This window comes from Oncorhynchus tshawytscha, linkage group LG03, assembly GCF_018296145.1.
Source record: "Oncorhynchus tshawytscha isolate Ot180627B linkage group LG03, Otsh_v2.0, whole genome shotgun sequence".
Classification (NCBI taxonomy): Eukaryota; Metazoa; Chordata; class Actinopteri; order Salmoniformes; family Salmonidae; genus Oncorhynchus; species Oncorhynchus tshawytscha.
The window spans coordinates 72,958,668-73,030,756 of NC_056431.1; the positions used below are offsets into that span (position 1 = coordinate 72,958,668).

At 42.3% G+C, this 72,089-nt stretch overlaps 3 protein-coding genes and 1 pseudogene across 3 annotated transcripts; 1 reads left to right on the plus strand and 3 right to left on the minus strand.

The window, feature by feature from the left end:
• Positions 1 to 6,180: 6,180 nt before the first annotated feature.
• On the minus strand, positions 6,181 to 26,001 carry LOC112224798 (glutamate-rich protein 6-like). The gene is made up of 13 exons (XM_042319988.1): positions 25,767 to 26,001; positions 25,575 to 25,632; positions 24,712 to 24,851; positions 24,506 to 24,588; positions 24,213 to 24,329; positions 17,147 to 17,287; positions 16,739 to 16,899; positions 9,419 to 9,480; positions 9,120 to 9,262; positions 8,040 to 8,109; positions 7,796 to 7,878; positions 7,313 to 7,541; positions 6,181 to 7,125 (listed from the first exon to the last, which is right to left on the minus strand). The coding sequence occupies exons 1-11, from the start codon at positions 25,801 to 25,803 to the stop codon at positions 7,853 to 7,855; spliced, it is 1,038 nt and encodes a 345-aa protein (XP_042175922.1). The 5' UTR covers positions 25,804 to 26,001; the 3' UTR covers positions 6,181 to 7,125; positions 7,313 to 7,541; positions 7,796 to 7,852.
• Positions 26,002 to 27,334: 1,333 nt separating this feature from the next.
• On the plus strand, positions 27,335 to 30,650 carry LOC112224809 (endothelin receptor type B-like). Its single transcript, XM_024388470.2, has 7 exons — positions 27,335 to 27,796; positions 27,913 to 28,025; positions 28,767 to 28,971; positions 29,170 to 29,310; positions 29,615 to 29,748; positions 29,830 to 29,938; positions 30,457 to 30,650. Exons 1-7 carry the CDS (start codon positions 27,365 to 27,367, stop codon positions 30,589 to 30,591), a joined length of 1,269 nt encoding a protein of 422 aa, XP_024244238.2. The 5' UTR covers positions 27,335 to 27,364; the 3' UTR covers positions 30,592 to 30,650.
• A 2,256-nt stretch (positions 30,651 to 32,906) lies between these two features.
• LOC112224823 lies at positions 32,907 to 44,514 on the minus strand (annotated as a pseudogene).
• Positions 44,515 to 51,382: 6,868 nt separating this feature from the next.
• Positions 51,383 to 55,206, minus strand: LOC112243070 (protocadherin-8). The gene is made up of 3 exons (XM_024410912.2): positions 52,594 to 55,206; positions 52,296 to 52,494; positions 51,383 to 52,065 (listed from the first exon to the last, which is right to left on the minus strand). Exons 1-3 carry the CDS (start codon positions 55,018 to 55,020, stop codon positions 51,749 to 51,751), a joined length of 2,943 nt encoding a protein of 980 aa, XP_024266680.1. The 5' UTR covers positions 55,021 to 55,206; the 3' UTR covers positions 51,383 to 51,748.
• Between the last annotated feature and the right edge of the window lie 16,883 nt (positions 55,207 to 72,089).

The following is a 72,089-nucleotide window of genomic DNA, read 5'->3' on the forward strand; positions in this document are numbered from 1 at the left end:
TCTAGTGTTGCTAGGTGATCTAGTGTTGCTAGGTGATCTAGTGCTGCTAGGTGATCTAGTGCTGCTAGGTGATCTAGTGTTGCTAGGTGATCTAGCTCTGGATCCTCTGCAGCAGGTTGCAGATCGCTTCATGTGGAGGTGTCTCTGGCCCGTCGTGTGCTCCAACTGCAGAAAAGCAAAGTAATAAACTCAGCAACAACAAAAAAAAGTCCCTTTTTCAGGACCCTGTCTTTCATAGATAATTTGTAAAAATCCAAATATCTTCACAGATCATCATTGTAAAGGGTTTAAACACTGTTTCCCATGTTTGTTCAATGAACCATAAACAATTAATGAACATGCACCTGTGGAACGGTCGTTAAGACACTAACAGCTTACAGACGGTAGACAATTAAGGTCACAGTTATGAAAACTTAGGACACTAAAGAGGCCTTTCCACTGTTTTCCACTGAAAACACCAAAAGAAAGATACCCAGGGTCCTTGCTCATCTGTGTGAACATGCCTTAGGCATGAGGACTGCAGATATAGCCAGGGCAATAAATTGCAATGTCGGTACTGTGAGACGCCTAAGACAGCGCTACAGGGAGACAGGACGGACAGCTGATTGTCCTCGCAGTGGCAGACCACGTGTAACAACACCTGCACAGGATCGGTACATCCGAACATCACACCTGCGGGACAAGTACAGGATGACAACAACCGCCCGAGTTACACCAGGAACGCACAATACCTCCATCAGTGCTCAGTGTTTAGTCTGAGGTTGGACTGAGGGCTTGCAAGCCTGTTGTAAGGCAGGTCCTCACCAGACATCACCGGCAACCACGTTGCCAGTGGGCACAAACCCACTGTCGCTGGACCAGACAGGACTGGCAAAAAGTGCTCTTCATTTTTTACATTTTATTTCACCTTTATTTAACCAGGTAGGCCAGTTGAGAACAAGTTCTCATTTACAACTGCGACCTGGCCAAGATAAAGCAAAGCAGTTACACAAACAAACATACAGTCAACACAAAATAAAATATTTTTCTATTTATGTAGTGTGTGCAAATGTAGAAGAGTAGGGTGGTAAGCAATAAATGGGCCTTAGAGGTGAAAATAATTACAATTTAGCATTACTATTGGAGTTATAGATGTGCAGATGATGATGTGCAAGTAGAGATAGTTGGGTTGCAAAAGAGGAAGAGGGTAAGTAATAATATGGGGATGAGGTCGTTGGGTGGGCTATTTACAGATTTGCTGTGTACAGGTACAGTGATCGGTAAGCCGCTCTGACAGCTGACACTTAAAGTTAGAGAGGGAGATATGACTCCAGCTTCAGAGATTTTTGCAATTCATTCCAGTCATTGGCAACAGAGAACTGGAAGGAAAGGCGGCCAAAGTAAGTGTTGGCTTTGGGGATGACCAATGCAATATACGTGCTGGAGCGCGTGCTACGGATGGGTGTTGCTATGGTGACGAGTCGAGGTTTTGTCACACCAGGGATGATGGTCGGATTCGCATTTATCGCCAAAGGAATGGCCGTTATACCGAGGCCTGTACTCTGGAGCGGTATCGATTTGGAGGAGGAGGTCAGTGGTCTCATGGTCTAGGGCAGTGTCACAGCATCATCGGACTGAGTTTGTTGTCATTGCAGGCTGTCTCAATGCTGTGCGTTACAGGGAAGACATCCTCCTCCCTTGTGTGGTACCCTTCCTGCAGGCTCATCCTGACATGACCCTCCAGCATGATAATGCCACCAGCCATACTGCTCGTTCTGTGCGATTTCCTGCAAGACAGGAATGTCAGTGTTCTGCCATGGCCAGCAAAGAGCCCGGAACTCAACCACATTGAGAGCGTCTGGGACCTGTTGGATCAGAGGGTGAGGGCTAGGGCCATTCCCCCTAGGAATGTCCGGGAACTTGCAGGTGCATTGGTGGAAGAGTGTGGTGACATCTCACAGCAAGAACTGGAAAATCTGGTGCAGTCCACAAGGAGGAGATGCACTGCAGTATTTAATGCAGCTGGTGTCCACACCAGACACTGACTGTTACTTTTGACCCTCCCCTAATTTTGACCCTCCCCTTTGTTCAGGGACACATTATTCAATTTCTGTTAGTCACATGTCTGTGGAACTTGTTCAGTTTTTGTCTCAGTTGTTGAATCTTATGTTCATACAAATAGTTAAGTTTGCTGAAAATAAACATATTTGACAGTGAGGACATTTCTTTTTTTGCCGAGTTTATATAATTACATGCCATATACCAGATGCTTTTATACAAAGTGACTTTGTCACACGTGCACACATTTTACGTATGGGTGGTCCAGGGAATCAAACCCACTCTCCTAGCAAGTGCCATGCTCTATCAACTGAGCTACAGAAGACTACAGATCAGTCTTGATATAAGTGGGTGTTAGGAGAGAATTGCAGATTTTTTTTTGAAAACTGTGAGTCACTTCGGTGCCCATTATAAATCACTGTTTGCTCATTCTGTGCTTCCAACATGGTTAGAGTACTGCATGATTATCACATTTGGTTTTGGTTGGGGTTCATTCAAGTCCAGTCAGGGAGGGGCATGCAGGTGAGGCTTGTGGTCCAGACAATTCCCAGGTGTCACTGCAGCAGAAGCATCCCAGCTGGGTCAGGTTCATCCCTGCCAACCAGGCAAAACACACAGACACACCCAAACATGCAAAACAGCAAGATCACAGATACATTTGTAAACTTGACATTAAAGTAAGCCTACACAGGCCCCAATGAAGCTGAAAAGGTGAAGGCTAAAATATTTTATTTCAAGCAGGCGCACACTGTCAGAAAACTCCCACTCAACATGTCACCTGGAGAACAGCAGCTTCCCAAATGCACACAGTACTGATGAAGTCAAAAAAGGCACTGCATTTCTTCATAAATGCCATTATTATGATATGAATGTAAAGACGATCTGGATTTCTGGGAGGAGATCTTTGTCCTCTAGTGTCACAGAAGATATGAGACAGGCGAGCCTTCCTGATGGATGGCTTGCACACCATTAGGGTAAACGATCCCACCATCCTGTTTATTCTCAAATCATCAATACTTTTGAAAAAGTTATAATGAAAATACAGAAACTTAATAATTGTATTTTTTATAAATGTCATACCTGTATTTTGTATATATTCTCTGAGTAATCTCTCCAAAAGGATGCAAAACCTGTCCTGTTCCGTCTGGCAATATGATAACAAATGATTGCCTGTTCTCAGAACTTGAAAAGCGTGGTCTTTCTCTGTAAAATCAAACCCGTAATCATGAATTGACTGTATAGTAACATAGACCTATCCATTGGCCTTTACCCTTGTATATTGAGTGAGCTAATCTATTTGTTAGCATCACCGACGCTGCAAATCATCATTAAGAGTTCAGTTTGTATACCTTCTGTCCTTGTTCTTCTCCATAAAAGGGGCAGAGTGTCTGGAGAATCAATGATTTCCATTTTGGTGAATGGGTCTTCTTCTTGGCAGTCCAGACCTCATTTGAAAGTCGATAGCAAATGGTTACGCAGGTTAACACTACTTTTAACAGAACCTATGAGGTTGAATGTCAACGGAGTCCAGCAGCCTAAGATGTCCATTTGTATTAATAAAAAGGTTTTCACTTTTATCAGTGGATATGAAATAACTTTTAGCACCTTAAATTATATACTACATGTAACAAAGGGGTGGTGACCTTGTGAGTAGACTTATCTGGTTTAGTTGAAAATAGTTTATTCTGAGGACGAAAAAAACCTCTGAATTTAGAGTCGTGGAAACAGTACCGTCAGGATTTCAGTGATGATTTAAAGTGGTGCTGAGGGATATCATATCAAAAGTAGAGTCAATTAGAGTTGCTTGTATTAGTACCCCATCTTTCACAGATAGACTGGTCCTGACCTTTGCTCCGTCCGCCTCTTCGCAGCCGTTTTGAAGGGCAGGTGAAGGCCCACATTAATCTTTAAGCTCTCCTGGATCACGCAGAACACAGGTTCCCCCTCCGACAGACAGTCAGCCATCCTCCAGGCCACTTCGTAACAAAAACAACTGACAGAGACAACACATTTCAAATGCAGCAGAGAAATAAACACATATAAATACATACACACACTTTATCTACACCATATATACAAAAGTACTTGGACACCCCTTCAAAATGAGTGGATTCGGCCATTTCAGCCGTCACCTGTTGCTGACAGGTGTATAAAATTGAGCACACAGCCATGCAATCTCCATAGACAAACATAGTAGAATGGCCTTACTGAAGAGCTCAGTGACTTTCAAAAAGGCACCGTCATAGGATGCCACCTTTCCAACAAGTCAAATCGTCAAATTTCTGCCCTACTAGAGCTGCCCCGGTCAACTGTAAATGCTGTTATTGTGAAGTGGAAACGTCTAGGAGCAACAACGGCTCAGCCGCGAAGTGGTAGGCCGCACAAGCTCACAGAATGGGACCACCGAGTGCTGAAGCACGTAGCGTGTAAAAATCTGTTCCCGGTTGCAACACTCACATGCCATTTAATTCTAATAAAATCTGTACAATATAAATACACAAAGTCATTACAAAAAAAAATACTATTCATGTATAATCTTAATTTTGACATCTAAAATTGTGTACAAGTGATTTTTTTTTCTCTCCAGCAATCTAAGTGGCAGGTGAGCCTACCAAAGGGCTGTGCCTCTAATGGGAGATTTCAAACTATCAAACCAGGGATATTACATCCAGAGGGACAAATGTTACTGGAGGTTCTTTGCAGGTTGGAGTGAATTTCAGTTTCACACGAATAGGATTGTGCTTATTGGCTGAGTTATATGTGTGTGAGACTTGTGTATGTGGTTTGTGAAGGCCTCACCTCCTCTGGGTCTGTATTGTGGACTAGCTGGTCTCTGGGGGCTTCCTGTGCTGCTGGCAGTACTCACAGGTAATAGAGTCCAGCTCACTTTCCAGGAGCTCCCATGACGAGTCCGAGCTGGATGCCCTTGTGCTCTAAAAGGAAACCAAGCATTCAGCTCTTAGCCTGTCCTTTTTAGCCATGTCCGTACAGCCAGTCGCCTGTAGTGGCCTACATACCAGCAATACACTGTTTTCACACCCCCAAAAAATTATACAAGAAAATATTGTATGCGTAATACAATTGGTGTATTACTGTACCGTGACAGTGTTCAGTTGAATCAGCTAAGCCATAATGTACTTAGAAAAAAACAGCATGAAGAAAGTTTTCTGAAACAATCCAACAGTGATAATAACAAACATTACCATGTCAAAATGTGTTGGTGACTGTTTAGTTTCTACTTGGCAAGCTGTGGGAGTTTGGAGATCCTTTGCTGAGTGAGCCAACACTTCATTATCTAGGGACGGATCCATCTCCGGGTCCTCGTTTTTAGGAAGATTCTAAAGAGAGACAACAAAAAGGCAGTTCATCATTTATTCAACAGAATTGCCCACATTGTTCATCATTAATAAGTGAAAATGGAGAAACTCCAGATTTCAGGATTCTGTATCTACAGTAACGCTAACATTTCACGCTGTCTGATGTCTGTTAGACTGGTAACAATAAAAATACAGAGATGAAGATGTAGACTTTTCCCCTCAACACAAATCGCGCTCTTGGAGCACTTCAGGGACTTCTCAGAGACAGGAAATAGACATTTATTAGAATTGATTTGAAGTGATTTACTATATTTTTTCATAGTGAGGAAATATTTCTAAAACATCGGTGTTTTTCGCCTAGCTACCTCGGAATCAAGACGTGTCTCCACACATTCCAAGGGGATCCCTGATTCCTCTACAGGTTTCATAGTCCCTTCTTCTGACTGAATGTTGACTGCAAAGGAATCATTTGTCAGGAGAAAGGGAAGTAGTTGGGCTAAGTAAACAACATGCTATGCTTCGAGGATCAGCATAATTCTGAAGTCGGACCTATAACAATCATCACTCATCTATCTGAATGTACTTTTCTCCTCTTGCCTCGGCTACTGTCCTCATGTCTCCTCTGGTCCAACCAGTCGGTCTGTGTCCTGGTGCTCATTCTGGAGATGACCTCCACATGCCTGTGGTCCAGGCATTCAGATAAGTCAACGTTATGCCACTGACATGAAAACTCATTGCAATGTTTTTTTTCCCCCTTCTACTACTTAAAAAAAAAAAATATATATATATATATATATATATATGGAAAAATATGATATGCCAACTCTTAAATTAACTCACAAGATTTATTTTTACTTAAATGATGTAAATGCCGTGGGCATAACATCGCAGATACAGCTCCTCTGAAGAGACTGTTCAGAAATGTCATGGTCAATCAGTTGACCTTCAGGCTGCTGCACAGATGAGTAATTAAGGTTCTGTCTACCGTGGCCTATTTCTATTGAAGATTCTGAGTTAGCTATGATACCTGCACCGAGTCAGTATAAAACTAGTTAAGTCAAAACATTATTATCCCGTTTGTAGATTTCCTGCATTACTACACATCCTTCAAGTCCTTCAAGTTGCCTGGCTGCTGTACAGCCGACCAGCACCATTAAACGGCTGCTGTACAGCCGACCAGCACCATTAAACGACTGCTGTAACCTATGCACGGGTTGGTGGGTTCAAGGGTTGTTGGGACCTGAACTAAATCTTCTAGGCCTACTTGTGATTGAAGAGTGAGGTGCCTCATTCGTCATTTTCCTTAGACTGCTGACTAATTTCTTAATTTGCACAATGGGCCAACCATTAAATCTATTGAAAATGTATCTGACAAGAAACATGACCAGTCTTTTCTAATATTTTAGCATAGCTACACATGGCTACTGTATTTATTTCTAATTATAATAAATGCTAAATGCCTTGGTTTCATAGCAACAATATGAATTCTAGAACAACACAGGCTTTGAGTTGTCAGTTGTTATAAGTCCTTAGAGGCCATGAGAGCTTTGGTCTTTTTGGGTGAGCTCTGTTTTTTCATCTGTCTCTTGAGTCTCTGCATCTGGGCAATGAGGCTGTACTGGGGCTTAATGTTGTGGGGATTGGCCGAGTGCTGGTAGGCCATGCAGGTCTGCATCCGGTCCAGCAGAGTGTAAATCTCCAGGCTTTTCATTTGGAGATGTTGTTGCAGGATGTCTGGCCCCGGCATCACTAGGCCTTCCGGATGGGTTAGCTAGGAGAGAAAAACAACAGAAAACAGTCAGAACACATGGGATGGAGCGTGTCCATCAGATTAGCAGCTTATCAGCTATGTCTGTTTCATGTGCATTACTGTAATTATCCTTGAAAATCCATCAATGTTGAACGACGGAGAAGCTCATCAATATGTGCTCACTTGAGACAGTCCTGTGACGACTCACCTTGAGTTTGGAGCCCACGTTGAAACGTACTCTGCTTTGGTGAGAGGAGAATGTGAGGTAGATGCGTTCCTGGGACTGGATGCGGAGGCTGACGTGGCTACCCAGGACCAGACAGATGGGCTGGAAGGGAGGGGCTTGGATGTGAGGCTCAAGGTCCAGCCAGGTCCAGCGTCGTCTCAGGGCCCCGGTCTCACTGCAGCAGGAGCCTCCCAGCTGGGTCAGGTTCACCCTTCACACACACACCCACACCCACACACACACACACACACACACCCACACACACACACACACACACACACACACACACACACACACACACACACACACACACACACACACACACACCCCCACACCCCCAAAGCTTAGGTCCAGTTTCCAAACACAAGTTGGCCACAGTTACAGTATAGACATGCAGTAACAGCAGAACACTGCCACAGTTTATCTGTGTATGTGATTTTCAGGGCAAGTATTAATGGTACACACCATATAAGTCCATTGGGGTGGTAGCACGTAGACCGGCCTCTGGTTGTAAACATGGCCTCAAAGTTTGGCTCTAAATCCTTGTCCTCCATGATTATATAGGTGAAGTCAGCAGCCTCCACAGAGGAGATGATGATAGCAACATTCCCAGATGGATAACTTTGTTTTCACTAAGGAACTTATTGCTAAGCTGTTGTACAATTGCCTAGTGCCCGAGTCTCTTAAATAAAAAGATACAACACATTACCTGTTCCGTCTGGATATAACGTGATGAAGGGTTTGCCATTTGGATAGAACCTCAGAAGCAAATGTATTCTCTAAAAAACAAACATATAGATCACTCATTAATGGTAGTCCATGGACCTGAACAGTAAAGGAATAGCAGGGACCTGAACAGTAAGGGAGTAACATGGACCTGAACAGTAAAGGAATAGCAGGGACCTGAACAGTAAGGGAGTAACATGGACCTGAACAGTAAGGGAATAGCAGGGACCTGAACAGTAAGGGAATAGCAGGGACCTGAACAGTAAGGGAATAGCAGGGACCTGAACAGTAAGGGAGTAGCACGGACCTGAACAGTAAGGGAGTAGCATGGACCTGAACAGTAAAGGAATAGCAGGGACCTGAACAGTAAGGGAGTAACATGGACCTGAACAGTAAGGGAGTAACATGGACCTGAACAGTAAGGGAATAGCAGGGACCTGAACAGTAAGGGAATAGCAGGGACCTGAACAGTAAGGGAATAGCAGGGACCTGAACAGTAAGGGAATAGCAGGGACCTGAACAGTAAGGGAGTAGCACGGACCTGAACAGTAAGGGAGTAGCATGGACCTGAACAGTAAGGGAGTAGCATGGACCTGAACAGTAAGGGAGTAGCATGGACCTGAACAGTAAGGGAATAGCAGGGACCTGAACAGTAAGGGAGTAGCACGGACCTGAACAGTAAGGGAGTAGCACGGACCTGAACAGTAAGGGAGTAGCACGGACCTGAACAGTAAGGGAATAGCAGGGACCTGAACAGTAAGGGAATAGCAGGGACCTGAACAGTAAGGGAGTAGCACGGACCTGAACAGTAAGGGAGTAGCACGGACCTGAACAGTAAGGGAATAGCAGGGACCTGAACAGTAAGGGAATAGCACGGACCTGATCAGTAAGGGAATAGCAGGGACCTGAACAGTAAGTGAGTAGCACGGACCTGAACAGTAAGGGAATAGCAGGGACCTGAACAGTAAGGGAGTAACAGTAAGGGAATAGGTGTAGAGAGCACTCAGATGAGATAAGCTGGTGCCAATGCCAGTACAGGGATGGTGTTAATACAGAAACCTACCCTCTCTCTGTGCTGCCTGTCTGTCTCCCCCTGGAGGGTGAAGATATCTGAGGAGTTCATGATGTCCATCTTAGGGAAGTGAGACTCTTCTCGGAAAGTCCAAACCTCATTGGACAGTCTGTAGGAGATGGTTTTGATCTGACCTTAAAAACACAAGAAAAAAAAAACCAGTATTGCCATTTTTGTCTGAGAGTGCAAAGTCACTATACTCACCATCTCATATTAGTTAAGATTATAACAGTTATACCTATTTAATGTATCAAGGTGTTTTAGTGAGAACATGAAAATTTGACTCTTACCTGAAAAAAATCGGTTCTGATTGCCTTTCTTCAGGACCTTCTGAAGTTCCCATTCCAACAACCTTAAGTTAAAACAGAGTTTGGCCTTCCTCAGAGTGCATCATCAGAACAGCTTGGAGTGATGGACACTACTTTGGGAGGTTAAGTGGAAATCTCTCAGAAGATCGAGAACCCAAGACATCCTCCTCTTCTTTCCAAAACGTAAGACTTTGACAGAAATGTGTCTCTTTGACCACGTCTAGATTTTAAGTATTTTAAGGGCCCATAGAGCCCCACAGTGGAGGTGTCATAATACCCATAAAACCTAGCGGTCAAACAGGGAAATGGTTAAAATAAGGGTTGAGTTTCGTGTAGGCTTACCATGGCGTGACGTTTGGATCTCTCTAGGACAAGGTGACTTTTATCTATATATTCGCCTGTATTTACCCACCAAAAATGAAATGCTAAAATGATTGGAACCATTTCCCTGTTTGACCGCTAGGTTTTATGGGTATTTTGACTCATACTGTGATACTCTATTACATATGTATGTTGAGAGGTGTGAGGTACACCATCATTCGATAAGAGGCTAATTCTTATTTATTTACACACACATGTATATACACATGTATATACACATACATACATACATACACACATGTATATACACATACATACATACATACACACATGTATATACACATACATACATACATACACACATGTATATATACATACATACATACATACATACATACATACATACATACATACATACATACATACATACATACATACATACATACATACATACATACATACATACATACATACATACATACATACATACATACATACATACATACATACATACATACATACATACATACATACATACATACATACATACATACATACATACATACATACATACATACATACATACATACATACATACATACATACATACATACATACATACATACATACATACATACATACATACATACATACATACATACATACATACATACATACATACATACATACATACATACATACATACATACATACATACATACATACATACATACATACATACATACATACATACATACATACATACATACATACATACATACATACATACATACATACATACATACATACATACATACATACATACATACATACATACATACATACATACATACATACATACATACATACATACATACATACATACATACATACATACATACATACATACATACATACATACATACATACATACATACATACATACATACATACATACATACATACATACATACATACATACATACATACATACATACATACATACATACATACATACATACATACATACATACATACATACATACATACATACATACATACATACATACATACATACATACATACATACATACATACATACATACATACATACATACATACATACATACATACATACATACATACATACATACATACATACATACATACATACATACATACATACATACATACATACATACATACATACATACATACATACATACATACATACATACATACATACATACATACATACATACATACATACATACATACATACATACATACATACATACATACATACATACATACATACATACATACATACATACATACATACATACATACATACATACATACATACATACATACATACATACATACATACATACATACATACATACATACATACATACATACATACATACATACATACATACATACATACATACATACATACATACATACATACATACATACATACATACATACATACATACATACATACATACATACATACATACATACATACATACATACATACATACATACATACATACATACATACATGCATACATACATACATACATACATACATACATACATACACTTCCGGCGCCGACAGAGATGGCCGCCTCGCTTCGCGTTCCTAGGAAACTATGCAGTTTTTTTACGTGTTATTTCTTACACTAGTACCCCAGGTCATCTTAGGTTTCATTACATACAGCCGAGAAGAACTACTGAATTAAAGATCAGCGTCAACTCACCATCAGTACGACCAAGAATATGTTTTTCGCGATGCGGATCCTGTGTTCTGCCTTACAACCAGTGTAACGGAGTGGATTACATGCAGCGACCCAAAAAAACGACTCAGAAAAAGAGGGAAACGAAGCGGTCTTCTGGTCAGACTCCGGAGACGGGCACATCGTGCACCACTCCCTAGCATTCTTCTTGCCAATGTCCAGTCTCTTGACAACAAGGTTGATGAAATCCGAGCAAGGGTAGCATTCCAGAGGGACATCAGAGACTGTAACGTTCTCTGCTTCACGGAAACATGGCTAACTGGAGAGACGCAATCCGAAGCGGTGCAGCCAGCGGGTTTCTCCACGCATCGCGCCGACAGAAACAAACATCTTTCTGGTAAGAAGAGGGGCGGGGGCGTATGCCTTATGGCCAACGTGACATGGTGTGATGAAAGAAACATACAGGAACTCAAATCCTTCTGTTCACCTGATTTAGAATTCCTCACAATCAAATGTAGACCGCATTATCTACCAAGAGAATTCTCTTCGATTATAATCACAGCCGTATATATCCCCCCAAGCAGACACATCGATGGCTCTGAACGAACTTTATTTAACTCTCTGCAAACTGGAAACGATTTATCCGGAGGCTGCATTCATTGTAGCTGGGGATTTTAACAAGGCTAATCTGAAAACAAGACTCCCTAAATTTTATCAGCATATCGATTGCGCAACCAGGGGTGGAAAGACCCTGGATCATTGTTACTCTAACTTCCGCGACGCATATAAGGCCCTGCCCCGCCCCCTTTCGGAAAAGCTGACCACGACTCCATTTTGTTGATCCCTGCCTACAGACAGAAACTAAAACAAGAAGCTCCCACGCTGAGGTCTGTCCAACGCTAGTCCGACCAAGCTGACTCCACACTCCAAGACTGCTTCCATCACGTGGACTGGGAGATGTTTCGTATTGCGTCAGACAACAACATTGACGAATACGCTGATTCGGTGTGCGAGTTCATTAGAACATGCGTTGAAGATGTCGTTCCCATAGCAACGATTAAAACATTCCCTAACCAGAAACCGTGGATTGATGGCAGCATTCGTGTGAAACTGAAGGCGCGAACCACTGCTTTTAATCAGGGCAAGGTGTCTGGTGACATGACTGAATACAAACGGTGCAGCTATTCCCTCCGCAAGGCTATTAAACAAGCTAAGCGCCAGTACAGAGACAAAGTAGAATCTCAATTCAACGGCTCAGACACAAGAGGCATGTGGCAGGGTCTACAGTCAATCACGGACTACAGGAAGAAACCCAGCCCAGTCACGGACCAGGATGTCTTGCTCCCAGGCAGACTAAATAACTTTTTTGCCCGCTTTGAGGACAATACAGTGCCACTGACACGGCCTGCAACGAAAACATGCGGTCTCTCCTTCACTGCAGCCGAAGTGAGTAAGACATTTAAACGTGTTAACCCTCGCAAGGCTGCAGGCCCAGACGGCATCCCCAGCCGCGCCCTCAGAGCATGCGCAGACCAGCTGGCCGGTGTGTTTACGGACATATTCAATCAATCCCTATACCAGTCTGCTGTTCCCACATGCTTCAAGAGGGCCACCATTGTTCCTGTTCCCAAGAAAGCTAAGGTAACTGAGCTAAACGACTACCGCCCCGTAGCACTCACATCCGTCATCATGAAGTGCTTTGAGAGACTAGTCAAGGACCATATCACCTCCACCCTACCTGACACCCTTGACCCACTCCAATTTGCTTACCGCCCAAATAGGTCCAAAGACGATGCAATCTCAACCACACTGCACACTGCCCTAACCCATCTGGACAAGAGGAATACCTATGTGAGAATGCTGTTCATCGACTACAGCTCGGCATTCAACACCATAGTACCCTCCAAGCTCGTCATCAAGCTCGAGACCCTGGGTCTCGACCCCGCCCTGTGCAACTGGGTACTGGACTTCCTGACGGGCCGCCCCCAGGTGGTGAGGGTAGGCAACAACATCTCCTCCCCGCTGATCCTCAACACTGGGGCCCCACAAGGGTGCGTTCTGAGCCCTCTCCTGTACTCCCTGTTCACCCACGACTGCGTGGCCATGCACGCCTCCAACTCAATCATCAAGTTTGCGGACGACACAACAGTGGTAGGCTTGATTACCAACAACGACGAGACGGCCTACAGGGAGGAGGTGAGGGCCCTCGGAGTGTGGTGTCAGGAAAATAACCTCACACTCAACGTCAACAAAACTAAGGAGATGATTGTGGACTTCAGGAAACAGCAGAGGGAACACCCCCCATCCACATCGATGGAACAGTAGTGGAGAGGGTAGCAAGTTTTAAGTTCCTCGGCATACACATCACAGACAAACTGAATTGGTCCACTCACACAGACAGCATCGTGAGGAAGGCGCAGCAGCGCCTCTTCAACCTCAGGAGGCTGAAGAAATTTGGCTTGTCACCAAAAGCACTCACAAACTTCTACAGATGCACAATCGAGAGCATCCTGGCGGGCTGTATCACCGCCTGGTATGGCAACTGCACCGCCCTCAACCGTAAGGCTCTCCAGAGGGTAGTGAGGTCTGCACAACGCATCACCGGGGGCAAACTACCTGCCCTCCAGGACACCTACACCACACGATGCTACAGGAAGGCCATAAAGATCATCAAGGACATCAACCACCCAAGCCACTGCCTGTTCACCCCGCTGTCATCCAGAAGGCGAGGTCAGTACAGGTGCATCAAAGCTGGGACCGAGAGACTGAAAAACAGCTTCTATCTCAAGGCCACGAGTCTGTTAAACAGCCACCACTAACATTGAGTGGCTACTGCCAACACACTGTCAATGACACTGACTCTACTCCAGCCACTTTAATCATGGGAATTGATGGGAAATGATGTAAATATATCACTAGCCACTTTAAACAATGCTACCTTATATAATGTTACTTACCCTACATTATTCATCTCATATGCATACGTAGATACTGTACTCTATATCATCGACTGCATCCTTATGTAATACATGTATCACTAGCCACTTTAACTATGCCACTTGGTTTACATACTCATCTCATATGTATATACTGTACTCGATATCATCTACTGTATCTTGTCCAGATGGGTTAGGGCAGTGTGCAGTGTGGTTGAGATTGCATCGTCTTTGGACCTATTTGGGCGGTAAGCAAATTGGAGTGGGTCTAGGGTGTCAGGTAGGGTGGAGGTGATATGGTCCTTGACTAGTCTCTCAAAGCACTTCATGATGACGGATGTGAGTGCTACGGGCGGTAGTCGTTTAGCTCAGTTACCTTAGCTTTCTTGGGAACAGGAACAATGGTGGCCCTCTTGAAGCATGTGGGAACAGCAGACTGGTATAGGGATTGATTGAATATGTCCGTAAACACACCGGCCAGCTGGTCTGCGCATGCTCTGAGGGCGCGGCTGGGGATGCCGTCTGGGCCTGCAGCCTTGCGAGGGTTAACACGTTTAAATGTCTTACTCACCTCGGCTGCAGTGAAGGAGAGACCGCATGTTTTCATTGCAGGCCGTGTCAGTGGCACTGTATTGTCCTCAAAGCGGGCAAAAAGTTATTTAGTCTGCCTGGGAGCAAGACATCCTGGTCCGTGACTGGGCTGGATTTCTTCCTGTAGTCCGTGATTGACTGTAGACCCTGCCACATGCCTCTTGTGTCTGAGCCGTTGAATTGAGATTCTACTTTGTCTCTGTACTGACGCTTAGCTTGTTTAATAGCCTTGCGGAGGGAATAGCTGCACTGTTTGTATTCAGTCATGTCACCAGACACCTTGCCCTGATTAAAAGCAGTGGTTCGCGCTTTCAGTTTCACACGAATGCTGCCATCAATCCACGGTTTCTGGTTAGGGAATGTTTTAATCGTTGCTATGGGAACGACATCTTCAACGCACGTTCTAATGAACTCACACACCGAATCAGCGTATTCGTCAATGTTGTTGTCTGACGCAATACGAAACATCTCCCAGTCCACGTGATGGAAGCAGTCTTGGAGTGTGGAGTCAGCTTGGTCGGACCAGCGTTGGACAGACCTCAGCGTGGGAGCTTCTTGTTTTAGTTTCTGTCTGTAGGCAGGGATCAACAAAATGGAGTCGTGGTCAGCTTTTCCGAAAGGGGACGGGGCAGGGCCTTATATGCGTCGCGGAAGTTAGAGTAACAACGATCCAAGGTCTTTCCACCCCTGGTTGCGCAATCGATATGCTGATAAAATTTAGGGAGTCTTGTTTTCAGATTAGCCTTGTTAAAATCCCCAGCTACAATGAATGCAGCCTCCGGATAAATCGTTTCCAGTTTGCAGAGAGTTAAATAAAGTTCGTTCAGAGCCTTCGATGTGTCTGCTTGGGGGGGATATATACGGCTGTGATTATAATCGAAGAGAATTCTCTTGGTAGATAATGCGGTCTACATTTGATTGTGAGGAATTCTAAATCAGGTGAACAGAAGGATTTGAGTTCCTGTATGTTTCTTTCATCACACCATGTCACGTTGGCCATACGCCCCCGCCCCTCTTCTTACCAGAAAGATGTTTGTTTCTGTCGGCGCGTTGCGTGGAGAAACCCGCTGGCTGCACCGCTTCGGATAGCGTCGTACCAGTGAGCCATGTTTCCGTGAAACAAAGAACGTTACAGTCTCTGATGTCCCTCTGGAATGCTACCCTTGCTCGGATTTCATCAACCTTGTTGTCAAGAGACTGGACATTGCCAAGAAGAATGCTAGGGAGTGGTGCACGGTGTGCCCGTCTCCGGAGTCTGACCAGAAGACCGCCTCGTTTCCCTCTTTTTCGGAGTCGTCTTTTTGGGTCGCTGCATGGAATCCACTCCGTTGTCCTGTTTGTAAGGCAGAACACAGGATCCGCGTCGCGAAAAACATATTCTTGGTCGTACTGATGGTGAGTTGACGCTGATCTTATATTCAGTAGTTCTTCTCGACTGTATGTAATGAAACCTAAGATGACCTGGGGTACTAATGTAAGAAATAACACGTAAAAAAACAAAAACCTGCATAGTTTCCTAGGAATGCGAAGCGAGGCGGCCATCTCTGTCGGCGCCGGAAGTAAGTGACAACTTCCTTGACAACTTCCTTTACAACAGCTCTACGCTGCTCCGCAAAACTCAATAAGTATTGTATGAATGACGACTGCAGAGGGTTTCAAACAGCTGACACCAAAATGGACAGGGTATTACCTAAATTAGATCCTCTCACCTCTGCTCTGCCCGCTCCTTTGCAGCTCTCTTCTCGTGTTTGTTCATGAAGGGTGGGTGAGGGCCCACATCAATCTTCCTGTTCATCTCCATGGCGGCTAAGGCCCGCTCCTCTTCCAGGAGAAACGCTCGCATTTTCTGAGCCCGTTCACAGCAAAAGAGCTGAGTAGAAACATAACAAAACAACTGTTCAATGGGAGTAGGAGACAACTTCATTCTAACTTAATTCTAACCCATATCTACAATCTTAGCAGCATGTGATCCACACCAGGAACGATAAAGGAACATTAGAATGCAATCATTCCAGTCTCTCTCTCTCTGAAACAGGTATTGAAAGATTGGCCCATTGTTACTTGCATTGATTTGCTTTGAATTGATAAAGAACAACCTCACTGTCAGCAGGACTCACCAATTCCAGGTCACGATTATTTTCCAATTGTTCCCGGCGTATGAATGGGTTACAGGGTTGCTGGCAGTAGTCACATAGAACAAACTCTATTTTCAGTTTGGACTGAGCTTCAGAGGATCCAAAGATGGGCAACACTGGGATCTAGAGTAAGGCAAGCTTCACCATCACTCCTCTCATGCAAAATGTTGTACCGTACCACAGTATGTATTTATGCATGTACAGTTGAAGTTGGAAGTTCAAATACACCTTAGCCAAATACATTTAAACTCAGTTTCACAATTCACAATTCCATTTAATCCTAGTAAACATTCCCTGTCTTAGGTCAGTTAGGATCACCACTTTATTTTAAGAATGTGAAATGTCAGAAAAATAGTAGAATGATTTATTTCAGCTTTTATTTCTTTCTTCACATTCCCAGTGGGTCTGAAGTTTACATACACTCAATTAGTATTTGGTAGCGTCGTCTTTAAATTGTTGGGTGAATTTTGGCCCGTTCCTCCTGACAGAGCTGGTGTAACTGAGTCAGGTTTGTAGGCCTCCTTGCTCACACACACTTTTCCAGTTCTGCCCACAACTTTTCTATAGGATTGAGGTCAGGGCTTTGTGATGGCCACTCCAATACCTTGATTTTGTTGTCCTTAAGCCATTTTGTCACAACTTTGGAAGTATACTTGGGTTCATTGTCCATTTGGAAGACGAATTTGCGACCAAGCTTTAACGTCCTGATATCTTGAGATGTTGCTTCAATAAAATGTTCCTGCCTCATGCCATCTATTTTGTGAAGTGCACCAGTCCCTCCTGCAGCAATGCACCCCCACAACATGGTTCTGCCACCCCTGTGCTTCATGGTTGGGATTGTGTTCTTCGGCTTGCAAGCATCCCTCTTTTTCCTCCGAACATAACGATGGTCATTATGGCCAAACAGTTCTATTTTTGTTTCAGACCAGAGGACATATCTCCAAAAAGAGGCCTTTCAGGTTATGTCGATATAGGACTCGTTTTACTGTGGATAAAGATGCCTTTGTACCTGTTTCCTCCAGCATCTCCACAAGGTCCTTTGTTGTTGTTCTGGGATTGATTTGCACTTTTCGCACCAAAGTATATTAATCTCTAGGAGACAGAACGTGTCTCCTTCCTGAGCGGTATGACGACTGCGTGGTCCCATGGTGTTTACACTTGCGTACTAGTGTTTGTACAGATGAACGTGGTACCTTCAGCTGTTTAGAAATTGCTCCCAAGGATGAACCAGACTTGTGGAGGTCCACAATTTTTTTCTGAAGTCTTGGCTGATTTCCAAACGATGTCAAGGAAAGAGGCACTGAGTTTGAAGGTAGGCCTTGAAATACATCCACAGGTACATCTCCAATTGACTCAAATGATGTCAATTAGCCTATCAGAAGCTTCTAAAGCCATGACATCATTTTCTGGAATTTTCCAAGCTGTTTAAATGCACAGTCAACTTAGCGTATGTAAACTTCTGACCCACTGGAATTGTGATACAGTGAATTATAAATGAAATAGTCTGTCTGTAAACAATTGTTGGAAAAATGACTTGTGTCATGCTCAAAGCAGATGTCCTAACTGACTTGCCAAAACTATAGTTTGTTAAAAAGAGATTTGTGGAGTGGTTGAAAAACAAGTTTTAATGACTCCAACCTAAGTGTATGTAAACTATGCATGCACAGTACTATATTATGCACAGTACTATATTATGCATGTACAGTACTATAGTATGCATGTACAGTACTATATTATGCATGTACAGTACTATAGTATGTATGTATGCATGTACAGTACTATATTATGCATGCACAGTACCATAGCATGTATGTACAGTACTATATTATGCATGTATAGTACCATAGTATGTATGTACAGTACTATATTATGCATGTACAGTACTATATTATGTATGCATGTACAGTAATATATTATGCATGCATGTACAGTACTATATTATGCATGTACAGTACTATATTATGTATGTACAGTACTATATTATGCATGTACAGTACTATATTATGTATGCATGTACAGTACTATAGAATGTATGTACAGTACTTTATTATGTATGCATGTACAGTACTATATTATGTATGCATGTTCAGTACCCGTCAGAAGTTTGAACACACCTACTCATTCAAATGTTTTTCTTTATTTTTTACTAACTTCTACATTGTAGAATAATAGTGAAGACATCAAACTATGAAATAACACATATGGAATCATGTTGTAACCAAAAAAGTATTCAACAGATCAAAATATATTTTGTATTTGAGACTCTTCAAAGTAGCCACCCTTTGCCTTGATGACAGCTTTACACACTCTTGGCATTCTCTCAGCCCATCTGTAAATAGCCTATCCAACTACCTCATCCCCATATTGTTATTTATTTTTTTGCTCCTTTGCACCCCACAGTATCTCTACTTGCACATCTATCACTCCAGTGTTAAATTGCTAAATTGTAAATACTTCGCCACTACAGCCTATTTATTGCCTTACCTCCCTAATCTTACCTCATTTGCATACACTGTATATAGACTTTTCTATTGTGTTATTGACTGTACGTTTGTTTATTCCTTGTATAACTCTGTGTTGTTGTCTGTGTCGCACTGCTTTGCTTTATCTTGGCCAGGTCGCAGTTGTAAACGAGAACTTGTTCAACTGGCCTACCTGGTTAAACAAATGTGAAATACATTTTTTTTTTTTAAATCACCTGGAATGCTTTTCCAAAAGTCTTGAAGGAGTTCCCACATATGCTGAGCACTTGTTGGCTGATTTTCCTTCACTCTGTGGTCCAACTCATCCCAAAACATCTCAATTGGGTTGAGGTTGGGTTATTGTGGAGGCCAGGTCATCTGATGCAGCACTCCATATTATTTACTTTTTATTTAACCTTAACTTAACCAAGAAGGGCTCATTGAGATTATAATATCTTTTTCAAGAGCGCCCTGGCCAAGATAGGCAGCACCAAGTCATTACAAAAAAAATTACGGACAGACAACATGAAAAACTACAAGTAATCTAGTAAAAACCATTGAATTCACAAGAGTCTAAAACAGCAAATTAAAAACATTGACAGGTCAGGGAATCAGCCTCAAAATCCTTCATCAGTGATTTAAAAACACCAATCAGGACAAGTTCTTCCAGTTTAAAAGTATTTTGTAAGGTGTTCCAAGACGATGACGCAGAGTACATAAAAGCCCTTTTACCAAATTCAGTTCAGACATTTGGAACAGTTAGCAGGATAAAGTCCAGCGAACGAAGAGAATACCCACCACATTTCTGAACAATAAAAATGCACAAATAAAAAGGTAGTAAACCCAAAATGTCTTTGTAAATAAAAGTATACCAGTGACTGAGCCTACGAGTGACTAGAGAAGGCCAGCCAACCCTGGTATACAAAGTGCAGTGGTGCGTAGGGGTTTGCAGTTTAAAATAAATCTCAAAGTGCCATGGTAAAGAGTGTCAATTGATCTCAAACACTGAGCGGAAGCATTCATATATAAAATATCCCCATAGTCTAGTAAAGGCATAAATGTAGCTGATACTAGACTCCTTCTAGCTTCAAAAGAAAAACAGGCCTTATTCCTAAAATAAAAACCCAATTTCAGCTTCAATGTTTTTGTAAGTTGTTGAATATGCAATTTAAGGGAGACCATCATCAATTACAATTCCAAGACATTTATATGAGGTTACAACCTCAATCTCCTTGCCCTGACAGGTAGTAATAGGTGAAGGTTCAGAGGTATATTTCTTGCATTAGAAAACACCATTAGTTTAGTTTTGTCAGTATTGAGGATAAGCTTCAATTGACACAAGGTATGTTGAACAGTATAAAAAGCAGTTGGTATGTTATGGAAAGCTTTTGTAAGAGACGAGGCACAACAGTAAATAACAGTGTCATCAGCATAAAAATGAAGTTGTGCATTTTGGACATTTTTGTCTAAATCATTTATATAAATAGTGAATAAGAGAGGACCAAGTACAGAGCCTTGGGTCTCACCATTCAAGACAGACAATTTAACAGACATAAACCCATCAAATTGAGTGCACTGAGTTCTATCAGATAGTTAGCAAACCATCCAATTGCATGCTCCAAAAGACCTACACTCGACAATCTCTGCCTTAGTATAGCAGGATCAACTGTATCAAAAGTTTTAGAGAGATCAATAAAAAGTGAGACACAGTGCTGTTTTTTGTCAATGGCTTCAGTGATATCATTTAAAACCTTTATGGCTGCTGTAATTGTGCTATGCTTCTTCCTGAAGCCCGATTGGTACATTGATAAAATAGAGTTAGTAAATAAAAACTCTTTTAGCTGTTCACTTACAAGGGGTTCAAGTATTTTCACCTGGGGTGACAGCTTTGAGATTGGCCTATAATTATTTAAAGAGTTGGATCTCCCCCTTTTAAAAGTGGTAGGACAAATGCTGATTTCCAGATTTTCAGGATTTCACTACATTCCAGGGTTAGATTGAACAGATATGTAAGTGGTTCAGCTATGAAATCAGCTGCCAGATTTAAAAAGCAGGGAACAAAAACATCAGGACCTGCAGGCTTTCTCTGATCTAAGGATTTCAGGGCTTTATGTACCACCTGCACTGAGAATGGCAAAAAGCTCAAAGTTTGACCAGCTCTCACTGGTTCATCCACACAGGGTTGTACAGAGACAGAGGACACTGAATCAAACAGACTACCAGGCGATACAAAGTGCTCATTGAAAAGATTCAGCATTTCAGTTGTCATATATAGCAACAGAGTCCTTCAAAACACATGACGGTAATTCATTAACCTTACTGTTACCAGACATAGACTTAATAGCCTTCCAAACTTTCTAGGGTCATTCAGGTTATCAGTGGTAACAGACATAAAATATTCAGAGTTGGTCTTCCTGAGAAGAAAAGAACACTTGTTTCGTAACTGCCTAAAAATAAGCCAATCAGCATCAGAACATGATTTCCTTGCTTTAGCCCAGGCTAGATTACGGTTGTGAATAATACAAGACAGCTCAGAAGAAAACCATGGATTAACCCGCCCTTTAACCCTGAACCTGCCGAATGGGGCATGTTTGTTTACTATTTGGAAAAAAACATTGTGAAAGAATTTCCAGGCAGTTTTCACATCAGGGATAAACTCAATCTGCTCTAGTCAAAATAAAACAAATCATGAAAGAAAGCCTGCTCATTAAAACACTTCAAATTTATCTTACGAATAAAACGTAACTCTCATTCTTGATCGAATAGCCCTTACATAGCTTGGAGGTGTGTTGGGTCATTGTCCTGTTGAAAAACAAATGATAGTGGGACCTATCCCAAACCAGATGGGATGGTGTATCGCTGCAGAATGCTGTGGTAGCCATGCAGGTTAAGTATGCCTTGAACTCTAAATGAATCACAAACAGTGTCACCAGCAAAGCACCCCCACACCATCACACCTCCTCCGCCATGCTTCATGGTGGGAAATACACATAGAGATCATCCATTCACCCACACAGCGTCGCACAAAGACTGGGACCAAAAATCTCCAATTTGGACCCCAGACCAAAGGACATATTTTTTACTGTTCTAATGTCCATTGCTCTTATTTCTTGGCCCAAGCAAGTCTCTTCTTCTTATTGGTGCCCTTTAGTAGTGGTTTCTTTGCAGCAAATCAACCATGAAGGCCTGATTCACACAGTCTCCTCTGAACAGTTGATGTTGAGATGTGTCTGTTACTTGAACTCTAAAGCATTTATTTGGGCTGCAATTTCTGAGGCTGGTAACTCTAATGAACGTATCCTCTACAGCAGAGGTACCTCTGGGTTTCCCATTCCTGTGGCTGTCCTCATGGGAGCCAGTTTCATCATAGCGCTTGATGAAACTTTCAAAGTTCGGTGTTGACTGACCTTCATGTCTTAAAGTAATGATAGACTGTGGTTTCTCTTTGCTTATTTGAGCTGTTCTTGCCATAATATGGACTTGGTCTTCTACCAAATAGGGCCTTCTGTATACCCCCCTACCTTGTCACAACACAACCGATTGGCTCAAATGCATTAAGAAGGAAAGAAATTCCACAAATGAACTTTTAAGAAGGCACACCTGTTAATTGAAATGCATTCCAGGTGACTACCTCATGAAGCTGGTTGAGAGAATATTAAGAGTGTGCAAAGCTGTCAAGGCAAAGGGTGGCTATTAAATATATTTTGATTTAACACTTTTTTGGTTACTACATGATTCCATATGTGTTATTACATAGTTGATGTCTTCACTATTATTCTACAATGAAGAAAATACTAAAAATAAAGACAAACCCTTGAATGAGTAGGTGTTCTAAAACTTTTGACCGGTAGTGTATGCATGTGCAGTACAATATTATGTATGTAACATGAAATATGTCATCATGAAAACAAGAAGCACTGTGGGAATAAAAAAAATACAGTAAGCTCCCAAAGTGTTGGGACAGTGACACTCATTTGTTGTCGTTTTGGCTCTGTACACCAGCACTTTGGATTTACAAAAAAAATATATACAATGACTATGAGGTTAAAGTGCAGACTGTCAGCTTTAATTTGAGGGTATTTTCATTCATATCGGGGGGGAACCGTTTCGAAATTACTGCACTTTGTGTATATACAGGGGATAAAAAGTATAGAAAAAAATTAACTTGTATGTGTATTAAAGTAGTAAGAAGTTAGGTATTTGGTCCCATATTCATAGCACTTAATGACTAAATCAAGCTCGTTGTGACTCCACAAAATTGTTGGATGCACTTGCTGTTAGTTTTGGTTGTGTTTCAGATTATTTTTGTGCGCAATATAATTGAACGGTAAATTATGTATTGTGTCATTTTTGAGAACATGGTTATCAAAACGTCACGCCAGGGTAAGCCTAGTCAAAACACAGCCCTTATCGTAAGTCAATGCGTGCTAGAAATATGGGACCAAAATAATGTCCTTTTTACTACTTTAATACAAAACGGTTCATCTGATATGGATGACAATACTCTCAAATTAAAGCTGACAGTCCTCACTTTAACTTTGTAGTCATTGTATCATTTCTCATCCAAAGTGCTTGAGGTTGCTTACCTTTTCAAAATGAACAGGCGGTTGTTTCGACTCTGGTTTGTAGGCCAACATGGAAGGTGGCCCCACATTAGGTATACCATACAACTCATTTTCCTTCTCCATATCTGTCTCTTCAATCTTCCAAAGAGGACACAAAAGATAAACCCTGTTATACCATTTCAATTCTTCAGTTTGTTGTGATCTATTTTCAGTTTGTTGGGTTTGGTAGTAAATTGGTTGATTGAATAGCCTACTGTGATTGAACTGTTTTCTATTAACTAATCATATACCGTAGGCTATATACATTACCTTACCTCTGAATCTGGCCCAATAACTATACTCTGGGGAACTGTCTGTGATGAGGCTTTTGGCTCAAACCTCTCCACTTTACTTTGAACTACGAGAGAGGAAATAATTGTAGGAAGGTGCTGACAGATGTTTGAGTCGTCAGAGGGGGAGAGCAGCAAAAAAAAAAAGTGTGACTCATTCGAACCCAAAACCCATCGGACATTCTGACTACCTTGACAGCTGTTTGTGAGTGCCTGCTCCACCCACTCCCAGTCTGTCTGGGTGCTGGCGCTGACTATGGTGATGGATGTGCCGTCCAGCACGTGGACCTCTATGAACTCTGCTGTGGTAGAATCGCTCCTTGGCAGCGTGCTGGATGGTGTAGGGAAAAAGAGGGCCTGTTCTTCAAGCATGTTCAGACTATGGTCAAAATAGTTTCAAGCGCATGCCAATTTTGTTATGAAATGCAACAGTGGTTAATAATTGTACGACAATGATGTGAATACTTATAGGCTACTGGGGTGAAGGTAACAACGCTGCTACCTCACTCTCCAAAGGAGGCGCATGAATTGAGGAGCAAACTGAAGTGAAGAAGAAGCTGAGGAACTGTCAGAGGGCAGTGGAAGTGTATAACAATTGATTCACTGCTCAGAGTAAAATGAACACATTTCCACCCTTCATCGGGGCCAGGATTTGGCCTACTTCACTGATTTAGAAAATAAAATGGAGGATTTTATACATGACATTTTATACATTTTATCACAACGGGAATACAAAAGGAAAAACATGAGATTGGTACAAATTCTGACCAATATATTGTGTTTGCAACTCATTTGCCAATCACATGGGAGGGGTTTGCATGCCGATTGTAATTACTTCCTGGGCCACGAAAATAATATCTAAAATCCTCCTTCATTTTATCATCAGCATATGAACTTAGTGAAGGCGAATGGCTGAAGCGTGGTTGGTTTCAATCACTTGTATCCAGTTCCACTGTCCCCCAACAGGCTACCTGGGCCAAACCCTACCAGCATATTGGCTACATATCTCTCTAAAAATCTCTCATTGAACCTGAAATAATACTAAAAGTCTTACATTATAACTTTTTCATCTGTGCTCAAAGTAGTCCTGGCATGGCTCTTTGTTTTCTCACCTAGCATTGCACAGCGAAGGAAACGTTAAGCAGGCTATCTGCTTCTAGATGTAACGTTATTCAATTACAATACAACGAGAAGGGAGTGAACATGCGATCTCATCAGTGAGCTAGTCTACTCACCCCTTACTCACCCAATTCACAGACTTTCCAAATGTCATCCGACGCCATCCGTGGGCAAATGTAAATGTTGTCAGATAAAACTTAAACTTACAAATTAACCTGTCCGTCACAAGTGTTGCAACGGGGTCTTTCTGATTGTCACAGGTCAACTGGCCCACTGGGTTTTGCACGTTTTCCGCTAAGAACCGAGGGGCGGAAAGGTCAGTCGTGTTGTCCAGAATCTTGAATTATTGCGCAACACCAGCATCTGTGGGCGGCACCCCACTCATACTGACAGGGTTTTATGGGGTAAGTGGCACTCACACGAAAAGAAATAGCCCCTGATCAATGACAAATACTAATGAAATCATGTATAAATATTCGAGGCATCAATTGAATGACGTGTTATTGTTTTTCCTATTTCATGATGTCAATGAGATATATACATTTTTTGATTAAATACATGGCAACAGCTACGTGTGCATTTTATTATTACGTCATATGAAATGTAGAACTCGGTGATGCACTTTAAATCTATGCATAGACATCCTGTTAAATTATTAGAGGGGCTATGTCATAAACCCTAAAAGTTCCAGAATGGGGTCAAAATGTTAGTAGAGTCTTTATCCCGATTTTACTTATGCAGGAAAATAAAAGTTGTCATATTGTCAAATAATTATAAATGCAATTTTTCTGAATAAATAGCCTTTAAAATATATGTACAAAGACCATAAATGTCAAAAATGTTGTAGTGTATGGCTGTGGATTGACTGCATTATTTGAATGGAATGTTGGCAGTTAATTTGAACAATTAATGGAATCATCCCTCTAAAACAGGCTGGCTAGCTAGATAAAAGACAGTGCAGATAAATTCTCCTAATAAATTATTTTACACAATATCTTATCACAGCACTGGAAAACCATGGTTGGCAACTCCCTGACCATAATGGCTGACTTTTCTCCTATCATAAGAAGGTTCAGGTCCATATTATGTCTAGTATTCAAATTCATAATTATATAAGTCCCTATCCTCTGAAGATAGACACTTGTTTCAATGTCAAAGATCATAACTGGATTCACATTTGTCACAGATACAATTACTGGGTCGGTGTGTCCCTAAAAGTCTTTTAATCATTGCTGTTTTTGTATTTGTACATACAATGGTAAGACAACCATTGGATTGAGAACAGAGCTCTAACTTGTACAGAGTCATCTGCTGAGGACAAGACTTCAGTGAAGCCCTGTCATCCAGAATGATGCACCAAGAGCAGTAATGTGGTGACAGATTGATGACTAACCATGCCAATAAAATCTCAGTCTATAAAAACCTTAATCTGCCTTAGCTAAGCCACAGACTGTGTGTGTAGACTACAATTGCAACTGCATTGTGGAGGAAAAAGTTGATGCTGGATCGATTGGCGTGTACAGTAGGTAAACTGACATTTTTCAACGTTATCTATAATTTCACAGACAATCATCAATGCTTCTTGTAATCAATAGACTTTATTCCACCTTGATTCATTTTTTGGTATCACTCCAGGCTGTAATGAGTCCAGTAATGATTTCCATTCTCATTTGCAGACTACTTCCCAGGGGTAAATTGCAGGGCCTTTTGAGGAAATCATCTTCAATGGAAATTGTAGCTCTTGTTCTCTCTCTGCTGCTTACCAATGGAATGGTTTTAATCAGTGCAGCGACCAATGATCAGAATCCACAACCAGCTCCTACTATTCAACTCTTTGCCACTGCCTCTTCAGATGCTGTAGAGCTTACAGAGGACCACAAATCGAATGGTTCTGTTCCCTTATTCAAAACAGCAGGACGAAGCCCCCGACCCCATCCCATGTGCTTAGTGTCGACTGGAATCAGAGACACTTTCAAATACATCAGTACTGTGGTCTCTACTCTTGTATTCATCGTTGGAATAGTTGGAAATTCAGTACTATTGAGAATTATATATGAAAACAAATGTATGAGAAGTGGACCTAACATTCTCATTGCCAACCTTGCTTTGGGAGACCTGCTGCATATCGTGATAGATATTCCAGTCAATGCTTACAGGGTGAGTTATTAGCAATGTGGGGTGCAGTGATCTGTCTATCCTGATCTATCAAATCGGATTTGTATTATTGACTACAAATTGATTTGTAATATAATATTGACTTGTTGTTTTTGCAGCTCATGGCTGGGGACTGGCCGTTTGGTTTGGCGCTCTGCAAACTAATCCCTTTCATCCAGAAAACCTCTGTTGGAATCACAGTGTTGAGTTTATGTGCCTTGAGCATTGACAGGTGAGAGGTATGACAGGTGAGAGGTATGACTGTTATGACAGGTGAGAGGTATGACAGGTGAGAGGTATGACAGGTATGACAGGTGAGAGGTATGACAGGTGAGAGGTATGACAGGTATGACAGGTATGACAGGTGAGAGGTATGACAGGTGAGAGGTATGACAGGTGAGAGGTATGACAGGTATGACAGTTGAGAGGTATGACAGGTGAGAGGTATGACAGGTATGACAGGTGAGAGGTATGACAGGTGAGAGGTATGACAGGTGACAGGTATGACAGGTGAGAGGTATGACAGGTGAGAGGTATGACAGGTGTGACAGGTGAGAGGTATGACAGGTGACAGGTATGACAGGTGAGAGGTATGACAGGTGAGAGGTATGACAGGTGAGAGGTATGACAGGTGTGACAGGTGAGAGGTATGACAGGTGACAGGTATGACAGGTGAGAGGTATGACAGGTGAGAGGTATGACAGGTGAGAGGATTACACCTTCAGTTCACATTTCTGTTTCAAGATAGTTGGACATGACTGTATTACTTAGATTTTACAAGGCAAAACCAGGGAATAGAAAACAAAAGGTTATAAGAAGAGTAACATGGTTAGAGTCGGCTGATGTCTACATTTCAACAAATATATTTCTTTGAAGTAGGCCCTGAAATTCCCTTTCATTGCAATATGATTTTTGTTTTATTGTTATGAACAAAACGCTCCCCAGCCACATAATTTCCCTGTTGATTTTCTAGGTATCAAGCTGTTGCATCCTGGAATCGAATCAAAGGCATTGGGGTTTCAACGTGGACAGTAGTGGAAATAACTGTGATATGGGTGACATCAACATTCCTGGCTGTTCCTGAAGTTGTCGGCTTTGATATGATAACGATGGAGTATAAAGGACAGCATCTGACAATATGTCTGCTTCACCCCATACAGACCAATCAGTTCATGCAGGTAATGTCAGTCCTGACAACATGCAGTAATATGGAAAAATAAAAGGTCAATAATGTGTTTCATTTGGTTTTCTTTAGATAATAAATAATTACGACAGATTGACGATATAATGCAGCCAGTGAGGTGTGCTTATCATCACATTCCACTATGTATATAAAACCGGAAACCACAATACTAAACACTAGATTTTTCCATAAGTTTTATAAATCAGCAAAAGACTGGTGGCTCTTCGGTTTCTACTTCTGCGTGCCGCTGGCTTGTACGGCTGTCTTCTACACCCTGATGGCCCGGAAAATGTTGAGGAAGAATGAGAATACCCTGGGGAACCACACCATACAGGTGATTATAGCTCTGGTACTAGAGAGGTATTAGATGTACAGCCTTCTACTTCAGACCAGCAGTAAAACACGCTGATTCAACTAATCATGCTCCAGCCCGAAGACAATGATATGTTGATTATTTGAAACAAATGTGTTAGTGCTGGGGTGGAATAAAAGCCTCCACATCCCATTAGCTTTCCTGGACCGAACATGGAGGCCCATGGTGCAGTATAGACATTGTAGTTCTAGCACTGTAATGCCGTTATTTTTTAATGCTGTCATTAAAATGTCTAAGATAAATCTCCTTATCTGTTTTCACCCAGAGACGAGAAGTGGCCAAGACGGTGTTTTGCTTAGTGCTTGTATTTGCTCTCTGTTGGTTACCACTGTACCTGAGCAGAATCTTAAAACTCACCATTTATGATGAGAAGGATTCTAAAAGGTGTCAGCTACTGAGGTAAGAAAGGATACATTAAACTGTCACTGCTGTTCTCAATTGTGGTATGTGTTACTGACCTGATCCTCTCATCCTTTTCAGTGTGTTTCTTGTCCTGGACTATATTGGCATTAATATGGCATCGCTGAACTCCTGCATCAACCCCATTGCTCTGTACATGGTCAGCAAACGATTCAAAACATGTTTCAAGGTAAGATTTAATATAATCCTCCTCATTGTGTATTATATCAGTTCTTACACACACGAGACCGAGGTAGGTAAAGGATGAAGTCTGACGATATGACACGTGCTGTATGGACTATATGTTCAAGTCATTTCTGACTCGTTGACTTTTAACAGTTAAACTTGTAAGGGCAATGACTTGAGGTGGGTGAAAAATGCAGTCCTTTGAAAACAGTAACCAGAGCTGAACTAGACACCAGACAGGTCATAGCTGAATCAGCAACACTCATAGCTAAGGTTTAATCTAAGGGCATTCACAGTGCTGCTAGTTTGCATTTTAATCTAAGAGCATTTACGGTGCTAGAATGCAACGTAAAACTTGGATATCTGAGCATATTGATAGTAATCTGACAGACCAGAACCAAAAGTTCTGGTCAACTATGTTACGCCTGTCCACAACATATTCATTGATAGTTTTGTGTTTGACTGTATTTGAAAATGATGTATTGTTCTTTGGACTTCTCTAACTCATTGTCTGTCCCTTAGAAACGCCTATGTTGTTGGTGCATACATCCTGAACTATTGATGCTTGAAGAGGTACAGTCTATCTTGAAGTCAAATAAGCAGGACGAGGCCTCTATGCACAGTGACATTAGAGCTAATAAGCCCACCTCCACTTGAGTAAGAGGACACTTGACTGTTTAAACAATATATTACTATGACATAGGCATAGATTTATTTCTTTTTTTGCTCAGTTTTAGTGTCTATGGATGTTTCTCTGTAATAATTTCAAAGATGGCTTATTAAATGGGGCGGCAGGGTAGCCTAGTGGTTAGAGCGTTGGACTAGCAACCGGAAGGTTGCAAGTTCAAACCCCTGAGCTGACAAGGTAGAAATCTGTCGTTTTGCCCCTGAACAGGCAGTTAACCCACTGTTCCTAGGCCGTCATTGAAAATAAGAATTTGTTCTTAACTGACTTGCCTGGTAAAATGAAAATCATGTTATGAATATTTAATTAATGTAATTTCAGTCTGAGTGTCTATACATAACCTATAGTCTTAGGCTTTTCCTCAATGTCTTTATTGGTTCTGTTGACTCTGACAATGTAATGTACTGTCATTAGTGGTATAGAGTTGCTTAGCAACAAATCCTGTGGCATTGTCTGTTGTGAGCTTGTTATCAGTAGAACATCTGCTTACGATATGACACACTCAGACAAAGAGAGTCAGACAGTTCTGACTCCGTTCCCTCGGGCCTTGACTCACTCCCACTCCTCTACGTACGTCATGTTTCACCTATATCATACACACTGTACGTTTATGTGCCCTGGCCGGTAACATGTTTACCTGGAAAACTCTGCCTCAAGGCACTTATTCTTGACACATATCCAGCATTACACGCTCTTACCACCTGTAAAGAGATTACCCAATTACATAGAAATACTGATTAGTTGTTGTTTTTTTCAAGAAGAAATTGAATGAGAATTTTGAAAAAGCTTATAACCAAATTAGTTCTCCTATTCATTATCAAAACTGTGTCAGAGAGGGCATGACAAATTATTAGGACACAAATGTATATTTCCGTCTCTCTGAGAGAAAGCCGTCCTCTCACATCTTGCACCTTTAGTTCCTAAACCTATCGCTTCGGAGACACCAGTGGATTCTGCCTTCACCGCTGAACGACTGATTGATGGTGGCCTATTTGTAATGCATTGTTAGATGTGTAATGAACGGAGACACTTTTATAAAAGACCTGCGAGTGGAAAAGAAGGAAACGGAGATGACAGAATGGGGTCAGAAGGAGGGGTGAGGGAAGAGCTGAGCACCTGATGGGTCCTGTCACAGGACAAGGCAAGCACAGATAGGGAGTATTTCTTCCATCCAATACCTTATCAATCTAGTGAACTATTTTAGGGAGGAATTATATTCCACCCCGTAACGAATAGAAGGAAGCCTTGTAGAGAGAGAAGCTGACTTTCAACCTGTTGTGAAAATATCGTAATTCTTTGTCAGGGCCAGATCATTTTAATGGAATATAATAATGCTCTGTACGATAGTTTCTGTACTGTAACTCTACCTGACTGTATGTACAGTATGGGAATTATTTATAAGGATGTCAATTAATTGCATTTTCCTTTATGTTTTTGGCGATATGATGATTTATACCCAGACATATTAAACAGCATCCATGTATCAAATAATGGGATAATGCATTTGATTTAGGTAAGATATTGCTAGAAGTCACTCTTATGGTCCCATACAGTTTCTTGTATTTTGTTCTTTAGATCTTTTTTTAAATTTTAATTTATCCGTTATTTTACCAGGTAAATTGACTGAGAACACGTTCTCATTTGCAGCAACGACCTGGGGAATAGTTACAGGGGAGAGGAGGGGGATGAATGAGCCAATTGTAAACTGGGGATTATTAGGTGACCGTGATGGTTTGAGGGTCAGATTGGGAATGCGTTTAATGTATGTAAACAGATACATTCCTATTTATACGTTACGTGTGGTTGTAATCACCATTTTTTTCTTCTTCATGAGTGTCAGAACACAACATAGTTGCCTCTCGTCTCATTTTCCACACATCAACCACTGACGGACTGAACTGAATCAATCTCAACGCAGAGACTTACAAAATCCCCGTTGAAATGGAAAACAGATCAATTCTCACCAAACATCAGTATGAGGAAAAGGAGGAAGGTTGCCTAGTGGTTAGAGTGTTGGACTAGTACCTGGAAGGTTGCAAGTTCAAACCCCCGAGCTGACAAGGTACAAATCTGTTATTCTGCCCCTGAACAGGCAGTTAACCCACTGTTCCTAGGCCGTCAATAAGAATTTGTTCTTAACTGACTTGCCTAGTTAAATAAAAATATTCAAAATCTCCTAAATGATATCATCATTATGCAATTACAGGCTCATTTGAACATCCTATTCAATCTGTGCATTACATTCATGATTAGCATAGTGTATGTTCCTAGTCGTGAAGAGGGGGGGCTACCTTCCAAACCACACTGCTTTGATATCTGCTTTGTTAGACTCCTGCACTGCATCTTCTGTTGTCATGTTGGAGCTGCTGTAGTGCTTTGCCAGCCTGGAACACATGGTGATGCGGGTGCCCAGACACTGGGGTCATGGAAAACTCCTTTAGAACAGAACCAATGCGTGTTGTTTTGATCTCGTGGAGACGATCTGGAAAAGCATCTGATCTGATTTGAATATCACACAAAACATCTAAAATAACCGGCTATACTTAGACATCTAAAATAACCGGCTATACTTGGACATCTAAAATAACCGGCTATACTTAGACATCTAAAATAACCGGCTATACTTAGACATCTAAAATAACCGGCTATACTTGGACATCTAAAATAACCGGCTATACTTGGACATCTGAAATAACCGGCTATACTTAGACATCTAAAATAACCGTCTATACTTGGACATCTAAAATAACCGGCTATACTTGGACATCTAAAATAACCGGCTATACTTAGACATCTAAAATAACAGGCTATACTTAGACATCTAAAATAACCGGCTATACTTAGACATCTAAAATAACCGGCTATACTTAGACATCTAAAATAACTGGCTATACTTGGACATCTAAAATAACCGGCTATACTTGGACATCTAAAATAACCGGCTATACTTGGACATCTGAAATAACCGGCTATACTTGGACATCTAAAATAAACGGCTATACTTAGACATCTAAAATAACCGGCTATACTTGGACATCTAAAATAACCGGCTATACTTGGACATCTGAAATAACCGGCTATACTTGGACATCTAAAATAAACGGCTATACTTAGACATCTAAAATAACCGTCTATACTTGGACATCTAAAATAACTGGCTATACTTGTACATCTAAAATAACAGGCTATACTTGTACATCTAAAATAACCGGCTATACTTAGACATCTAAAATAACCGTCTATACTTGGACATCTAAAATAACCGGCTATACTTGGACATCTAAAATAACAGGCTATACTTGTATATCTAAAATAACCGGCTATACTTAGACATCTAAAATAACCGGCTATACTTGTACATCTGAAATAACCGGCTATACTTAGACATCTGAAATAACTGGCTATACTTGTACAATGCACGGTGTGAAAGGGTTTTTCTTTCTGTATACAGTATGTTTTATAATCATCTACAGGTTATTTTGAAAATAAATTGGTTAACTTTGTATTTTGTATCAGATTCCCACTTTTCTCTCATATTCTCTTGTTGTCAATTATTGTTGGACCTTGTCCTGTCACAGTAAAATGGTGTGGTCCTGTCCTGTTCCCTGCAGTGTGTTGCCATGACTGGCAGATGACATTGAGACACATCATGGTCTTTCGTCCTCAGAGACGGTGACGTCAGTGTCAACTTCTGAGAGAGACAGAGAGAGCAGTTGTCTCAGACCTTCCCTAAGTAATATCTGTGCACACAAGACCCAGATATGGTGTCCCAGGGTGGCGCCGAGACTCCCCAGACTGTGGATTTAATTAACAGTGTGAAATTAATGAATCAGTTGGGTGGCAGGTAAAGGGGACATCTCCATGGAACTGCTTTCACAACCCAGACAAGCATTCTATGTGTGCTGACAGCTATTCATTTGCAGCATGTTTTATAATAGTGCTTGATTATATATAGAGATGCTGTGAAACGCAGAGGAGATTAAAAGCATCAAAATAACAGCTCCCCCCCCAAAAAATCAAAGTATGAACCTGTGTTTGATCTGTTCTATAAATTAATTACAAATTTCACTTCTGTATAATAATTTGGTGCAAATTAGATGGAAATTAGATAAAATATTCATTTAGTTATCTAGGGAATCTGCCTGGAGGGCTTTTTAGTCTTCAGTCTGGCTCAAAATGCTGTCCATATGGTAATTATGTACAGTAGTGTTGCAGGAGTATTGGTCTGATGCCTACTGGCAGGCAGAGAGGAGTCTGTCTGTGACAAACTGCTGCTAGGACCTGATGTGAGTGGAAGGCGATAATGAGGCTGTTGTAAGACTTAAGTATAGCACCTGCCCCAGGGGTGGCATATCTAAGCACTCAGCCTCTCATTGTTGCACGTGCTGCACAGGATTAAAAACACATTCACTTTCTTCTTCATAAACTTTGTCAGTACTCCTAGCAACGCTTTGGACAACTTGCGCTTTCATGTTGTAAGCCTCTTGATATTTGTGTGAATGAACTTCCTTCTAGCTTCACAGTTTGACATGTGAAGTCTTGATTTGTACCTTGAGATATCTATTGCTCTGCTAAAGTGCGTTTAGAACATGAGTACAAAACCAGTGGAAAGGTTTCTGCAAACACATTGGGAAAGCTTGAGAAACAACCCCATTGTATAATATCCACTGAGTGTACAAAACATTAGACTGGCATAGACTGACCATGGCAGACTGACCAGGTGAATCCAGGAGAAAGCTATGATCCGTTATTGATGTCACTTGTTAAAGTCACTTCAATTAGTGTAAATGAAGGGGATGAGACAGGTTAAAGAAGGATGTTTAAGCCCTGAGACAATTGAGACAAGGATTGTGTATGTGTGCCATTCAGAGGGTGAATGGACAAGACAAAATATTTATTAAGTGTCTTTGAACAGGATATGGTAGTAGATGCCAGGAGCACCGGTTTGTGTCAAGAACTGCAACGCTGCAGGATTTTTCACGTTCAACAGTTTCCCGTGTGTACCAAGAATGGCCGACCACCCAAGGGACATCCAGCCAACTTGACACAACTGCGGAAAGAATTGGAGTCAACATGGGCCGGGGGTGGGGGGGTGTTTTTTGTACTAACAAGGTACAAGTCCAGTAGGGGGACAGGAAGCAGGAAGTGTCCGTCCTTAGGGGTGGTAAACCTTTCTCACATCAAGTCTATACAATCCCTCTGTCACACCCTGATCTGCTTCACCTGTCTTGTGATTGTCTCCACCCCCCTCCAGGTGTCGCCCATCTTCTCCATTATCCCCTGTGTATTTATACCTGTGTTCTCTGTTTTGTCTGTTGCCAGTTTGTTTTGTTTCATCAAGCCTACCAGTGGTTTTCCCTCTGTTCATGACTCTTTATTGTTCATGTTCTCTAGTTTTCCCGGTGGTTTTGACCTTTTCAGCCTGCCCTGATCCTGAGCCTGCCTGTCGTCCGGTACCTTTGCCCCACTAATCTTTATTACTGACCTCTGCCTACACTGACCCTGAGCCTGCCTGTCGTCCGGTACCTTTGCCCCACTAATCTTTATTACTGACCTCTGCCTACACTGACCCTGAGCCTGCCTGTCGTCCGGTACCTTTGCCCCACCTGTCTGGATTATTGACCCCTGCCTGTCCTTGACCTGTCTTTTGCCTGTCCCTGTTGGATGACTAAACTGTGGTTAATTCAACGTTGTCTGCATCTGGGTCTTACCTCAAACGTGATACCCTCACTCTCTGTATAATGAAGAAAACACACCTTAAAGTCATTGTGGCTTTCTCTGTAATCAGACGTAATATGGAAACTCTCACCAGACTTAACATCGCTCTTGTTGTCCCCAACAAAAAAACAATCATACAGTCCTCTATAATAGTCTGATTACACCTACACTCCACCTACACACAGGTGTAGACATTTAAGTAAAACAAGTACACTATAGCTGCAACCTCATTCAATAAACAGAGAGGTTGTTTATTATCTACGCAGAGTCACTTTACCCCTACCTACATGTACATATGACCTCAATTACCTCAACTAACCTGTTTATTATCTATGCATAGTCACTTCACCCCTACCTACATGTACAAATGACCTCAATTCCCTCAACTAACCGGTTTATTATCTACGCAGAGTCACTTTACCCCTACCTACATGTACATATTACCTCAATTACCTTGACTAACCTGTACCTCCGCACATAGACTCGGTACTGATACCCCCTGTATATAGTCTCAATTATTAACTTTTTTACTTCAGATGATATAGTTTTAAATATTTTCTTAACTCTATTTCTTGAACTGCATTGTTGGTTAAAGCATTTTACGGCAAGGTCTACACCTGTTGTATTCGGCGCATGTGACAAATACAATTAGATTTGATTAGATTAGACAGAGAGAGGCTGGTACCCAGGAGCATGGCTACATTTCATTAAATTGTGTTTTTTTTTTTTTTTTGATGCGAGCAGATCTTGATAAGAAATATACAGTTTGAATGGACTGGAATTAACAAGGCAAGACTTCTTGTACAGAACCAGCAGGCAATTAATTAATAGGCATTTGGGCCTTGCATGCTAAAACAGTGAGAGGGAAGGCTGCCACTACAGCCTAATGCAGGAAAACTTCAGAGAAACCTGCAAACAGCAGGGAGAGCCAGATCACTAGGCAGAGCTGCTAGTGGTCACTCAACCGTGGGATTAAAAAGCTTTTAATCCATGTACCAAAACCAGGCTCATTCTCACCATACCAGACAAAATAAAAGTAACGTCTAGATGCGGATGTTGCCATGGCAAAAAAAATTAAGTCGTGTTAGGGCTCTTTTCTGAAAATGCCACTAACAATGAAAGCATTTCAGTGCTCTCTCGTGGGTAAACATAATGAGCAGATGTAAAAGGTTTTCTGTGTACTGGGTTAGGTGCAAAACGGACTGTCACTACCGTTTATTCTGTTCACGTCTGGATGTAATGGCAAGCATGCAATCAAATGCAGTGAATGCCTGCCAGAGTGGCTTGCGCTACTAATGTGTTAGATGCGACAACAACCCACTGGGCACAGACGTCAGTTCAACGTCTATTTCACGTTGGTTCAACGTAATTTCATCGAAAGGTAGGAAGCCATATCCAACAGATAAACCAAAATATATTCACTGCTAATTCCCCGAAAGTGGAGAAGCTTGATAATTAAGACCACATGTATGAAATAAAATTGTTACTAGGCTAAAGTGTCTACCTTATACTACATTGAGGTATATAGGTGTCTGTGAATACCTGTGAATGAAAGAAAAAAAATAGACACTTTGAGTTTGCGGTCTGGTGGTTTCACATGGCTGCAGTCAAAACCCTGTCAGCCTGTCCTTGTTTTGATGGGCGATAACCAAAGTGCAGGTGGATGCAAGAAAAGCCTGACACCCTCCGTCCCTGGGCTGCGGTGGACTCTGTGTCTAAGGTTTCCATTAACATGGGAGGGGAGGTTTGCTGGCTGGCTGCTGGGCACAGTGGGTCAGTGTTCACAGAGGCCTGTTTGTTCCCTGGCCTGAAGGGCTCCCTGGGTAAGCATGGCTCCAGAGGGGAGACAACAACCAAAAAAGGCCCCACTGTCTCAAACTGGGGCTGCTGCTCCAACACATTCATCTCTTTCTCCTCTACAGCAGTACATTTCTCTTCTAAGGGGGTGAAAGAAAACTAGTTTCTTAGAACGCGGCCCGAGGATACCATAACTTCTGTTGTTCTGGGCAATGGATTTCTCTCAGGATAAATGCTTTTTTTCCCTTTTTTTTCTTGTGGTAGTATTTCCTGTCTTCTTCTCTGGCTGTCTATGGAGTCAGAATGTTTTCCCTCATGTCGTTTCATTAACGATGATATATCCACACTGTGCAAGGTTGACAGTAGCAGCCTTCAGTGTACAGGATCTTCTTAATTGACCTTCAATGACGTAAGTTCCATATAGAGTAGGTCTGACACGTCTTTTACTAAAGTTCATATCATTCTGACATCCAATAGTGTCAAAATGATCAATTTATTATTTTATGGTAACCTCATATTCATACGCACTTTTCTGGCTGTGATTTCCACGAGATGAAATAGCCGAGGCTAATCTTGCTCCTTGGTGCTGTCAGGTCAGAGATTCAATAGTGTTCTGCAATCTGCAGTACAAGTATAGCTCCATTATTGAGGGGACTTTAAAATGGGGGCTATGTGACACACGGCGGGTTGATTTAGTTTAATGACCTTGGCAGTGACAGCACAGTGATGGAAATTGGACTCCCTCTGCAAATTTACATCACTTCAGGGTACTTGGGGCCTCTCTTAGAGGTTGCACTCCAGAACACGAGCCATCAGGAGGTCCTGGATATGTCATGCATGTCACCTTCCTTTAAGTGCAAGTGCAGACGTGGGAGGGGGATTAATATTGTATAGCCTACGGAGGCACAGGGGCACTGCAGATGTGATAAGCACCTCTGCCCACCCCCCCTGAAAAAAGAAGAGAAAAAAACAGGAAAGACCTCTGCACCAAGACAAGCATCTCTTTGTTTTCGTATTTACACTGCTACATGCTTTCAATGGGCGCTTTACAGACAAATCTGATGGAATTTCACATCTGTTGCAATTTGACAGGCAGGGATCGTCCCGTGTGACATCGACTCGATCTCAGTGTGTTCCTTTTCAATTATATAGGAAGGTGACATATGGCTTTTAGATAGGCTGATCTGATTTCCTTTAATTTCCAGATGGGGAAACATTTAAGATGTATTCCAATCTTGGTTGAGGTGGGGAAATGTTCTGGACGTTGTGATCACGTTATGTGGTTGCTTAACCTCCCTCCATGCCTTTCTCCTGTCGTTTCTACTGAAATGTCATTTTTACTCAAATGTCCTCGTGGTTGCCCTGACACCCATTTCACATTAGTTCACATCAACGAAGATGTCAACGTGCACAAATTACATTGCCTTCAACCTGGTGCTGAATTGTGATGGGAATTGTGGTAACCATTGCTGTCACATCAGTTTTAACTGCAGGGCCCCGTACTACTGAGGAAACAGAAGACATTGAATGGATAGATCGACATGAAAATCACTATGTACTGTACTAAGTACCAGGGGTAACATTACATCATAACCGTATCAGTCATAGAAACTGTACATTATCTTCATTAAGAATTTATACAGATCACTGTATTCATTTCCATACATTCCGTAAAATACAGAGCTGTGCAAAAAAAAAAGTATTGGTAGGCTTTGTTTACTGAAAAGATATGTTGAAAGGGGAAGAAAGAAACAAGGTGTGTTTATTTCTAAATCAAAAGCTGCAAACTGCTGTGCTACATTTGTTTTTATGGGTTTTTTTTTTCAAGTATTGCCTGCTGAGAAGTACAGTATTGCCGGCAGAGAAGTATTGCCGGCAGAGAAGTATTGCCTGCAGAGAAGTATTGCCGGCAGAGAAGTATTGCCGGCAGAGAAGTATTGCCAGCAGAGAAGTATTGCCGGCAGAGAAGTATTGCCTGCAGAGAAGTATTGCCAGCAGAGAAGTACAGTATTGCCTGCAGAGAAGTATTGCCGGCAGAGAAGTACAGTATTGCCTGCAGAGAAGTATTGCCAGCAGAGAAGTACAGTATTGCCTGCAGAGAAGTATTGCCGGCAGAGAAGTACAGTATTGCCTGCAGAGAAGTATTGCCAGCAGAGAAGTACAGTATTGCCTGCAGAGAAGTATTGCCTGCAGAGAAGTATTGCCAGCAGAGAAGTACAGTATTGCCTGCAGGGAAGTATTGCCAGCAGAGAAGTATTGCCAGCAGAGAAGTACAGTATTGCCTGCAGGGAAGTATTGCCTGCAGAGAAGTATTGCCAGCAGAGAAGTACAGTATTGCCTGCAGGGAAGTATTGCCAGCAGAGAAGTATTGCCAGCAGAGAAGTATTGCCGGCAGAGAACTATTGCCTGCTGAGAAGATATACGTGTTGTATATGTTAAACATTGCCTCAAGGGTCCAGGTGGAAATTTGTCTTAACTGGTGTTTTTCTTATTAAATCATGAGCTGTAGTCCCTGTTTCATCCTAACGAACATAACTCACCTGCCTCTATCCGGTATTTGCAACTAAATACAAAGTTCTACAATAAATATCTGCATATAAATGACATTGTTGCTTACAGAACATGACCTTTAAGACCTTTGGTGAATTAGGCTTGAGAAAGTGGGCGTGTACTACTGACACAACCCCTAATATGCACGCCACCCACCAGCGGCAAGGCAGAATATCTCGCTAAGATACCTGGCAGCCTCTGTAGTTGTAGCCCAAGGGTTCTCATATCCTCTGGCAGTGGGTGTAGCTGTGTCGACACTCTGAGCAGAAAATCCCCTGGTGGTCTAGAATGGGGTCAAAGGTCATGGCACCCTCCTCTCACCCCTGATCGCGCTGTGGAGTGAGAGGGTAAATTATTTATGTTTCTGCTCGATGTTTTCACGTGAACTTGATATACAGCACCTCGTTTCTTTTCAGTTTTCCAACAATCCTCTTTTAGGCATAGCCCACGGTTTCTAACGAGCTGAATCATAGCCCACGGTTTCTAACGAGCTGAATCATAGCCCACGGTTTCTAACGAGCTGAATCATAGCCCATGGTTCTAACGAGCTGAATCATAGCCCACGGTTTCTAACGAGCTGAATCATAGCCCACGGTTTCTAACGAGCTGAATCATAACCCAAGGTTTCAAACGAGCTGAATCATAACCCACGGTTTCTAACGAGCTGAATCATAGCCCACGGTTTCTAACTAGCTGAATCATAACCCACGGTTTCTAACGAGCTGAATCATAGCCCACGGTTTCTAACGAGCTGAATCATAGCCCACCGTTCTCACGAGTTGATTAATATCCCATGGTTCTAACGAGTTGAATCATAGCCCACCGTTCTCACGAGCTGATTAATATCCCACGGTTCTAACGAGTTGAATCATAGCCCACCGTTCTCACGAGCTGATTAATATCCCACAGTTCTAATGAGTTGAATCATAGCCCACGGTACTAACGAGTTAAATCATAGCCCACAGTTCTAATGTGCTGAATCATAGCCCACGGTTCTAACGAGCAGAATCATAGCCCACTGTTTCTAACGAGCTGAATTATAGCCCACAGCTCTAACGAGTTGAATCATAGCCTACGGTTCTAATGTGCCTTATTCAACGTGCAGGGGGTAATGATTTTCACTTCAGTTTGTGAAACACATGGCCATGAACATGGGGTGTCTGTTATCACCTACTGCTAGTGACTTTAGATTACTGCTGTCAATCTAACACCTACACACCCAATTACAACAAATTGTGTGATCATTGAATGTGGGTTTGCACAGATCACTTACTGTAGCACACAGACATCCAAACTCACCATTCAGTGAAGTACTATGTCTTACAAAGACAACCAGGGGGGGTAATCAAATCAAAGCTTGAAGAAAACAACTCCTCTTTTAAGTATACAGTATTCCCACTATTACATGGTAGGGTTTTCTGGGTTGTAGGTGGAGCCGGTGGCTTATGAGCCCACAGACTCCTCCTCCTCCTCCTCATCCTCCTCCTCCTCCTCCTCCTCCTCCTCCTCCTCCTCCTCCTCCTCTTCCTCCTCCTCCTCCTCCTCCTCCTCCTCCTCCTCCCCCTTCTCCTCCTCCTCCTCCTCTTCCCCCTCCTCCTCCTCCCCCTCCTCCTCCCCCTCCTCCTCCTCCTCCCCCTCCTCCCCCTCCTCCTCACTCCCTCACTCCCTCCTCCTCCTCCTCCTCCTCCTCCTCCTCACTCCCTCACTCCCTCCTCCTCCTCCTCCTCCTCCTACTCCTCCCCAACCCCCTCCCCTCCCCCTCCTCCCCCTCCTCCTCCTCCTCCGTGGAGGTGCTATTCTCTGCATGACTTACTGTGTTCTTCTCCTCAGCAGCTGCCTCAAACTCCTTCATATCAAACTGACGCTTGGCTCTCTGTGTGTCTCTCGTTCTCCTCTCTCCATCTGTTCCAGGCAGCCACAGGAGGCATGGGTATTGGGTCAACAACCACTAGAACCCACACATGTCCTCCGAGCACAATTCTACATACACTCGGTCTCGCTCAGTCGTGCTGAATAATTGAATTAGTTACAATGATATCAAGGATTCCTTGCATATTTCAAGATCATTATTATTTTTAAATGTAAGACAGTAGGGGGCTTTTGTTTAAGTCTCCAAATACCTCGAGTGTGTTCAGGGTGTCTCACTAATGTTTGAAACACACATTGGAATGGTAAAAGCATGTAAATAATGTTTACAGCTCACTGACTGGTCTGTGTTTACTATTAGGTGGATGATCAGGACAGTTCTACTGTAAATGAGGATTCCCTGTTCTACAACACTCCCGTCACATCTCTGTCACATCTCATTCTATCACATCTCATTCAATAACAACTACAGGAAACTAGTTTACGTTCTATCACATCTCATTCTATAATAACTATAGATAACTGCCAAAATAAAGGAAACACCAACATAACGTTTCTTAATAGGGCGTTTGGGCCACCAGAACAGCTTCAATGCACCCTGCCATAGATTCTACAAGTGTCTAGAACTCTATTGGAGGGATGCGACATCATTTGTTGATAAGAAATTACATAATTTGGTGTTTTGTTGATGGTGGTGTAAAACGCAGTTTCAGTCGGTGCTCCAGAATCTCTATAATCTTAGTTACATGGATATCTCCATCACAATCTATAATCTCAGTTACCTGAACGTCTATATCATAATCTATAATCTCAGTTACATGAATATCTATATCACAATCTATAATCTCAGTTACCTGAATGTCTATATCACAATCTATAATCTCAGTTACCTGAATGTCTATATCAAAATCTATAATCTCAGTTACCTGAACATCTATATCACAATCTATAATCTCAGTTACCTGAATATCTATATCACAATCTTTAATCTCAGTTACATGAATATCTATTTCACAATCTATAATCTCAGTTAGCTGAATACCTCTGTCACAATCTATAATCACTTACCTGAATATCTCTATCACAATCTATAATCTGGTTATATAACAACTATATCTCTATCACATTCTAGAACAACAAACTCCTGTTCTACAGTACATCTCCTAACTTTGTGCTGGTTCTTATTCTATCACTGAGCCATGTGAATAGCAGGAGCCATGAGAGAGGGACCTTTAGAATATGTGGTTTGGAGCCAGAAGATAGGCAGGTCTCCACAGAGGTCCAGGATCTTGGTGCTGAGGAAGCTGCTGTTCTTCAGGGGCCGGTCAGCAGCTACCCAGGTCAGAGAATTCTCGTCAAACTTCACTGGCATTATTTAGTCTTCCTGACTGGGCGAAATACACCTCATCAGGCCATTACTCCTACATTATGTTCACAGGTTTATCAATTGGCATTAAAATGTCATTCCATTTCAAAATGAATTAGTTTCTGTAAAGCCCAATCGACTACTGGATTATTGACATGTCCTTGAGTATCTAGAACATAAGGGGGGGGTTGTCTATACTTTTGCATAAAGTTAGTAATATGTTCAGTTATAACATTATGTGTTAGTTATGTTTAGTAAAGCTCAAGGTACCAGGTCAAACATCAGTGACTCCTTGTTGAGTGTCTTGACCTCTGCAATGCTTTGATTTGAGATTTAATATAATGCTTCTCCCCTCCAGACAACTGAATTCCTGTAATTCCCTGAATCAGGAGTCACAGAGATGGGGTATTTACGCTCACAACTTTGCTACACATGCCAACTCTCAGTTGAACTACTTCAAAGAGAGAATAAGGACAACTTCACCGTATGAAAGTCATGAATCTCCAACGCCTCGTCATTTCTACTCCCTCCCAGTTCGGAACCTTTCCAGATTATTATTGTAATCGATTTCCAATGACCCCTCCTCCACCTTTCCATTGACACACAATTTTTACAGTCACAAGGATATTCAAGGTTATGCATAATACATACAGTAAACACATCTAACCTGCCAGCTATCAACTACACATGGTCAAAACCCCTAGTTGTAGAACCCAAACCTTTACAATTACAATAGCTGGAGATATGGCAGGAGGCTTTCTAGCTCTAATATTCACTTCAAGGTCCTGCCATGACACGGTACTTCAAACTGCCTCCCTCCTTGTGTTCTCCTGTGCAGCACTTAAAAGACCATATGATGTGTAGTCCAATCACATAGCTGATTTGAATAGAATGTCTCAGAGGGAGGGCAGCAGGGCCTTGACATGGATCTATCCTGAGATGTTTTGCCCTACAGGTAAGCCCATTATTACATAAATAAATATTCAAGTATCTCTAATGAGACAGTCACCACCACCAGGCCTGAGTTACATGCCCAAAATATTCACATCAAAGCTATGTGATTCTAATGTGAAATTCAATAGGTTGGTATAGAAATAATGTCATTATTTAACAGATGTTTAATAAGATTCCGACCAGCAAATCCAAATGTAATTTCCAATGTCCAACACACCATCCACTGCCAGGCTAAATTAGATAGTTATTTTACGATGAATGATAGACATTATGCAGAGATTTGTTAACTAAGATGTCATATTTTTCGATTTTCTACTGTGCTTGACATTGAAAAAGGTGCAGAGACTGCAGCATACCACTTGGTCCCAGGGTACAGGTAAACCATCGAAAATCTCCCACCTGACGTTAACTTCTTGGATATAGGGGGCGCTCTTTTAATTTATGGATAAAAAAACGTGCCCGTTTTAAGCACAATATTTTGTCACGAAAAGATGCTCGACTATGCATATAATTGACAGCTTTGGAAAGAAAACACTCTGACGTTTCCAAAACTGCAAAGATATTATCTGTGAGTGACACAGAACTCATGCTACAGGCGAAACCAAGATGAAACTTCAAACAGGAAATGAGCAGAATTTTTGAGGCTCTGTTTTCCATTGTCTCCTGATATGGCTGTGAATGTGCCATGAATGAGCCTACACTTTCTGCCGTTTCTCCAAGGTGTCTGCAGCATAGTGACGTATTTGTAGGCATATCATTGGAAGATTGGCCATAAGAGACTACATTTACCAGGGGTCCGCCCGGTGTCCTTTGTCTAAATTGGTGCGTAATCTCCAAGCTGCACGCATTGATCCATGTGATTGAGGGGAGAGAGGAGACTTCCACGAACGATATATCATCGAAGAGATATGTGAAAAACACCTTGAGGATTGATTCTAAACAACGTTTACCATGTTTCAGTCGATATTATGGAGTTAATTTGGAAAAAAGTTTGGCGTTTTGATGACTGAATTTTCGTTTTTTTTTGGTAGCCAAACGTGATGTACAAAACGGAGCGATTTCTCCTACACAAAGAATCTTTTTGGACAAACTGAACATTTGCTATCTAACTGAGAGTCTCCTCATTGAAAACATCTGAAGTTCTTCAAAGGTAAATGATTTTATTTGAATGCTTTTCTGGTTTTTGTGAAAATGTTGCCTGCTGAATGCTAACGCTAAATGCTACGCTAGCTATCAATACTGTTACACAAATGCTTGTTTTGCTATGGTTGAAAAGCATATTTTGAAAATCTGAGATGACAGTGTTGTTAACAAAAGGCTAAGCTTGAGAGCTAGCATATTTATTTCACTTCATTTGCGATTTTCATGAATAGTTAACGTTGTGTTATGCTAATGAGCTGCGGGGATAATTACACTCCTGGATACAGGTTTTTTTCGTAGCTAAACGTGATGAACAAAACGGAGCGATTTGTCCTAAACAAATAATCTTTTGGGAAAAACTGAACATTTGCTATCTAACTGAGAGTCTCCTCATTTAAAACATCTGAAGTTCTTCAAAGGTAAATGATTTTATTTGAATGCTTTTCTGGTTTTTGTGAAAATGTTGCCTGCTGAATGCTAACGCTAAATGCTACACTAGCTATCAATAATCTTACACAAATGCTTGTTTTGCTATGGTTGAAAAGCATATTTTGAAAATCTGAGATGACAGTGTTGTTAACAAAAGGCTAAGCTTGAGAGCTAGCATATTTATTTCATTTCATTTGCAATTTTCATGAATAGTTAACGTTGCGTTATGGTAATGAGCTTGAGGCTGTATTCACGATCCTGGATCCGGGATGGCTAGAATCAAGAGGGTTTAAGGTAGATTTACCCGTCTAGTCTGCATTTTAAATGGTAAATGACATAATAAAATGACCCATATTGAGGCGCATGAAGGATAAATTAAGTTTTACATTTTTGTCACTGACTTTCCAAAGGTGAAAAGCTCCAATGGATCCGCAAAGCATCAACACTGCCCCGACGACAAGAGCCGCAACCCCAAATCTCAAGAGACGACCAACAGCAACAGGAGGCTTTGCAGCCGACGAACTGTATGTCACGCCCTGATCTTTTTCACCTGTTCCTCTGATTGTCTCCACCCCCTCCAGGTGTCGCTTGTTTTCCACAGTGTATTTATCCCTGTGTTTCCTGTCTCTCTGTACCAGTGTATTTATCCCTGTGTTTCCTGTCTCTCTGTACCAGTGTATTTATCCCTGTGTTTCCTGTCTCTCTGTACCAGTGTATTTATCCCTGTGTTTCCTGTCTCTCTGTGCCAGTTCGTCTTGTATGTTTAGTCAAGTCAACCAGGGTGTTTTTCCTGTTCTCCTTTTCTATTATCTTTTTATAGTCTTCCCGGTTCTGACCCCTGCCTGACTCTGGACTACTTTCCTGCCTGCCTGATCATCCTGCCTGCCCTGACCTTGACTCTGCCTGCCCTGACCTTGATTCTGCCTGCCCTCGGTACCTATAGGACAAAATCTGGTTTTGACCTTTTTGCCTGTCCACGACCATTCTCTTGCCTACCCCTTTGGATGAATAAACATGGTAAAACTCCAACCATCTGCCTCCTGTGTCTGCATCTGGGTCCTGCCTTGTGCCTTGATACTGTATGCCTTTAGAAAGGTCATAATGCTAAGTGAGCAGCAATGCACACAGTCAATATCAAAGCGAAGCCCCAAGAGAAAATCAAACTCAAAATAATATAATAGACTACAGCGCTCAGGAAAATGTATTGGAATTATTGCATTTAGGCTACTTACAGGTGTCACAAACTGGCTCAAAGCCTGTAACAAAAAGGGAGACAACATGGAGATAAGGAATAACAAAAATATATTTAATTACTGAAGTAACCTATATACAATAAACAATGGTGTATGGAGTCCGTAGTGAAAGTGAGTGGTTGCATGCATAGATGTGATAATGAGAGGTGTTGAAAGGTGCCAAAGCAAACAAACAAAACGGCCACAAAAATGCCACAACCAACATCCAACAGTGTGTCTGCATGGAGAGATGGCCGCCTCGCTTCGCCTTCCTAGGAAACTCCAGGTAATCTTAGGTTATTACATACAGTCGGGAGGAACTACTGGATACAAGAGCAACATCAACTCACCATCATTACGATCAGGAATACGACTTTCCCGAAGCGGATCCTGTGTTTGATCCACCACCCAGGACAATGGATCGGATCCCGGCCAGCGAACCAAAACAACGTCGTCGTAAAAGGGGCAGACGAAGCGCTCTTCTAGTCAGGCTCCGGAGACGGGCACATCGCGCACCGCTCCCGAGCATACTACTCGCCAATGTCCAGTCTCTTGACAACAAGGTTGATGAAATCCGAGCAAGGGTAGCATTCCAGAGAGACATAAGAGACTGTAATGTTCGATGTCGACCGCATTATCTACCAAGAGAATTCTCTTCGATTATAATCACATATATCCCCCCCAAGCAGACACATCGATGGCCCTGAAAAAACTTTATTTGACTCTATGTAAACTGGAAACCACATATCCTGAGGCTGCATTCATTGTAGCTGGGGATTTTGACAAGGCTAATCTGAAAACAAGACTCCTTAAATTCTATCAGCATATCGATTGTGCTAATAGGGCTGGTAAAACCCTGGATCATTGCTATTCTAACTTCCGTGACGCATATAAGGCCCTCGCCCACCCTCCTTTCGGAAAATCTGACCACGACTCCATTTTGTTGCTTCCAGCCTATAGACAGAAACTAAAACAGGAAGCTCCCGCGCTCAGGTCTGTTCAATGCTGGTCCGACCAATCTGATTCCACGCTTCAAGATTGCTTCGATCACGTGGATTGGGATATGTTCCGCATTGCGTTAAACAATAACATTGACGAATACGCTGATTCGGGGAGTGAGTTAATTAGCAAGTGCATCAGCGATGTCGTACCCACAGCAACAATTAAAACATTCCCAAATCAGAAACCGTGGATTGATGGCAGCATTCGCGCGAAACTGAAAGTGCGAACCACTGCTTTTAACCAGGGCAAGGTAACGGGAAACATGACCAAATACAAACAGTGTAGCTATTCCCTCCGCAAGGCAATCAAACAAGCTATGCGTCAGTATAGAGAAAAAGTAGTGTCACAATTCAACGGCTCGGACACAAGAGGTATGTGGCAGGGTCTACAGTCAATCACGGATTACAAAAAGAAAACCAGCCCCGTCGCGGACCAGGATGTCTTGCTCCCAGACAGACTGAACAACTTCTTTGCTCGCTTTGAGGACAATACAGTGCCACTGACACGGCCCGCTACCAAAACCTGCGGACTCTCCTTCACTGCAGCCGAGGTGAGTAAAACATTAAAACGTGTTATCCCTCGCATGGCTGCAGGGCCAGATGGCATTCCCAGCCGCATCCTCAGAGCATGGGCAGACCAGCTGGCTGGTGTGTTTACGGACATATTCAATCAATCCCTATCCCAGTCTGCTGTTCCCACACCATTGTTCCTGTTCCCAAGAAAGCTAAGGTAACTGAGGTAAACAACTACCTCCCCGTAGCACTCACTTCCATCATCATGAAGTGCTTTGAGAGACTAGTCAAGGACCATATCACCTCCACCCTAACTGACACCCTAGACCTACTCCAATTTGCTTACCGCCCCAATAGGTCCACAGATGATGCAATCGCAACCACACTGCACACTGCCCTATCCCATCTGGACAAGTGGAATACCTATGTGAGAATGCTGTTCATTGACGACAGCTCAGCGTTTAACACCATAGTACCCTCCAAACTCGTCATCAAGCTTGAGACCCTGGGTCTCGACCCCGCCCTGTGCAACTGGGTACTGGATTTCCTGACGGGCCTCCCCCAGGTGGTGAGGGTAGGTAACAACATCTCGACCCACTGATCTTCAACACTGGGTCCCCACAAGGGTGCGTTCTGAGCCCTCTCCTGTACTCCCTGTTCAACCACGTAGTGGGCATGCATGCCTCCAACTCAATCATCAAGTTTGCAGACGACACTACAGTGGTAGGCTTGATTACCAACAACGACGAGACGGCCTACAGGGAGGAGGTGAGGGCCCTCAGAGTGTGGTGTCAGGAAAATAACCTCACACTCAACGTCAACAATAAAAGGAGATGATCTTGGACTTCAGGAAACAGCAGAGGGAGCACCCCCCTATCCACATCGACGGGACAGTAGTGGAGAGGGTAGTAAGTTTTAAGTTCCTCGGATTACACATCACGGACAAACTGAATTGGTCCACCCACACAGACAGCGTGGTGAAGAAGGCGCAACAGCGCCTCTTCAACCTCAGAAGGCTGAAGAAATTCGGCTTGTCACCAAAAGCACTCACAAACTTTTACAAATGGACAATCGAGAGCATCCTGTCGGTGTGTATCGCCGCCTGGTACGGCAACTGCTCCGCCCACAACCATAAGGCTCTCCAGAGGGTAGTGAGGTCTGCACAATGCATCACCGGGGGCAAACTACCTGCCCTCCAGGACACTTACAGGAATGTCACAGGAAGGCCATAAAGATCATCAAGGACAACAACCACCCGAGCCACTGCCTGTTCCCCCCGCTATCATCCAGAAGGCGAGGTCAGTACAGGTGCATCAAAGCAGGGACCGAGAGACTGAAAAATAGCTTCTATCTCAAGGCCATCAGACTGTTAAACAGCCACCACTAACATTGAGTGGCTGTTGCCAACATACTGGCTCAACTCCAGCCACTTTAATAATGGAAAAATTTATGTAAAAAAATGTATCACCAGCCACTTTAAACAATGCCACTTTCTATAATGTTTACGTACCCTACATTACTCATCTCATATCCATATACTGTAATCTATACCATCTACTGCATCTTGCCATCTTTATGTAATACATGTATCACTTGCCACTTTAAACAATGCCACTTTTATATGTTTACATACCCTACATTACTCATCTCATATGTATATACTGTAGTCGATACCATCTACTGCATCTTGCCTATGCCGTTCTGTACCATCAATAATTCATATATCTTTATGTACATATTTGTTATCCCTTTACACTTGTGTGTATAAGATAGTTGTTGTGAAATTGTTAGGTGAGATTACTTGTTGGTTATTACTGCATTGTCGGAACTAGAAGCACAAGCATTTCGCTACACTCACATTAACATCTGCTAACCATGTGTATGTGACAAATAAAATTTTATTTGATTTTGATTTGCCTTTGAGACAAGGATCAACACCATACAGCCAACATGTAGTGTTGGTCATTTAGCTTTTCTAAGTTGCAACCTCTGTTGAAATCATTCCTTATCCTTATTCCTTATTTGGATGAAGTTAAGCAATGTAAAGTAACTGTAATGTAACTTAACGTTGCTATCAGGCATTATATTGCCTGTCGTAACCTACTGCATTAGCTGATTTCTCACTCAATGAAACTAAATGAATGTATGGAAGCACACTGTAGATTTAAGCGGTCTTTTTTTACATACAGAACAATCATTTGGTTTCAAATATTTATTTGTGCGACTTAGTGACAAAATTTACTACAAACATGTTCATATTTTGATATTGATTGTTTCCCACTTTACAAAGGGTCCTTTCAGCCTAAAGGTCCAATGGCCATGCTTTTAAATAGTAAAAGTTCAAACATGCTCTTCCAAATTTATAATACAATTGTAGTTTACATTGAATCATTATGAAAAAATATATTCTTAATTTATAAAATCTTGCATATGACACATTATACAATAAACAGTCATACAGTACATGGGAACAATCACACAAAACACTTACCGTAACACTAACATTGAAACAATAGGCTATACAGTATATAAAGATGCATATTACTCATTACATTAGCTTTGATTATTGTCCATACTCCAGGAGGGATATCTCACCAGTCTCTAGTATCCTGGCTGGTGTTGGTGGACAAACCAGAATATAATCAAATTCTTGGTGCTGGACTTTTTCATAGACGCTTTGTAGACCGTTGGTCTTGGGTAGGTGAGCCTGTTGGTAGTAGGTGTCTCTTTGCAGGGTGTTCCGTGGCAACGAGGCTGTCTTGGAGAAGGTTGAGAGGTGTGGTCCGTGGGAGAGGCTGGTGTTGGGTCTAGAGGATGAGGGGCTCCAGCATCGGTCTGAGTGGCCTAGGATTTTACACTCACTGGTGCAGGCCCAGAGACCTGTGGAAACAACACAACAACCAAAACTGTTAGCCCTTGGTGAACCGTGTTGCATATGTTGGGGTATAATAGCCTGGATTTTATGATACACCATTATCATTTACTATCTGACCATAAAGAGCTTGAGAACATCACAGAGGGTGATGCCTTTTATGGATTTTTTTAAAATAATGTGTCATTAATGTGTCTAAAATCACACGAACATCCTGTGATTGATTAGTAGTACTTACTGTTTATCGGTGGGGAGTCTTTTTTGTGTCCATCCCCACTGATGTCAGAGTCACTGTCATTAAAGTCACTGTCTCCTTTCCCACTGTCCTTCCCACTGAACTGAGGATCTCTGGCTGAGATGGTTGTGAATGAGTTGCCCTTCCATATGGTTATGGGTCGGAGGGTTTCTTTCCTATAGCCGGGCAGTGTTGAATAACCCTGTGAAGAGGCAAACACAATACTCACACATAAAAGTTTTGATGGGGAAAAATACTACAACAAAACAGCCAATCCATACAGTGAGTCACAACGTCTTACCTCTAATTTACTCTCCATTATCCTGTTGTCAAAGTCACACTCTTGTTCTTGTCTGCCATCACCTGGGGCTGTTTTTATTGTGTTGCTGGAGGCCAACAGTGCTTTCTCAGGAAAAGGGTGTACATCGAACGCATTGCTTTTGTGGTTGGTGATCAATGAATCAATATGGCTGCTCTCCCCCTTCTCCACATGTTGTATGTCTACTTTGTCCTTGTCCTTGCATCTCTCTCTCTTCTCCCGTTTGTGCCGACTGCAAGTGGTAGTGATCAGGATGATGCCTAGCAAGAGGAGGGAGCAGCTCCCTGCTAAGGCAATGATAATGGCAATGGACATGTCCCATTCAAAGACTTCCTCGCTGTCATTTTGGACCATAGCAGGAACACTGGGAGGGGTGCCTTCGATGAGAGTGAGGTGTATAGTGGCCGTGGAGGTCAGAGAAGGTGTTCCATTGTCGTTGACAGCCACGAGGACTCTCAGTGTTTCAGACAGGTCGTAGTTCAGCTCACAACTTACATGTAACTTCCCAGTAACCTTGTTAATGGAGAAACCCAAGTGTCCCCCCTCTGTGATATTGTAAGACAGCTGCGCGTTTATGCCTTCATCAGCATCCATGGCCTTTATCTGGGTGACAACATAACCTGCAGGTGCATGTTTGGGCAGGAAAACCTCAGCAGATCCCTTATTAAGGACAGGCTCCATGATGGACGGAGAGTTGTCATTCTGATCAACTATTTTTAGATTGATGATGGCACTGCTCTGAAGCTGGGGTGAGCCCCCATCACTTGCCTGGATGTGTACCTCCAGATGTTTCATGACTTCATAGTTGAAGCTTCTCAGTGCATATATTGAACCAGAGATTGCATTTAGAGATACAAACGTGTTGACAGGTGATCCCATTATAACACTGTCTAATAGTCTGTATGTAATTTTGCCATTAGTTCCCAAGTCTGCATCTCTGGCCTCAACAGTTGTAATATATGCCCCTGGTGCATTATTTTCTACGACAGAAACTTCATAGACATGTTTAGTAAAGTGTGGGGCGTTGTCATTCTCGTCGCTTAGCCTTATGGTGTATTGTGTGATCTTTCTCAATGGAGGTGACCCGAAATCTTCAGCCATCACAGTTAAATTGTACTCGCTTATCTTCTCCCTGTCCAGGGCTGCTGCGGTGACAATCATGTAGCTGTCCTCATAAGCCTGTTTAAGTTTGAAATGGTCGTGCCCATATAAGGTGCAATGGACCTGGCTGTTAACGCCCGAGTCCCTGTCCGCGGTGCTGATCAGCGCCACTAGGCTGTCCTTGTCTGCGGTCTCGCTGATATATGCGATGCCTGTTGAGATGGAGGTCATTGGCGTAATACTTATTTCTGGGGCATTGTCATTAACGTCTTTGACATTAATTATTATTTTACAGATAGCGGGGATCGGGTTGGCTCCAAGATCAGTCGCCTGCACGTCTAACTCATATGTTTTCTTGGTCTCAAAATCCACTGGGTTCTTGAGCGTTAGGCGCCCGGATTTACTGTACACTTCGAAAAGTGCTCGGATTTCCGCAGAAACCTGTTTTCCGAATCCATAGACCACCTCTCCGTTTAAACCCTCATCTGGATCAACTGCATTTAAGTCCAATAAAACGAATCCAACCGGTGCGTCCTCGGGCAAAGTGACCGAGAAATTATTCTGGTCAAAAACAGGACGGTTGTCGTTGAAGTCTGTCACTGTTATGGTTATTTTTGTTGAACCCGAGTTAAATGGGTTTCCTCCGTCTGTGGCAATAAGCTGCATCGCATAAGATGACTGAGTCTCCCTGTCTAACTCTTTCATTAGCACCAACTCCGCATATTTAACCCCATCCGCTCTCAAAAGCACATCAATGGAAAAATGACTGTTGACAGAAATTTGATAGCTTTGGATGTAGTTTGATCCGACGTCTGCGTCCTCGGCTGGGTCCAAAGGAATACGGAACCCCACATCAGAATTTTCAGAAATCTCCACTGTAGATTCCTTGGTTGGAAACTCCGGAGAGTTATCATTAATGTCTTTTACCTCCACCTCGACATGAATCAAATTGTACCTCTCTTTTGAAAAACTGACAACATCAAAAGTGATGAGACACTGTAAAGTGTGCCTGCAGATTCTCTCTCTGTCAATCCTTTCCCCGACAGTAAGCTCCCCGTCGGTTTCTCTCACCCTGATAAAAGAATCGTTGAATTGTTTCATCATTCTAAAATTAGTCTTGGAGCTAAAAGAGCGACTCAAGGACATGTCCTTGGCCAGGTTTCCGATCACTGTTCCTGGACTTCCCTCCTCGTTGGTCTGGTATTTCAGAGTATTTCCCTCAGACTCAGCCAGAGAGACAAATAACATTTCTAGTGTTATGAATCCAAATATCCAACGATGCCAACCTGTTAAAATGCCACGCATCATTTTCAAAGCCCGCAGGTTAGTTGGTAAGTTTAACAGAGCCAAACCGCTTCACTTTTACAGATTAGATCACCTCAAAATGGTGAAAATGCCTCCTCTCAACAGCAACAACATCAGCTTCTCTGAACTGTGCTGAAAGTCAAGCAGGCGCGCTTGTTGCCTCCCGCTTTCCTTCCACACAGCTCCACATCCTGCCGTGGCGGAAGAGTTATAACCCACAGCTTCCATGCTAATGAGACGAAGTGTGACCAATCCCACCGCTTTAGAATTAAAAATAGGCAGGCAGTATGAAAGACCTCTAAGCCTGTTTTCAATGTGCATAGAGCTCAAGCAGCAAAATAAAAAGATTTGGATTGCTTGGAGTCAAGTTTTGCACTGGCTTTGTATGCACAGGCACAGCCGGGAGAAGTAGGGTGCTGGTAAAAACGGGTAAAAAAAATGTTATACAGTACCAGTCAAACGTTTGGACACACATACTGATTCAAGGGATTTTCTTTCTTTTTACTATTTTCTACATTGTAGAATAATAGTGAAGACATCAAAACTATGAAATAACACATAAGGAATCATGTAGTAACCAAAAACATGTATCTAAATATACTTCAAATTTTAGATTCTTCAAAGTAGACACCCTTTGCCTTGATGACAGCTTTGCACACTCTTGGCATTCTCTCAACCAGCTTCGGTTACCGGCAGGCAGTGGTGTAGGCCTAGCGGAGGGTTGGTTACCGGCAGCAGTGTAGGCCTAGCGGAGGGTTGGTTACCAGCAGCAGTGTAGGCCTAGCGGAGGGTCGGTTACAGGCAGTGGTGTAGGCCTAGTGGAGGGTTGGTTACCGGCAGCAGTGTAGGCCTAGCGGAGGGTCGGTTACAGGCAGTGGTGTAGGCCTAGCGGAGGGTCGGTTACAGGCAGTGGTGTAGGCCTAGTGGAGGGTTGGTTACCGGCAGGCAGTGGTGTAGGCCTAGCAGAGGGTCAGTTACCGGGGAGTGGTGTAGGCCTAGTGGAGGGTTGGTTACCGGCAGGCAGTGGTGTAGGCCTAGCGAAGGGTTGGTTACCGGCAGCAGTGTAGGCCTAGTGGAGGGTCGGTTACAGGCAGTGGTGTAGGCCTAGCGGAGGGTTGGTTACCGGCAGCAGTGTAGGCCTAGCGGAGGGTCGGTTACAGGCAGTGGTGTAGGCCTAGCGGAGGGTTGGTTACCGGCAGTGGTGTAGGCCTAGCGGAGGGTCGGTTACCGGGAAGTGGTGCAGGCCTAGCGGTGTATCGGTTACCGGGGAGTGGTGTAGGCCTAGCGGAGGCTCGGTTACCGGGAAGTGGTGCAGGCCTAGTGGTGGATCGGTTACCGGGGAGTGGTGTAGGCCTAGTGGAGGGTTTGTTACCGGGGAGTGGTGTAGGCCTAGTGGAAGGTCGGTTACCGGCAGTGGTGTAGGCCTAGTGAAGGGTCGGTTACCGGGGAGTGGTGTAGGCCTAGCGGAGGGTCGGTTACCGGGGAGTGGTGTAGGCCTAGTGAAGGGTTGGTTACCGGCAGTGGTGTAGGCCTAGTGAAGGGTCGGTTACCGGGGAGTGGTGTAGGCCTAGTGAAGGGTCGGTTACCGGGGAGTGGTGTAGGCCTAGTGAAGGGTTGGTCACCGGCAGTGGTGTAGGCCTAGTGGAAGGTCGGTTACCGGGGAGTGGTGTAGGCCTAGCGGTGTATCGGTTACCGGGGAGTGGTGTAGGCCTAGCGGAGGCTCGGTTACCGGGAAGTGGTGCAGGCCTAGTGGTGGATCGGTTACCGGGGAGTGGTGTAGGCCTAGTGGAGGGTTTGTTACCGGGGAGTGGTGTAGGCCTAGTGGAAGGTCGGTTACCGGCAGTGGTGTAGGCCTAGTGAAGGGTCGGTTACCGGGGAGTGGTGTAGGCCTAGCGGAGGGTCGGTTACCGGGGAGTGGTGTAGGCCTAGTGAAGGGTTGGTTACAGGCAGTGGTGTAGGCCTAGTGAAGGGTCGGTTACCGGGGAGTGGTGTAGGCCTAGTGAAGGGTCGGTTACCGGGGAGTGGTGTAGGCCTAGTGAAGGGTTGGTCACCGGCAGTGGTGTAGGCCTAGTGGAAGGTCGGTTACCGGGGAGTGGTGTAGGCCTAGTGAAGGGTCGGTTACCGGGGAGTGGTGTAGGCCTAGTGGAGGGTCGGTTACAGGCAGCGGTGTAGGCCTAGCGGAGGGTCGGTTACCGGGAAGTGGTGCAGGCCTAGTGGTGGATCGGTTACCGTGGAGTGGTGTAGGCCTAGTGGAAGGTCGGTTACCGGGGAGTGGTGTAGGCCTAGTGGTGGATCGGTTACCGGGGAGTGGTGTAGGCCTAGTGGTGGATCAGTTACCGGGGAGTGGTGTAGGCCTAGTGGAGGGTCGGTTACCGGGGAGTGGTGTAGGCCTAGTGGTCGGTAAACGCAAGTAAACACAGTTCAACCACCTTTTTCAAAAAAATTAATTTAAAGTATAGGGAGCAGCATTTTTTCGACCGCGACCGGCAATCAGAGATTAACCACCTATTTTACATCTCTGGCTACAGGTAGGCCTGTTTGAAGAGCATAGTAACACACATTGTATCCAAGTCTGGTAAATGAACCATGTGGGTTAGAGTGACCATGTCGTTTTTCCCGGGACAGTTCCAGACTCATTTCAAGTGTCCCAACTTTTCAGGCAAAACAAAAGCTCAATTTATCAGCAAGACGCATCAATTAATGTAGGCCTAATCAATATAGACCTAATTAATATAGACCTAATTAATATAGATCTTATCAATATAGGCCTAATCAATATAGGCCTAATCAATATAGGCCTAAACAATATAGGCCTAATCAATATAGACCTACTACTTAATATAGACCTAATCAATATAGGCCTAATCAATATAGACCTTATCAATATAGACCTAATTAATATAGACCTAATCAATGGCAATCGGCAAATGTCATTTGGCATAATTCTTGGTCATTTTGGTCATTTGTGTGGTATTAAAACATATTCTGCAAACATGATGATAGATTCAAGCAATGTTTTTACTATGAAGGAGATCTTTGCACCCCTACTGTTGTTCCCAGTGTCCAACTTGCTGACTGCTCATAATTTGGAGATGATTGTTGACACATCGACCAGGATTAAGGGGCAGGGCAATCTGTGACTGTTGTTTTTTTTTCGTAATCAGTAGCTGTATTGGGGGGGGACTGGTTTCTTCTCTCCTTGGCAATCAGCAAGGTGTGGTGGAGGCAGTGGTGTGAAGTACTTACAGTGGCTTGCAAAAGTTTTCATCCCCTTGGCACTTTTACTATTTTGTTGCCTTACAACCTGCAATTAAAATAGATTTTTTGGGGGGGGGTTGTAATCATTTGAGTTACACAACATGCCTACCACTCTACAAAGTATTGCCCCCTTTTGCAGCAATTAAAGCTGAAAGTTGGGGTATGTCTCTATAAGCTTGGCACATGTAGCCACTGGGATTTCTGCCCATTCTTCAAGGCAGAACTGCTCCAGCTCCTTCAAGTTGGGTGGGTACCACTGGTGTACAGCAATCTTTAAGTCATACCACAGATTCTCAATTGGATTGAGGTCTGGGCTTTGACCTGGCCATTCCAAGACAATTAAATGTTTCCCCTTAAACCACTTGAGTGTTGCTTTAGCAGTATGCTTAGGGTCATTGTCCTGCTGGAAGGTGAACCTCCGTCCCAGTCTCAAATCTCTGGAGGACTGAAACAGGTTTCCCTCAAGAAATTCCCTGTATTTAGTGCCATCCATCATTCCTTCAATTCTGACCAGTTTCCCAGTCCCTGCCAATGAAAAACATCCCCACAGCATGATGCTGCTACCACCATGCTTCACTGTGGGGATGATATTCTCAGCTCTGTGGAGTGTATGGCTTAAAGTGGTCCTATGGACAGATACTCCAATCTCCACTGTAGAGCTTTGCAGCTCCTTCAAGGTTATCTTTGGTCTCTTTGTTGCCTCTCTGATTAATGCCCTCCTTGCCCGATCCGTGAGTTTTGGTGGGAGGCCCTCTCTTGGCAGGTTTGTTGTGGTGCCATATTCTTTCCATTTTTTAATAATGGATTTAATGGTGCTCCGTGGGATGTTCAAAGTTTCGGATATTTAAAAAAACAACAACCCTGATCTGTACTTCTCCACAACTTGGTCCCTGACCTGTTTGGAGAATTCCTTGGTCTTCATGGTGCCCCTTGCTTGGTGGTACCCCTTGCTTAGTGGTGTTGCAGACTCTGGGGCCTTTCAGAACAGTTGTATATATACTGAGATCATGTGACAGATCATGTGACAATTAGATTGCACACAAGTGGACTTTATTTAACTAATTATGTCACTTCTGAAGGTAACTGGTTGCTCCAGATCATATTTAGGGGCTTCATTTTTTTTTTCATTTCACTTCACCAATTTGGACTATTTTGTGTATGTCCATTACATGAAATCCAAATAAAAATCTATTTAAATTACAGGTTGTAATGCAAAAAAAAAAAAAAACGCCAAGGGGGATGAATACTTTTGCAAGGCACTGTAAGTACAAATACTTTTGGGATAGGGGGCAGCATTTTCACTTTTGGATGAATAGCATGCCCAGACTGAACTGCCTCTTACTCTGTCCCAGATGCTAATATATGCATATTATTACTAGTATTGGATAGACAACACTCTGATGTTTCTAAAACTGTTTGAATGATGTCTGTGAGTATAACAGAACTCATATGGCAGGCATAAACCTGAGAAGAAATCCAAACAGGAAGTGAGAAATCGATTTTCAAAACAGTGCCTATTGAAATCCCAGTGAGATATGAATGAGGATGCATTTCCTAGGGCTTCCACGAGATGTCACCGTCTTTAGAAACTGGTTTGAGGTTTCTACTATAAAGGAGGGGCTCATAATAGCTCTTTGAGTGAGTGGTCTGGCAGAGAGACTCAGTCTCATGACGTGCGCTCCCGACAGAGTTTGCTCTCATTCCAATGCTTTTCTTCAGACAATGAAATTCTCCGGTTGGAACCTTATGGATGATTTATGATAATAACATCCTAAATATTGATTGCATACATCATTTGACTTGTTTCTACGAACTGTAATGGGACTTTTTTACTTTTTGTCTGGAGGAAGTGCTCGCACCTCATAAAGATGGATTACTGGGCTGAACACGCTAACAACAAGTGGCTAAATGATGGGCTTTATGGAACTTTATGGAACAAATCAGTAATTTATTGTCGAACTGGGATTCCTGGGAGTGCCTTCTGATGAAGATCATCAAAGGTAAGTGAATATTTATAGTGTTTTTTCTAGTTTCTGTTGACCCCAAAATGGCTGATATTCCTCTGGCTGTTTAGGGTTCTGAGCGCCGTTCTCAGATTATGCTTTTTCCATAAAGTTTTTTTGAAATCTGACACAGCGGTTTCAAAGAGGATAAGTCTATCTTTAATTCTGTGAATAACACTTGCATCTTTTATCAATGTTTATGAGTATTTCTGCAAAATCACCGGATGTTTGGAATCAAAACATTACTGCACGTAACGCGCCAATGTAAACTGAGATTTTTGGATATAAATATACACATTATTGAACAAAACATACATATATTGTGAAACATGATGTCCTATGAGTGTCATCTGATGAAGATCATCAAAGGTTAGTGATTAATCTTATCTAAATTTCTGCTTTTTGTGACTGCTATCTTTGGCTGGAAAATGGCTGTGTGTGTTTTTGTGACTTGACTCTGACCTAACATAATCATAAGTTTTGCTTTCGCTGTAAAGCATTTTTGAAATCGGAAATTATGTGTAGATTAACAAGATGTTTATCTTTCATTTGCTGTATTGGACTTGTTAATGTGTGAAAGTTACATATTTCTAAAAAATATTTTGGAATTTCACGCTCTGCCTTTTCAGCGGAATGTTGTCGAGGTGTTCCGCTAGCGGAATCCCTGCCCTAGAAAGGTTAAAGTACTACTTCAGTTAGTCTTTGTCGTATCTGTACTTTACTATCTATATTTTTGACTACTTTTACTTTTACTCCACTACATTCCTAAAGAAGATAATGTACTTTTTACTCCATACATTTTACCTGATACCTAAATGTACTTAAAAATGCTCAGCCAGGACAGAATTAGGGCACCTATCACCTACCTAACACTTTGTCATCCCTACTGCCTCTGATCTGGCGGACTCACGAAACACAAATACTGTGTTTGTAAATGATGTCTGAGTGTTGGAGTGTGCCCCTGTCTGTCCGTAATTAAAAATAATAAGAAAACCGTGCCGTCTGGTTTGCTTAATATAAGGAATTTGATGTATAGCATTTACTTTTCCTCAGGTATGACGATTGAGTACTTTTTCTACCACTGTACGTGAGTCCATTGAAAACCAGATACTTTTAGACTTTTACTCAAGTAGTATTTTACTGGGTAACGTTCAATTTTACTTGAGTCATTTTTACTGAAGAATGACATTTGAGTACTTTTTCCACCACTGCCTTTGCAAGGCAATTAGCAATCAGTCTCCCTATTTTGTCATCAGCAGCTGTAATCTGCGGTCGTGTCAGTGGGGGTCTTGTCGCAAAACTAAGACTGTCGCCGAAAACAAAGACAGTTCTTTTGAGGTTTTCTGCCGAGTTGTTCAAGGAAGGAAGGAGAGGAAGATTAGACTCTGTCACTTGATTATCTTACCTAGTTCTTTTCATATGATCTCATTTTGCTCTTTTGTAGCTTTGGCAACTATGTGTGTGTTTTCTATACCTGTTTGCTTCTCTCCCTGTAGACTTTACAAACACTCCTCACCCTTGCCTGCAACCCTTCTAATTTAGTGTACCCTGCACACACAACCCATGTGGACCTCCTGGTCTCTGGCAATGTTTGTAACTACAGATCTGCGGTCAAGAACTCAGTGTTCATCTCAGCCTATGCTGCCCTTCAGTCCCTTGACTTTAAGGCTCTGTCGGAGACATGGATCACCCCAGAGTACACTGGTACTCCAGCTGCTCTCTCTTCATCTGACTGCATTTTAGCTCATAATCTGAGAGCATTTGGCCGTCTCGGGGGGGTGGCACAGGCCTACTTATTTCTCCTATGTGGAGACTTTCTCCTTTCTCCTGCTCTCACCTGTCCATCTCCTCATTTGAATTCCATGCTGTCACTTGTCCACTCAAACTTAACATCGTTGTCATCTATCACCCACCAGAGCGAAAATGGAGGAAAACTAAACTTCCAGAGGACCTATCATCCTTTCACTCCCTCCTCTCTACCTTCTCTTCCTCTGTATCCACTGCTAAAGCCACTTTCTATCTTGAGCTAACAAAGGTCAGGCGTGGGATTTTTGCGATTTTCTTTAATAAAAAGTAGGTCTATGGCATACCCTCTCATACCCCCTCAATTCGAGGTCTTGGTTTTAACTTAACATCCCCTTACTGACATGGAGGGAGGCTATTTAAAGAGTGCATGGGAGGTGGAAGAATTGATCAACACATCTATGGATATAGCAGCCTATAGCCTCGTTTATTCTGTCAAACATGTAGGCCCACCTCGTTTTTTCTTAAATAGGAAGAAATAGGCTCCAACACAAACCCCTCTTGTTGTCAGTAAAGTCTAATTAAAATGAAGACGGATAAAATGAATTATGACGAATCCAATTGACTTTCTTTCACCACAATGAGCTGTCCATTTCTGATTGATTTTGCCGCAGCTGTCGCTTCAAGTTTCAGGACCACAATGTAAGCTAAAAAAATCTGACTTATTGTGAGGTCAAAAACTCTCAAAAATACATTATGGGCAAGACAAATATTGTTTTTAATCAAATCAATTAATTAGTAGCAAACTATCAGAGTTGTCCTCCAGTCCTCTAAGGCACTGTATCTCAGTGCTAGGGGTGTCACTACAGACACCCTGGTTTGAATCCAGGCTTTATCACAACCATCCATGATTTGGAGTCCCATAGGGCAGCACACAATTGACCCAGCGTGATCCGGGTTTGGCTGGTGTAGGCCGTCATTGTAAATTATAATTTGTTTTTCACTGGCTTGCCTAGTTAAGGAAAATAAAATTATAATCTTCTCAAACTGAGCTAAACAGAACATAGGCTATAGGCTAGACTGCGCACAAGATTGTACATATTTTGTAGAAGACCTAATCAAAAAATTTTTTCGGAAAAAGCCTTTGACTCTCCTCCTGAATTGCCAACATACAGTAGGCCTACACAGCACAGCCATTGGTTAGGCAGCACACAACGTTTTTGATCAGCAAAAGCAGAGCAGGCCAGCGCTCAGTGTTGGAATATCCATTGCGGTGTGTAATGCAGCCTAGTTTTATTTACACCATCCCAGCAGCCATCTTAGAAATATAACTTTGCTCTGTGCTTCTCCAAGCATGCGCTTCGTAGCTTGTAAGCTATGGATCATTTGTTGAGACCACACTAAATAGCCAATAGTCATTCTTGATATTATGCGCCCAGCAGAGATGAGGGACACATCAATATATCATCTGGCACACATCAATATATACCCTAATAAGCAACTAAAACACAGAAATATTGACATTTCATCAATTACTAATTACATGACTAGATTAAAAAATAATAATACTAATCCCTCCCCTTGAACGAAATTAAAAAGCATATGACCCTCCCACGCACGCACGCTCTTCTCTTCAGGAAACACAAACGACTCATTGTCGGAATCCTGGGGTGCTTCAAGAATTCTGGGAAGTTTAGACCTTTTTTTTCCCCACTTTGAATAGTTTTTCTACCAACAAATCTTCCTGTTCTGAGTTATGTAGATACCATTTCAGTACATTTCTATCCTTCCCTTATAGGTCAATCAGATTATATGGGTCAGGTTGGATTGATTGATTTTATCTGACAGTAAAAAAAAAACATATAAAAACAAACATATATATATATATATATATATATACACACAGTAGATATATGTATACACAGTAGATATATATATATATATATATACACACAGTAGATATATATATACACAGTAGAGATATATATATATATATACAGTAGATATATATATGCACAGTAGATATACATATTCACAGTAGATATATATATACACAGTAGAGATATATATATATATACACAGTAGATATATTTTTTAAACATGACAGGAATATCACAAAAATGTCAGATTTACTTTTGTTGTGGTCCCTAATATCCACGGTGAAAAAATGTACAACATGAGGCTACGCTACACTGTAAAATACAAAATCCTGTTGTTTTTACAGTAATTTACTGGCAGCCAGTTACCTGTAGGTTACCGAAGAAAAAAAAAAGTACAGTATGTTACCGTAAATTCCAAAGGCTCTTTGGTTTAACTGTTAAATCTAAGTTTCTTTGGAATTTACGGTAACATACTGGAAAGTTTCCTTGGAGTTGCTGTGGTAGTTTGTTCCACTCAACACTCAAAGGTGTTCTTACCACATAGACTCTTAAATTTAAAACAGGCAATATCAGAGACTCTGGCTCTCTCTGGTGTTGTATTGGCGGACATCACTAATATAAGTCTAATATTTGAATAGGTACCTGAGGGCCTAGTCAGTATTAAGTAATAGGCTCTGTTGTGTGTGTGTGTGTGTGTGTGTGTGTGTGTGTGTGTGTGTGTGTGTGTGTGTGTGTGTGTGTGTGTGTGTGTGTGTGTGTGTGTGTGTGTGTGTGTGTGTGTGTGTGTGTGTGCGTGCGTGTGTGTGCGTGTGTGTATTTCTCCGTGGGTGTTTACATCATTTCTAAGCGAAACAGTAACAGATTCTTGTTTTTGTGGTGAATGGAAACTTGGTGAATTCCATCCCTCTTATGACACCGGAATTGTCCTGTTCACTTGCAACTTTTATCAGCGAATGATAAACAGAGAGAACAGGGGGTGAAAACAAAGAATGTATAAAGACTATGAGAGAAATTCAACTTTTACTCAAAACATTTTAGTTTTTTTGTTTGTTATCATAATATTTTATATCATCTTGGATGCTGTGTTACTTATCCAACTTCACTTCTCAGTCAGCTTAAGATTCTAACGTTGGAACTCCCTGCCGTCCACTGTAGAACGTTCACCATAAAAGTACGGGCCAGATTTTCTGAATTCTGATATAACGGCATGGCTCCATCAGCCCATAATGACATTTTATGCTGTGATTTATATGTACGAAAGTGTTATTTCTGTGAAAGTTTGCGGGCAAATCTTTCATGGCTTTGAATGGATGGAACAAGACAGAGAAAAGAGACCAGGCAGAAGAGGAAAATTCATGAGAACTGTTTCAGGGAAGATAGGGATTTCACATTTACCGTTGGCCCACAGACACAATTCCATTTTTAATGGGATTGTAAATGCATTGAGTTTCAGGGGATGCCTTTTCATTTTAAATTCTCTAATCACTTCGGTCCATAACATGCCTGAAGAAATTCCATGATAGTCTGCATTTTGTGGAGCGCACTTAGCTTCTCATTCTTTTAAAAAGATTAGAAATCACACGGTTTTGGAGCTCAACTGGACTGATTCAGTCTTCAATGGGAGATCACTTCTTGCTTTTAAGAATTCAGAATAAATCATTTCTTTAGACTTTTTAAAGGAAGAATTTCGACACAATGACTCTTTAACCGTGTTGTATTTTGTTCAGTGCCTCTGTACCCACCATGTCAGAGCCTCATCCCATGCCCTGCCATGTGACTGTCCTGCCTCTGCACCCACCATGTCAGAGCCTCATCCCATGCCTTGCCATGTGACTGCCCTGCCTATGCCTCTACTAGCGTAGCCATCTGGGTGCTCTGTTAGCCTTTCACTGACACCAACGATTAATCTTTCATTTTCCAGATGTTCTGTATTTGCATTGATGTAAATATATGTCAAAGCTGTTCGTGTAGCCATACTTGTTCTTCAGAATATTGCAGCAATTATTCTTATGTTGCTCTTTTGGCAACACACCTTACATAGATGATAGCCGTCTACTTTATATTAACAACGTTATAGTAGGGAAGGTAGGGATGGATGGAATCCCCGAGCTGACAAGGTAAAAATCTGTCGTTCTGCGCCTGAGCAAGGCAGTTAACCCACTGTTCCCAGGGGCGCCAAACACATGGATGTGGATTAAGGCAGCCCCCCAGCACCTCTCTGATTCAGAGACATTTCAGTTGATTACATTCAGGTGGCTACATTCAGGTGGCTAACTGACTAGGTATCCCCCTTTTCCTTGGCTGAATATCATTCCACCATTTAATCTCAGATGAAGTAGGGCCCATTGGGGATCTTTATGCTCTTTTTGAAACATCGTGACGATGGGGGTCACTCTAGCCTTCCTCTCAGCTGTGTCCTTCGTTTTCCCCAAGTAACCATCAACATCTGTCGATCCGTCTGCATAATTGCCTTGTCGTCATCATTCTGGTAGCGTTCAGATACATTTCTAAGAGGGGTTTTAACCATTGGGTTATTGTTATGGTTTTAAACGTGTGTACTTTTATTTTATTTTTATTTTTTTAACTAGGCAAGTCAGTTAAGAACAAATTCTTATTTTCAATGACGGCCTAGGAATAGTGGGTTAACTGCCTGTTCAGGGGCAGAACAACAGATTTGTACCTTGTCAGCTCGGGGATTTGAACTTGCAACCTTTCAGTTACTAGTAATGGTAATGTTGTAGTGTTTTAGTTTTTCTCTCTCGCTTTTTGAAGAGAGGGTTATATTCTCTACTGCAGTGGTTCCCAACCTTTTTTTGTACCGTGGCACTGCTTGGTGGGACATTTAATTCCGCGGCACACCTATAATGTCCCTATTAATTTATGTTGTGATAATGACCTCCGTCTCATCTGATCCATACTGCAGACCATCTATTTTCCCTCAACAAACATTTTTTTATAGATTAAATAAGGTTTGTTTGAAATATTTTCATAGTTTTGATAGTTCCTTCCTCATGATGGTTAATTTGTGTGTACCCCTTTAATAGCGTCTCGCGAATCTGTGCCCCAAATGTAACAACAGCCTGAGCACACTGGACTTGAAACAACCATACAGTATGTAGCCGTTTGCCTCTTAATGTGTTATCTGACCCCCACTAATGCTCGCAAATCAAAATTCCATGTACATTCCACAGATCACAGTTATAAGTGAGTGTTTAAAAAAAAGATCTAGATTAGGAAAGGTTTGCAGGACACCTGAGAGTTCCTCAGAACACACATGTGTGAAGCAGCACACCTGAGAGTTCCTCAGAACACACGTGTGTGAAGCAGCACACCTGAGAGTTCCTCAGAACACACGGGTGTGAAGCAGCACACCTGAGAGTTCCTCAGAACACACCTGAGAGTTCCTCAGAACACACGGGAGTGAAGCAGGACACCTGAGAGTTCCTCAGAACACACCTGAGAGTTCCTCAGAACACACGGGTGTGAAGCAGCACACCTGAGAGTTCCTCAGAACACACATGTGTGAAGCAGCACACCTGAGAGTTCCTCAGAACACACGTGTGTGAAGCAGCACACCTGAGAGTTCCTCAGAACACACGGGTGTGAAGCAGCACACCTGAGAGTTCCTCAGGGCGCACGGGTGTGAAGCAGCACACCTGAGAGTTCCTCAGGGCGCATGGGTGTGAAGCAGCACACCTGAGAGTTCCTCAGGGCTTACAGGTGTGAAGCAGCACACCTGAGAGTTCCTCAGGGCGCATGGGTGTGAAGCAGCACACCTGAGAGTTCCTCAGAACACATGGGTGTAAAACAGCACACCTGAGAGTCCCACAGAACACACGGGTGTGAAGCAGCACACCTGAGAGTTCCTCAGGGCGCACGGGTGTGAAGAAGAACACCAGTTGAAAACCAGTGCTCTACAGCAGGGATGGGAAACCCGTTTTTTTTGCCTCGCAGACCGATATCCAAAAACTGAAGATTTTTTTTATTACAATACTGTTGAGAGTTAGAATAGTAGAATACACAAGGTGCAATTTAGACATTTCATTGTGCATCAAAAGTATTTTTCTTGTCATGTCACTCACTCAGTTAGCCATGTCAGCTAACGGCTGGTAAATTAGTCTAGCCAGCTATCTAAACCTATAGTAATCATGATCGAATTACCAACCGGGAGGGCCCCCTTTGATTTTGTGAGTCACTCTCGCTCGGATATCATATTAAAAAATGGCAAACATTTTTCTCCCGAATGGCAAAATGTGTAGAATTGCAGCAAACTTACTATAAAACTCCAACATTTTCTCTACGTCCCATGGCAAAATAGAATTGTGGGAAATTAACTCTAAAACTACAAAAAATGTCTCTCCCCTGTCAAGAGGAGGATGGCTGAAACATTTTGCTCTGACAACACGTGTGAGTATGGATGTGGGTACGTAGATCTGCGAGCCACTGCTGCTCCTCAAGATGAGTTCAACGTTTTTGTGCCCATCCCTGCTCTATGGGGTGAGATTTATCTAATGAGAATATGTGGTAGAACAATACAGTGCGATTAGCTGGGTTTTGTACTCCCCATATATAAGAAGGTCCCTAGATTGTTTGTTTCGAGTCTCTATGAGCTTATTATGGCTGTTGAAACGCATTCATCAAAAACATGCTTTTTAAACACTCGCTGTCAATTCCCGTATGACCGCAGATCCCAAAGGCAACATCGGTACTTTTTTGTTCAGAAGAAGCTCTCAACTGATTAATTCAAAGATCAAAATGAAACTCTGGTGGTGTTTTTTTTGTGTTCTGTGCGATAATAGAGGGTTGTGACGCCACGAGGGGCTCAAACCTCCTCACAAACCATCAATTCAGATCGGAGCATATATGATGTTTTATTGATTCTTCTCTTAGAGCCCGGAGACAATGAAGTGCTTGAATATTGAATTATTATTTTTTTTACTCCTTATGCTTGTACTGAGAGCTACGAATCTTCCAATGTTCAAGGTGTCTGTTAGAGGTGTCCCTCAGCTGAGATAAACAAAGTGATTATTATAGATGAGTAAGACGACGATACAGGGTGAAATCCAAAGCGTTAGAGCTGTGAGGGAACTCTCTGATCATGACGTATTTCCACTGAGGATTTATCCCAGGATTTTCCCCTAAAGGCTCAGACATTTCTGTTTCCATCTACGCGGGCCACCACCCGTGTCTCACTGGGCCCATGGCTCCGGCAGACCTGCTCTCACTTGGAGTCACGACATGGCCCTGGGTACTTTTCAACTGGCATTATTAACATAACAATGGCTAATTGTGAACTTTAACACCTTCTCACAAAGCAACTATCTTGCATGATGCAGAGGTTATTGATTCTGCTCGCCACAAGTCTTTAGTGTCAAATTCCTGGTGGAAAACACGACAACACTAGATGGTATATGAACATAAAACACAACAACACTAGATGGTATATGAACATAAAACACAACAACACTAGATGCTATATGAACATAAAACACTGGCGACACACTGGTGTAGGGGTAAGTCTCAATAGAAAAGTATCTCCTGGACCTGACAGCACATTCTGACAGGACAGTTATAACTGTCTGTTATCACACATTAGGCTGTCTGGCTCCTTGGAGAATATTGTTGTTTTTGTACTTCCAATGTTACTTTGGAGAATACAGTCGACAGGCCTACTACTGTCGTGTCGTCAGCAAACTTGATGATGGAGTTGGAAATGTGCGTCACCTCGCAGTCATGGGTATGCAGGGAACACATGAGGGGACTTGTGGGGCCCCAGTTGCATAGGGAAGAGTTCAGACCCAGGGCTATGAGCTTTGTAATGAGCTTATAGGACACTATGGTAATGAAGGAATGAACAGCATTCTCACATATGCATTCCTTTTGTCCAGGTGGGTAAGGGCAGTGTGCAACGCAATGGCAAATGTGTTTTCCATGGATCTGTCAAGGCGGTAGGGGAATTGGAGAGGGTCGAGTGTGTCGATGAGGAAGGAGGTGATATGGTTTTTGACTGGCCTCTCAAAGCACTTCATGATGACGGAAGTGAGTGCTACTGGTCTTTAGTCTTTCAGTTCAGTTAGTTTCCCTTTCTTGGGCGCGGGGATGATAGTGGACATCTTGAAGCAGGTGGGTTAGGAGGCCTGAGTTAGGGAGAGATTGGAAATATCAGAGAACACAACAGCCAGCTGATCTGCACATACTCTGAACCAGAATTAGCTGATATTTTGATAAGAACTAAAGCAACATACCCATGATTTGACCAATATCTGATCCACAATTATTTTTTAGGCATACTTCCCTCTTAGTGAAGCTAAGAAAAAAAATGGTACAGATGGGAGAAATGCTCACATCACGAATACTTCTTTTTTTTGCCACAGGGGTTAAAGATGTGGCTATTTCCCTCCTTTTTTCTCACTAGAAGCAACACTGTATGAGAGGCAGTAGCATCAGAAGGCAGGAAGAGGTATAATTATTCAAATATGTCCCAAGAAATATTCAGTAATAGCTCATGTGGAATGAAGATGTCAACAAGGTGTTCACAATCACTGGCAGAATTGGTTAATTACACATGACACCATTTCTTCCCCAACACATGGCAGTATACAGTCTCACACTGAGCTGAACATACAGGAGAGGATATTTACATTAACAGACTCCAGAATTGGAAGATAATCTGCTCTGAAAATAAAAGCTTCCCACTGGGCACAGATGTAAGTTAAAGGTCTAGTTTTGATTTACATTTCACTCTGTCATTGGACTTAGCTGAAAAGTCGGGAGAAATAAAAAATGATGAAATTCCCTTAACCTTAAGTTGATTACTTTTTGTAAATCCAATCAGTTTTCAGAATCAGTTTTCATTTAATTGACGTGGAATTGACGTGGAAACAACGTTGATTCAATCGGTTTTTGCCCAGTGGGTTGGTAGTGCTACTGTATTGCAGTTACTGTATTAAGGAAGAGAAATGGACCTTCAGTTCTCTTGAGGATCTTTCAACCATAAAGATAACTATTAACTGTTGTTATGTCCTACTCCAGGAGAATATAACTGTTGTTATGTCCTACTCCATGAGAATATAACTGTTGTTATGTCCTACTCCAGGAGAATATAACTGTTGTTATGTCCTACTCCAGGAGAATATAACTGTTGTTATGTCCTACTCCAGGAGAATATAACTGTTGTTATGTCCTACTCCAGGAGAATATAACTGTTGTTATGTCCTGCTCCAGGAGAATATAACTGTTGTTATGTCCTACTCCAGGAGAATATAACTGTTGTTATGTCCTACTCCAGGAGAATATAACTGTTGTTATGTCCTACTCCAGGAGAATATAACTGTTGTTATGTCCTGCTCCAGGAGAATATAACTGTTGTTATCTCCTACTCCAGGAGTATATAACTTGTGTTATGTCCTACTCCAGGAGAATATAACTGTTGTTATGTCCTACTCCAGGAGAATGTAACTGTTGTTATGTCCTACTCCAGGAGAATATAACTGTTGTTATGTCCTACTCCAGGAGAATATAACTGTTGTTATGTCCTGCTCCAGGAGAATATAACTGTTGTTATGTCCTACTCCAGGAGAATATAACTGTTGTTATGTCCTACTCCAGGAGAATATAACTGTTGTTATGTCCTGCTCCAGGAGAATATAACTGTTGTTATGTCCTGCTCCAGGAGAATATAACTGTTGTTATGTCCTACTCCAGGAGAATGTAACTGTTGTTATGTCCTACTCCAGGAGAATGAGATGATTGTTTACATGGGTTATTCATGTTGCTCACTACATTTATGAACAAGATAGCAATGGTTAAAGGTTTGAATAAACTGTTAGAGAGCATAGCATATATAAGGTTGTTTACCAGATTATAGACCAATCTATCAGACAATAGAAATGGTATATTTCCAGTTGTGGGATATCTCCCTCACTAGGGGTGGCAAGTGGTTAAGAGCGTTAGGCCAGTAACCAACAGGATGCTGGTTTGAATCCCCGAGCCGACTAGGTGACAAATCTGTTAATCTCTTAATCTGTTAATTAAGTAATCTGTTACTTAATCCAAATTGCTCCTGTAAACAACCCTTGATAAGCGTGTCTTGATAAATAACTCAAATGTAAATGTCTAAAACTGCAAAAAGGGTCTGTATTCAGTTATAGAAAATAAATTGTGTTGTAGCCATGGTGAACATACTTGT

Excerpts from the sequence above, each read along its gene's own strand:
- LOC112224798 (XM_042319988.1), bottom strand. The coding sequence starts at position 25,803 with ATGGCGTCGGATGACATTTGGAAAGTCTGTGAATTGG. Across the intron at positions 25,633-25,766 it reads TTGGAAAGTCTGTGAATTGG|GTGAGAAAACAAAGAGCCAT; the intron begins GTGAGTAAGGGG and ends GTGCAATGCTAG. Across the intron at positions 24,852-25,574 it reads ACAGATGAAAAAGTTATAAT|CACGCTGCCAAGGAGCGATT; the intron begins GTAAGACTTTTA and ends TACACCATCCAG.
- LOC112224809 (XM_024388470.2), top strand. The coding sequence starts at position 27,365 with ATGGAAATTGTAGCTCTTGTTCTCTCTCTGCTGCTTACCAATGGAATG. Across the intron at positions 29,311-29,614 it reads TGGGGAACCACACCATACAG|AGACGAGAAGTGGCCAAGAC; the intron begins GTGATTATAGCT and ends GTTTTCACCCAG. Across the intron at positions 29,939-30,456 it reads GATTCAAAACATGTTTCAAG|AAACGCCTATGTTGTTGGTG; the intron begins GTAAGATTTAAT and ends TCTGTCCCTTAG.
- LOC112243070 (XM_024410912.2), bottom strand. The coding sequence starts at position 55,020 with ATGATGCGTGGCATTTTAACAGGTTGGCATCGTTGGATATTTGGATTC. Across the intron at positions 52,495-52,593 it reads TAATGGAGAGTAAATTAGAG|GGTTATTCAACACTGCCCGG; the intron begins GTAAGACGTTGT and ends GCCTCTTCACAG. Across the intron at positions 52,066-52,295 it reads AGACTCCCCACCGATAAACA|GTCTCTGGGCCTGCACCAGT; the intron begins GTAAGTACTACT and ends TTGTTTCCACAG.